Raw genomic sequence first — 72,089 nt, forward strand, 5'->3', positions numbered from 1 at the left:
TCCACCTCAACTAATTTGGCCTTGAGAACGACCTTATCTACCCTTATTGATAATATGAGGGCATTCAAATTGCCTATGTCCCATTTTTCCACATCTGAAGCAAGCACCCGTTCCCATCAAACATCTCCCTCCATGATTTTTCCCATATTTTGCAGACTTAGGAAATTAAGGGCTAGTAGCAGTCACACCTCCTTCTTGAGCCTTAGGTTATGGAACCCTATTATTTACAAACCTTTTTCCGAAACTTTGGCCTTATTGAGAACGACCACTACTACTACCAGACGTAGAATTTGAGAACCCACCTTCATAGAGGGCTCTCATAGAATCTCTCATTCTCATCTCTTTGAGCTTCTCTCCCTCAATTTTATCGGCAAAGGTTATGAGCCGATATGTGTCAATTTCCTTGATAAGCATAGCGGTACGGCATTCTTTAGCAACCCAATCGGATACCCTAGATATGAATTGAATCATTTGGGCACATGGATCAGCAAATAATAAAGAAGCATACTTGTAGAGCTTTGTGAACTTGAGGGCATAATCCCTCATTCCCATATTGCTTTGTGTAAGTTTTATGAACTCCAACATCTTTGCTTCCCTTATCACAAGAAGGAAAAAGAATCAAGAAAAGCTAGTTTGAAGGCTTCTCATTCAATAGGACCTTCGTCTACTCTCTCCAACATCCATTGAGTGTAACAAACTTGAGAAACACCCTTGAATTCGTAATTCGCTAACTCTGTTTTCTCTTCCGCAACACCCTTATAAGGCTCACTATCTTGTAAACCTCATCAATGAATTGTTGAGGATCCTTCTATAATTTTGAGCCATGAAACTCTAGAGGGTTCATCCTTGCAAAATTCCTTACCCTCAAAGCCAAAGTGGGAATATTGGGGGGAGCCGCAACCCCTTAGTTGGAAACTAATTAGGCTAGCATCGTGATAGCGATTTGGAACTCTGCATTAGTAACTTGGTCGAGTAAGGGACTATTGTCTTGAGGAGTTAGAGGAGCATGGGCTTCGTTAGCATTGATCCCCTTTGACAATGGTGGTCTTCTTTGAGGCATTTTCTAAAAATTACAAAGGACAATCGTTAGGGATAGAAAGTCTTAGGGTATACTCTATAAAATGACATAGACCTTGAAAGAAGTGAGAATTTCCTAAAATGCCTTATAGCCTCCTATCCATAGTGGTGGCGCACTTCACAACCATGAATAAGACTCCACTTGACGCGGCACATTGGATACCCTAGGACATCTTAAACCTTATGCTCTGATACCAAGTTTGTCAGGATCTAACCTAGGGCTTAGTCATAACACAGTGATCGAAACTCCAAAGGGCTCCAACCAAGCCTCTAGACATATCATAAAGCATACATAGGTAAACTAATTGCGGAAAAATAATATAAGAAGGAGTCTAGATCATGAATCATAAAGAGTATGCAAAATTTGACAACATAGACTCTAAACATATATCCAAAAAATGCCTCTACTACATGAAAATGGCGGGATATAAGACATGTCCCTAACTCATCCTCAACATGAAATAAATAAATGTTTTTGACACAAGAATCGACTCATCACTAATTCTTTATGGATGAAGACTCACCAAGAACTTTGCCGAATAAAGATCTACTAGCCACGTGTGGGAACGTGATCTTCAGCCCCTACATTATATAATAATTTAGGCAACAATGATTAATTGAGCACATGATAAAGAGGATATATAAAGTCATGAGAAAATCATAATGATCAAGCATTTGAAAGGCATAGTTGAAATCATGAAAATACATAAAAATTCATACATATATGGGATAGAACAATAACAGACAATAAGACCATGCGAGCTATAACATGGAATCTCGATATCTCTCCATAAAAAGAAAAAAAGGGGAATCACCTTGCCAAGGTAGATTCTACCCCGCTAAGCGGGTCATGTACATATGCTATAAGTAGATCCACTAGATAAGCCATAAAGGCAATCTATTATGGCACGTAGTTTAAGAGACTTGGGGTTGCTACTAAGACTTTTGGTAGGGCCCCCACCTCAAAGTCCACTAGGATCTAACTTAAATCCCATGGAATACATAACATAGTAAACATACTTAGCATATATCATAACTTATTCATAAACTTCATACTTCATAGAATAGCTCATTTCATAATATAATTGCAACGTGAGTATTGTCCTTTCATCATTACAAATCATACTTGCATAAATCATATAATAAGGTCCTAAATCACCTTACTTCATAATTTGCATAAAATTTATATACTTCATATAGGAACATACTTATAATGATCAACTATAATGATTTAAATCTAATTTAAATAGTCCAATGCAATTCATCAAATTAGGGTTACAAACCTTATTGAAATTCATGAGATTTTGAGTATAAACCTTGGGACTCAAGTCAACCATCGATCAATCCCTACATACATTGATTGAATTTGACCTTAGAATTAAAAAAGGAGAATTGTTCTTGAAGAAATCCTAGCCAAACTTTATGAAGAAGATGAACCCTTGAATGAGCCTTGAGAGAGAAGTCTTAAAGTTAATTAGGAATTAATGAGGGAAAAGTATAGGTTAGGAGTATTTAGGATATTTTTGTAATGAATCTAGCACCAAAAATGTCCACATACATTAATAAAAGAATAGGAAAATGACCGAATTACCCCTCATTCGCAGTCAACCTTACTTCGGTACAAAGGATTGATGTGTCACGTTCCTAACCATAGGATTGCTCTACTAGAAAGGTCGGGATGGTACTTACTTTCATACAGGTGTTGTATGGCTATCGTCAGCTCGATGTGCCACCATGCCTGATGGGCAAGAAGCAATTGGGGTGATAGACCCGTGAAGCCTCTCCTCCCTGTCTCAATTCTGATTGATTAGCTTCTTTCTTCGTGCTTTTATCCATCAGACATGAATGAAAGGGGATGACACCGGTCTCACCAAGAAAGACCCATCACGGTCTGTTGTGCTTATCACGGCCCGCAGTGGTGTACGTGATGTTGGACTTGGAATTTGAAATTTGGGAGTCGCAGAGAAAAACTTTTGAACTTCCTCTACGAAACCCTTCATTGTCTGTAGAGTGTATTATGGGACGTGAAGAGTGGGTGTGGTGCAAGACCTACAGGGCCCGTGGTGGAAAATAATGGTCCTAGCATTGGGATCATGTTCTGAGGTCTCAAGGGAGGGGTCACCAAAGAGGGATTCATGGCCCGTAGTGCTCACCATGGTCCAAGGTGACCTGTCATAGACCTCACTCTATAGGAGTGATCCTTAGGGTCACCACCATGGTGGCTCACCATGACTTGTAATGGCTTTCATGGTCATCACTTGGCGCAAAAATTGCAGGTCTTTTAGAATTTTCATGTTTTGATCCTCGTTTTCCAATTTTTCCAAATTTCGGAGTCTTATAATGTCACGCCCCAAAAGGGTACCCTAGATATGACCGACACTTAAACACCATTCCTTACCTTCAAGAGAATCACTTAGTCCAATCACACATTCATTCCATCACATTCAATCAGTGGAAGATTCACTTTATTTATATTACTATTCATAAATAAAGTAAAAGGCCAACCATCTATACAATCAATAACTAGAAAGAATGAAACTAGCAAAAACAAAATGAATCAACTTCATCAACAATCTAGTCTATGAAGCTTTTGTCAACTATCTAGGTGGTGCCAATGAAAGGTTCATGGCTACCTTAAATCAAATGAAGAAAAATAAACTCAAGCTAGAATGATATATGGGGTATCCTTCGGAAGCAAGGAGAACTCACGAAATAGCTAAATGCGAATAGATCCTCAATGATGTGCTTGTTGATGATCTCTAGTACCTGTCTCTGCATCATAAAATGATGCATGCCCAAATGGATGTCAGTACATAGAATGTATGAGTATGTAAAATAGAAAAATAAAACATACATCAGGGTAGAATCAAATCAACTTAGAATCTTAAATTAGAAGAATGAACAACTCAATAAAGATGTCCTAAGTCTAAAGAAGTATAAGATTTAGACAAAGACCAATCTTACACAAAGTTAATCCAATCTATTCCAATCCAATCCAATCCAAGTCATAGTACTATCATGACCTATATATGAGTTTCTATTATCCGACAACCATCACTAATGAGCTGGTAATAGTATAATAAGCCGAGGTTGTTGCCACATCCTTTCTTACAATTCCAGGGTAAGAATGAATCAATAATCCTGGATCCATAGCCAATCAAATCCTATCATGTTAGGACAATAATTTTGGAACCATCCGACTTTAATGGTTTAATCCTCTCCTATATTGGGCGATGTAGTTATTGGGTTCGATTTATTTCTTATTCTTACCTAATTTGGTGTTCGATACTCCTCCCAAGACTCAATCTCATAAGATAAACAATCAAAATCAAACAAAATCAATGTCTCTTTTGGACTCTTTTCAACTCAGTCCTTCTATCAAACCAATCCTTTCAACCAATCAATTTTCTAATCATCCTCAGTCGTTTAGCTGAGAGAGGTTTTTGATAATTATTTATGACAATATTCAGGACTATCAATTTTTCGTTACTAGCAATACTAACATCATACTCACATTCCAATCATTATCATATATTCACAATTCAAGGCTCTAGACTCATTCTTAAGATGTATCAGTTCAATATCAATCAACATGTTATTAGGGTTTAAGTAAATAAGTAGTTCAAATCATATGTTCACAAAAATAATTCATAGAAAAAAATCAATATTTCATCAAAAATCAATAAAACATGTATATTTTTAAGACAAGACTTTCTCAAGAAATACAATCATGGAGACTCAATCTGTACACAATCAATCTATCACAACCATGGGAACATAGAGGAACAAAGTCTACATTTTAGGTTAGCCTTACATACCTAGACTAGAAGAGTAGTCAAGAGTTCGAAGACCTTGCTTGAAGAACTTGAACCCTAGCCTTTCTCATCTTCTCAAATCCTCGCTCTCAAATAATCTAAGTGTTAATAAGAGTATTATGTGTACAGGTTACTTTTAAGGGACTTAATTTAGTCCTAAAATATCAAGGTTTTAGTCTAAGAGGGTTGGGAAGAGACCAATCTACCCGCTAAAAACCTGAAATTAGTCATCTATGAGTCATCATTATGACTCGTAGAAACTTCTACGGTTCGTTATCTTTAATCGTGAAACTGGGCTGAAGAAAGAGTTATTTACGAGTCATTAAGGACTCGACGAGTCGTAGACTTGGCTCGTCCTGTAGGTTTCTTAGAAGCCTCAAATTAGAATTTTGGTTAAGTGTCAGGCACTTCTACGAGTCATTTGTACGACTTGTAGAAACCATTATGACTCATAATGTCACTCGTAGTAAGGGTTTCTCCAAATTCAAATCTCATTAAGTATGGTTATGGTCTACGAGTCATTTCTGCAACTCCTAGAAACCTCTACGACTCATACAGGACACCTATAGTCCTCAAGGTCTGTCTTTTTCCTCTATTTTTATAATCATAATTGAGCCTAGTTTAGGGTAGGATAACACATGGTTTTACAATATCTTCCCTTTGGGATTATTCATCCTTGAATGAAGACCAATTTAAGATCTTACTCAAGGCTCGAATACAATCAAGAGCTCAACAATCATACATCTGAACAATCAACTACTCAGACTCAAGAATACATATTAGTTTTCCAACAATCATGCAATGAATTATCTAGGGTATACCACGATGTTATGAAGGTGTTAGTAATGAAAATTTATGGTTTGGATCAGCACCAAAACATTATCAAACATACCCAAAGTTCTAGCCGTGCTAGGAGAGCTTCTAAGGCGAATTTTGGCAAGTTTTGGCGAGTTTCGGGTAAGATAAGGTTTTCCCTTTCAAATTAGAGTTTATGATGTTTTTATGTGGTATATTACATGTCTTAAACAAGGTTGTAAGTGTAAAAATTGCATAAGTATGGTTGATGTTAGGAATAAACTAAATTGAAGTCGTCGTAGTTAAATCGAAGTCGAGTAGTTTATTGCGATTGTGGTGCTGCGGTTGCAGTTGGTTGGATGGCGTGTTGTAGGGATAAAAAGTGTTCTAAAAGGGGGTGTGGGTACTTCTAGTTTCATCCACATGACCCTTTGTTTCGTATTGTTAAAGGTTTTACGAAATAAAGATTAAACACTCTATTTTGATATTGTAGCTTCGGGTGACTTGTTTGGAGTTTGTATTGTGTAATATTGAAGTAATTTACTTGTGTATATGCTTCTGGTTGTTGTTGTTGGTATGGTTTTTGACACGGTGACCGAGTTTAAATCTCAGGAATGTTAAAGTTATAGGGGAAATGCTGCCCGATTTTCGATAACTTCAGAACTAGTAACAAACTAGTCGAGGGTATTGGATAAGGAAACGATTCCTATGGGTACTTGGTTGTAGAGTTAGAAATTGGAAAGTGAAAGGTTATTAACCTTAGTATTACTCTCATGTTAATAGGTCAAGGAGATAACGAGGCGAGCTGGTTTACAGTTAATCCACAAAAGGTATATGAAGCTTACCCTTTCTTTCTTTTGGCATGTCTTAGCCTTAAGTTATATATATACGAAACTTGGGAGTCATTCCATTCATAAAGCTTTGAGTATGATTCAAGACCCTTGTTCACTTCTGGATGTTAGAACTCCTGCACTAAGTGGACTCATTGCCTTTCAAGTCTTCTGTAGGATGAAGAGTAGTACATATAAGGCTTATCTCCTTCTTTCGTTGAAATCGCTTAAGGTAAGTGAAATGATGTCTGATCTGAGTTTAGAGGTAATTCCATTTATGTGTTCCGGATATAATTCGTGACTCGTAGTCACTTCTGAATACTAAGGGTACTAAAGTAGTTAAATTACTACTCTCAAGTCATCTATATGTTGAATAGTAAGTGGAGATGCTCCTATTCTGAAAGGCTCTGAGAGGATAAATGTCTCTGATTACATAAGTTGTATCTCTGATTGCATAAGCTATGTGTCTGATTGCATAAGTTATGTCTTTGATTGCATAAACCGTGTGGCATTATCTTGGTACATGCCTATGGTTCCTGAGGCCCTAATTGATGTAATCCCTAATAACATCTAAAGGGTACCTCGGAGAATTACTTTCCTGGTCTTCAAGTGACGGTTCACTTGACTGTTTCATTGAGTCTCAGAAGATGATTTAGTTGCATATGGTTTCTCACTACTCTACTCATGCATACGATAACCCTTCTTTCACCGAGTCCCATGCGGGACCGGGCCTAATATTGTGCGCAGCTTTACTAATTCTTTCACCGAGTCTCGGGACGGACGCAATATAATACCGTGACATGATGGGTGATGCCACGTACGAGGAGGGGATGCTATATATGATGATATGATGATGTGATGATATAATGATGCGACAATGATACGAGTATTCACCGCGTTCTGGGTCGAATAAAATATAATGATTATGACACCGAATCTCATAATGGGCTGGGTACGGTATATGGTGATATAAGGAAGGAACACCGAGTCCCTCACTAGAGGGACGGGTACGGTATGTGTATATATGATGCAGGTACGCTATAGATGTACCCTACTCTCTTCACTGAGTCCCTCACTAAAGGGTCGGATACCATAGGTAGGCATGCATGTGCAAAAATAGTGATACATTTGTGACACTGAACCTCATAATGGGCTGTATATGTTATGATATATATATATATATATATATATATATATATACGATGAGGTTATGTCGTGTACGATGGTATGATGTCGTATACGATGAAATGATGAAGTGATATATAGGGGTGTACATGGATCGGGTTGGTTCAGATTTTTTACAAACCAAACCAAACCATTTGTGTCGGGTTATTAAATCTATAAACCAAACCAAACCAATAAAAGTCGGGTTTTTCGATATCAATTTTTCTTTGGTTTTTCGGGTTTTTTCGGGTTTTTTCGGTTTTTTCGAGTTTCTCGGGTTTTTTTGGATTTTTCCGGATTTTTCGGGTTTTTCATTGTATCTAATAAAAAGCATAGAGCAGTGCTTCTTAAAAAGAGTTCTAGTACAAAATATCAACATATAAGATGGAGGCAGAACACTGTTTGAAGTTTTAACTTTATAATATAACTTTATAAGATGAGCTTTTTTTGTATATTATTTAGATGGGCTTCTCAAATCCAAATCTAAATGTAAGAAAGAAAACAAAAATTATAAAAAAAAAATTTAAAAAATATTTATAAATTACATTTTAATAAATATTTTTATGTATAACATAATTTAAAAGTAGTATATCTATAATCGGGTCGGTTTGGATTCGGTTTGACTTTTTTTAGTTAAAACCAAACCAACCCTATAATGGTCGATTTTTTTTCCAAACACCAAACCAAGTCAAACCAAACCACTAGTCGGGTTTTTTTCCGGTTTGGTTTGGTTTATCGATTTGGTGCGGTTTATCGATTTGCCCTGTACAACCCTAGTGATATATATGATGAAAAGAGATGATGATATGATATTATGATGAAAATGATTTTACTGCATAAGATGCAGACACGGTAATGGGTCAATTGTTATACTTATCCCCTACATCCCTGTTCCAACTGTAATCTCGTTATGGTGTTTTATGCTTACAAACTCAGTACATATTTCGTACTGACCCCCCCTCTTCGGTGGGGCTGCGTTTCATGTCTGCAGGTACAGACATGCGACTTGAGGATCTAACAGCTTAGGATCCCACCCAGCGGGTTTAAGAAGAGCTTCATCGTGTCGGAGCCCAACTTTTGGTACCGACTATTGATGTATATATTTATGTGTTCAAGGGTACGGTGGAGGCCCTGTCCCGCTTTATGTTTCTGTTTCTTTTTACTTTTAGAGGTCTGTAGACATGTATGTGTATTGTATATGTATGTGTGAACGGTTGTTCCTATATGTTACAATAGCCTCGTCGGCTTATATATATTGTCTTGCCTGTTGGCACGCTATGACTCAAATAGGAGACAAGTTTTCTTATAGTTAGCAAGGGTACACGCGAGTGTCCAGTTCGGACATCCGTCACGGCCTACGGGGTTGGGTCGTGACAGTTTCTACCTAGGAGTATAATTTGAGGGTCTTAAGGGAAGGGTCACCACGGAAGGCCATGGCTCATGGTGCTCACCACGTCCCGTGGACCCTTCCCTGCAGGGTTTAAATTTCTGAATCACCACCATAGTGGCACACCACGAACTGTGGTGTTAAAATACGGCCCGTGATGGTCTTTGTGGTCATCACTTGGTGCCAAAAGCTGTATTTTTTTCGAAATTCATCTTTTGATCCTCGTCGTATGACTTTCCAACTTTCGGAATATTACAGGCTACAACCACCTCTCCAATACGCCTCAATATCTTAAAAGGGCCAATAAACCCAAAAGGGATGAAGGTAAGGCTAACCCATAAAAGCAGCAAATGACCACGAGGGTCATTACATTCCTTGACAAAGTATGTAGGCACCAAATTAGGAAAAGAGATCCAAGCCATGACTTTAGTGGTTTCTTCCTCCAACTTGAAAGAGTCATTTATCAAAGGCCTCATTTGATACGAATCACCATTCTTAGACTTAATATAAAATGCAAATTTAGATAAGATATTGATTAAATCCCCCTTCAATGTGTCTATTACGAAATAACCAAATTTGGCAATCTCTTTTTATGTTACATTGTACTGGAATTAGGGTGTACAAGTAAAACCGAACCGACGAACCAAGTCAAATCAATAAAAAAAATTAATTTATGATTAGATTTGGTTGGTTTGGCATTGAAAAATAAACCCATCATTGTTTGTTTGATTTGACATTAATAGAAAAAAATTAAATTAAATCCAAACCAAACCGACATAATACATATATATAATTTTATCTTTTTATACACAAAAAAATACTTAATATGCTTTGTAAGTATTTTTTAAATTAGTTTATAACTTTCAATGTTTACAAATATCATTTCATATTTAGGCTTCTAATATGACTAAAAAAATTGACATGTGTTGTGACTTTTCGTGCGCTTTTGATATATTTTTCTAAGACAATGTCTTGAAGATGTCATTGTACATCTTTTCTTTTTTCAATTTTATTTATTCAAGTGTCGTTGAGATGTCATTAAGTAATACAATCACGCAATCAAGGGAACAACCTTCATTTGAGAACTTCAAGTGTGACATTAAGTCACACGATCAAGGGAACATCCTCTTCAATTTGATCCCCTTTTCAATCATGATGTAAGTATAGAAAAAATTGAAATTGAAAAATCGAAAGAATCGACTAAAACCAAAATCGAAAACCCGACGTTAGGCTGGTTTGATTTATTTTATAAGTTTAATAAACCGACATAATTGGTTTGGTTATTTTTTTAATGAAAAGCCAAACCAAGCCAGTCTATGTACACCGCTAACTGGAATGATGCTCTTGAGTTCCTCCAATTATGGTCATCCATACGAGAACTTTCCTACTACTGTGTGTTGAAGGTCTTCAATGACACCCATGGCAGCCACTTTCGATTCTGATCATTTAATATATGGCTCTCCATGTGGGGATGTAACAGACCTATAAGGTACATAGTCATGGTCGCAAAGCCTTATTCAAGATTTGCGGATTTAATAAATTAACATACTTGAGAGGTGTATAAGTAGGGAATGATGGGTTGGATATGGTTGATGATGGTAATGTGGATGGTGTAGCTGCTTGGGATTGGTCATCCATTGCCGATGGCGGCTTACTAGTGGTTTGAGTGGCCATTAATGGGGGGTTAAGATGCAAGCAAAGTTAGGGTTTAATGGTGGCATTAGGCCTCTGCGTTCTTTTGAATTCAAGTTGAAAATATAAATTGAAACGCATAACTTCACTCTTAGAAATCAATTGAATATATATATATATATATATATATATATATATATATATATATATATATATATATATATATATATATATATATAAACATGTCAACATAAAAAAAGAGTTACGTGAACGAAAATTAAAGTATAGTCAATGTGTTTTTCAAACTAATGAGTGATAATTTAAGTGTGTTTCTCACACTTTCAATAATTTATGTATAAAATGAAAAAAATGTGTCAGCACAAAAAAGCCACGTGAATGAAAATTTTGAGCCAGACGCGCCTAAGTGTGTGTATACACATTTGGTCCGTAAATTTTTCAAATTAATAAGTCATAGTTTAATGTGTTTCTCACCCTCATAATAATTTAACTATGAAACTAAATTAAAATAATTTGAATGTATTTTCAACATTTAACTCTTAATTTAGGGTCTGTTTGAAAAGTCACCTAGTAATTGGAATTGCTGTAATTACTAGGGTAGTAATTACTAGCATAGTAATTACACAATCTAATAATTACAACAACCTGTTTGTTTGCTAAAATGTAATTACATTAATTATAAGTGTACTGTTTGGTTGCACAAGTGCAATCATAAGGTTATTTTAAATTTTAAAAATAAAAGTTAATCATTTAAAATTTATATTAGACAAATAAGGACTTTTATAAATGATATTAAATTAAATAATAATTAATAAACATATGTTCTTAACTAATATTATAAAAATTATTTATTTATATTTTTTAAATTAGTATATTCTAATTAATTTAATCAAAAAAACTTAAAGTATAAGATTTTTATGAATATCATGTATGTTAGACAAAAAATTTAAAAATAAATATAATGTCATAAAATTATTAAAATATTTGACAAAAAAATAATTTATCAAGTACGATCAATTAGGTCAAATCTCAATTATATCATGCTTTCCAAACGTACTTATAATAATCACAATTCAAAAAGAGAGTAATCTCACAATCGTGTCACAAATTAGCTTACATTGTGCAAAAATGCAGAGTTCTTTGGACACTGAAAACCCCATTTCAAGTGGATCCATATCAGGGTCAGACTCGGTCGGGTTCCTAATCGGTCAAAGGGTCCATTTCGTCGGAGATACCCGCCGGATCGGAACTGTGAAGTACGTCGGAGCAGTAGAAGGCTATGGGGGAAACTGGGTCGGTGTTGATTGGGACAATGGTGACGGTAAGCATGATGGGTCACATAATGGGGTTCACTATTTCGAAGCTGAAGGTCCAAAATCGGCTTCATTCGTACGACCGCACAATCTTAGTTCCGGTTTCCCACTCTTGAAGGCCCTTGAGTTTAGGTATCATGGAGAATCCACTAAAGAAGAAGAAGGTAATATCAACTGTAATTGATAATTGCTATCATTGTTTCGGCAATTCTCTTTTTCTTTAATCTAGTATTGTCATTTTCTTTTGTGGTTTCGTGCTTAATGATATTGACTAGTCAAATAGGTATCCGAAGTTCGGTTTTTTCAATATTTTTTACTTGGGTGCCTTTTAGGTTCTGTTGGCAAAATAGAATTTATGTGCTGAAAGATGTGTGATTTAACGACATGTAATTTAACCCTGTTAAGGGAACATTACAAGTATCTGAATCGACAACTAATATAGTTCCGTCATGTGAACAAGCCAGCCAACCTCACTGTGTAGTTTCAGAAAGCATAGGAGCTAGGACGTCACTCTCCCATATCTCAACTATACCTACTAAATGAAGCATGGGATTGTTAGTTTCTTGGACTAGGAACGTATGCTTTTCAATGAAGGGTCTATTTGGCTCCAAGTTTTACCTTAATTTTGCAATCATTTCTTATCTTGTTGAACAATGACATCGTTCTTTGAGCAGTTATATACTTAATTAATTTTTTCTTTTCTATTATGCTCCAGATGAGATGTATGTTCTTTCTGCGTCAAACAAAAGGGTTTCTATTGAGCTGCTGGGTAAAGATAAAATTCAAAACAAGCTGAGTCAATTTGAGGAGTTGACAAGTGCATCACTTGCTTATTTAGGGGTTAGCTCAGCTGGACCCCCAGGTCATATCAATACGACTACACCAAGTAATTATGTGCTTCTCCATGTGCCTATTTTTCCTAATTGTACATGATTGTTCCTTTATATTTTAAAGCTTCGATCTGTCATTTCCAACTTATGTGATACTTGCATTTTCTGTTAACTGAAGTCCAGGACTTTAATTTTGAGGAAGGTGATTATGAAATTTCTTATCTTCTTCTGTATCATACTGATTATTGATTTGTTAAGGTTTGGCCAGGAAGGAAGATATGAGTTTGTAGTGTTTTATTTTCTGGAGTGTTTATCTTGTCAACTCCATATTTATAGTTGACTATCCATCTTTTCAAAAGCTTCTTGCTTACAATTGTTCCAAATTGAGTTTCCATGTTTGACTTGATACAATCATAAAAAAGAAGAGTTTCTTGCAAAGTATGATGTGTCAATATGAATATCCATATAGGATACATCAGCTGGATTCCACCTATGCCTGGCTGGTACAAACTCAATACTGATGGATCTGGCAAAAATAATCCATGTGGAGAAGTCTTGAGTGGTATTATCAGGGATTGCAATGGGAATTGGGAAGTTGGATTGTCGAAATGTATCCCCTTCACCACAAATACCTTTGCCTTAGGAAGCTATCAACATTATTACTCAAAACAATGTGTATACTCTAATATGACTGCAAATCAATCTTGGATAAGCTCTTAAAGCCCCTTTACAACATGTCTACTGGAAGCTAATCAGGTGGCTAATGCTTTGGCAAAGGAAGGCTGCAAGTTGGATAGCCAAACCAGCTTCAATACACATATGCTAATCCATTGGGAGCCTGCTACCACATCCAAGCTACAAACACAGATGTCAAGTAAACCTATGCACCAAGGTTAGAGAAGGTGTGTTCAAACTGAGTGTTATAGATGGGATTTGAACTTAGGATCTCTAGGTTGTCGCTTATATGCCTCAACAACTCAAACCATCCCATTGAGGATGATAGTTTTTGGTTCTTATCTGGACGGAAAGCTTTTTTTTGCATTTGTAGTTGAGTAACATTCATTTGCAGAGCATCATTATTTGATTAATTTCCAACCTTGTTCATTCTTTTTCCTTAAGTGGATGTAATCTTTAAGATTCTGGACCAATCATATTAAAAATATATGAGAACATTGCTGGTGAATGGAGTAAGTTCTGCTAAAGTTAAAGGTTGGGTGATCAAGTATAGGACAGTAGAGAGTTGAAAAACCAGGAACTAGGATTCCCTAATGTTGATCAATTTTGTCTAGGGTTTTAGGTCTCTATAGGTCTCTACCTCCACGAGGTAGGGGTAACGTATGTGTACACTGTACACTTTTATAGGATTTCACTGGGTATGTTGTTGTTGTTTTAGGTGTCCATTGCAGCAGGTCTCAGTGATATAGGTTTGAAAATCAGTAAAACATGTAATTTGGAAAGAAAAGCGCTTGAACGCCGAGAGGTTGAATAATTAGGGCTAAAAATCTAGCAAAGTTTTTAACGATTCTATGTGCACTTGAGCAATATGACCAAGATACTTATGAATACCTCTAAAACTTCTTGTTTTTATTGTCTGAGTATGGAAATGCAACCAAAGCATATACAGGTTGTAGTCATTAAAATATTGAGGTAAGGAGTCTTGCTCCCAAAGGGTATTTATTTGCCTGGCATATTTTGAAGCTGTTAAATGTACAACCTACTTTTAAAAGTCTACAACAGTGTAAAAATTGCAAATATATTAAATACTTATGAACTTAGACTCGACTTGTGGGATTTCACTAGGTATGTTGTTGTATATTAAATACTTGTGAAGTTGAACGATGTCTTAGTGATCTGAAAGCAAGAAAGTAGTCTACTGAGTCTCTTTTGTTCTCGAGTTGTAAAAGACTTCTACTTTTCCCCTTTACTGTTTATACTAGTATTTTCATCCTAAGAGTGCAAAGACCTATAATCTCTAAATTCCATTCCTCAAGTCAAGGGTTTTGCTGACTCTCTTCTCCGGCGTTTCATCTCTTTTTCGACAACTCTTCGTGGATCTTCGATCACTTTCTTCGGCAAAATCGATTTGCTAATAGGGAGGATCTCTTTTACTCCCTTACTCTCTCGATCTCCTCTTTTTTCTTGTTTTTATTGCCTTCTATTTCCATCAGACTGTTCTTGTCCATTTGAACTTGATCCATACCAAATCGGGACATTACCAACAATTTTCGACGTCATCCAACAAGCTCCGGTGACATTCAAAGATTTTTCGACGACTGCTAGCGAGTTTCAACGACATTTCCAACGACATTTCCGACAGCTTCCAACGAGTATTGACGTCCTCTGACGACACCCAAATTTAGGTTTCTTGCTCTCTTCAAACCTTGTAGTGATACCATGTCTGTCCTGCTCTTGCTCTTTCTCTTTCTCTTGATCTTGCTCCTTGTAAAACACTCTGAATTTAGTTGCATTGTTGTTGTTGACAGCTTGAATTTAGTTGTATCAATACATATATTGCTTGGGCTAGTTTTATATCAAAAGCTAGTGTATTAATTGGTTTTTTGTGCTTTTAGTCTTTGATAAATATTGCCTACATGTGCATTTTTCTATATATGTATATTGCCTACGTGTGTATTTTGATACTAGTTCTTTATCTAGTGTCACGTGTGTATTAATTTTGATTGTAGTATTATACATACGAAGGGGAGCCTTGGAGTAACTGGTAAAGTTGCTGCCATGTGACCAGGAGGTCACGGGTTCAAGCCTTGGAAACAGCCTCTGGCAGAAATGCAAGGTAAGGCTGCGTACAATAGATCCATGTGGTCAGGCCCTTCCCCGGACCCTGCGCATAGCGGGAGCCTTAGTGCACCGGGCTGCCCTTTTTTTATTATACATATGCCATTGAGTCTTAGATTAGGTGCTTGCCTTTTAAACTTACTTTAGCCATAGTGGCCTTGGTAAAGATGGTCGACTAGGGTCTTGTCCTCTATAGGGGTCGGAAGTGGGAAGCAGGGGTGGATTTGGGGTTAAGGGGGCTGCCAGGCCGAGAATAGGGTCTTGGAACATAGGGACTTTGTTCGGAAAGTCTATTGGGTTAGTGAAGATTCTTAAGAGGAGGAAGATTAATATAGTTTGTATTTAGGAGACTAGATTGGTAGGTTCTAAGGCTCGGGACGTGGACAGGTTCAAACTTTGGTACTTAGAAAGTCCGGGGAACAAGAATGGTATAGGCATTCTAGTAGATGGTGACTTAAGGGAGCCAGTGGTAGATGTTCGGAGGGTTAGCGATAGGATGTTGGCGATCAAGCTAGTCATTGTAGGGCAACCGTTGAATGTCGTTAGTGCCTATGTGCCATATTCAGGCTTAGAGAAGGAGATCAAGAATAATTTTTGGGAGGAACTGGATGTGGTTTTGGGAGGTATTCCGGCCATAGAGAAGGTTTTGATTGGGAAAGATTTTAATGGCAACATGAGAGCAACTTCTAGTGATTTTGACAATGTGCATGATGACATTGGTTTTGGGGTTAGAAATAGTGATGGAACTTCGCTCTTAGATTTTGCTATAGTTTTTGAGTTGGTGATAGCTAATTCGTACTTTCCCAAAAAGGATGACCATTTGATTACCCTCTGTAGTACGGTGACTAAAACTCAGATAGATGTCTTGCTTTTAAGGAAAGACGATAGAGGTCTTTGTAAGGATTGCAAGGTTATCCCAAGTGAGAACCTTATTACTCAACACAAGCTTTTGGTGATTGGCCTGGAGATTAAGTGAGGAAGAAGGAAGAAACCGTTTGACGCCTGCTACTCTTGTGTAATTGGGGAGAAGTTGGCAGCGATAAGGGCTTGGAGGAGTAGTGGGGATAGGGGAAACATGTGGGATAAGACAACTAGTTGTATTAGAGAAGCAACTAGAGAGGTGCTCGGGGTGTCGAAGGCTAACTTTGGTGGCCGCTGAGGAGATTGGTGGTGGAATGGAGAAGTCCAAGGCAAAGTGGAAGCAAAGAAAGTTGCGTATGCAAAGTGGGTGGGCTGCACAGACGAGAAAGAGAAGCAAGCAAATTGGGAATGTTGTAAGGCGACAAGAACGGAGGCTAAGTTAGTAGGTCACAGTAGGTAAGGGGACAATTTTTGAAAGACTGTATATTGAATTAGGGGACAAAGGCGGAGATAAGAAGTTGTACAGGATCGCGAAGGTAAGAGAAAGGAAGGCTCTAGACTTGGCCCAAGTGAATTGTATCAAAGATGAAGAAGGCAATATGTTGGTGGAGGAGACCCTTATTAAGCAAAGATGACAAACGTACTTCCACAGACTCTTGAATGAAGATGGGGACAAAGACATTGTGTGAGGTGAGTTGGAGCACTCCAAGAGATGTCTGGATTTTGGGTACTATAGGCGTTTTAAGGTTGAGTAGGTGAAGCATGCTATTAGTAGGTTGAGCAGGGGAAAAGCGACATGTCTAGATGAGCTCCAGGTGGAGTTCTAGAAGAGCACGTATCAGTTTTGGAATGGTAGACTAGCTAATTCAATGTCATTTTTAAGATGCTAAGATGCTTGAGGAATAGAGGTGGAGTATGATGGTTTTCCTGTACAAGAATAAGGGTGATATCCAAAATTGCAACAATTATAGGGGTATTAAGTTAAGCCACACTATGAAAGTTTGAGAGTGGTAGAGATGAGGGTGAGGAGGAGTATGTCTATTTTCGAGAATTAGTTTGGGTTCATGCCAGTGTTGTCAAAGGTGCGCATAAAGCGCATTTAAGCCCTGAAGCGAAGCTCAAAATGTGTGAACGCTTCGCCTCGCTTAATTTGTTCTTCCGTGTCGTCATCAAGGTTCTAAGGCATACTTTTCCTTACCAATGAACCTTTTCTGAAGAGGCGACACTAAACAATTGATATTTCACTTTATAGTAATTATGTAACACCCCAAAAGTCTGAAAGTTGGTTGAAGGGAAATTGTTGTAGAAAACTCACTGGTGCAAGCTTTTACGAGCTGACCTACGGGTCGTTAGAAGTGCTACGACCTGTAGGAGGGTAGTCGTAGGAAGCCCTGATACTTAGAAAAAAGAATTTCAAGTTTCAGAAGTTTTGGATGGATCCACCTATGGTCCGTACAAGGACCTACGGATCGTAGGAGGCACTCGTAGGAAGGTTCCCGAGGTTGGGAATTTTTTTCGAGTTTCATAATAATTCCTACAGACCAACAGGACGGTCTGTAGATAGGATTGCGGCCTGTAGGAGGGTTCATAGGCGGAGATTCAGAGAAGTTGGGATGTTGAGTTCTTAAGTTGTACAGGAAGTTTGACGACCCGTAGGGTCTTCCGACCCATAGACCTGGGTCGTAGGGTAAATTCCTGCAATCCAAATTTTTGGACATGGTTTTTACGAACCAAAAGCATGATCCGTAGGAGGACCTACGACCCATAGGTGGGGTCCGTAGGTCACTTCTGGCAGAATTAATTTAGGGATATTTTGGACATTTCCTATTCTTTTAACACCTAAGCTATGTCGTTTTGACTACTTTCCCACGATCTATACCTACCCAAAACCTTCAAATTTACCCCATTCACTCATTCACTTAAAAATTCTCTAAGGCACAAAAGGGTTCCTTTCCAAGATTCCTCTTCTCCTCCAAGCTAGGGTTTCAAGGTTCAAGCCTTCTCTCAAGGTTCAAGGCTAGATTTCAATGAGGTATGTTGGAATTTTATCCATGGATCCTTTCTATCTACAGAGTCCCAAAGATTTCTCTCCTTTTTCTATGAATTTCAATTCAAGTTTGTAGGGTTTTGATGATCTTGCATTGGGTTCAATCAACTATGCTTTCATTCAATGTCATGATCTTAATTACATGTTTTTGATGAATTTCACGTGAGCCCATGCATTGTGCCTATTTTATGATTATGAACTATATTTGAAGAATTATGCATGCATCATGAATTTATGACTATGATTTTCAAGGATGTTTTTTCACGAAAAGAATCAATTACGATTCTTATGAAGACAAAGGTTGCTTCATTATAAGGAATGCTATCATGAAGGTTTTCCATGATTTTTCTATGAATGAGCTTATCATGATTTTGATGCTTAGATAAGTATCTTATAAAATTTTTATGAAATCATGATTGTTAAATGGCTATTCTTATGATGTTCAATTATGCTATGATGAAATTATGCTATGTTTATGACTATTTTTGTTGAGAGTTGACCTAGTACCGAGCGGATATTAGGATGGAGGCTCTTCCGTTAGTAGAGGTCGGGTCTCTAATAGCAATCCCGTTGTCCCCTAACTACGTGCCCTCGTAGGATTGCCTTAATTGGCCCTAGTTAGTGGATCTACAATAGCTCATGTTTATGGTCCTTACCTTGGCAAGTAGGACAATCTCTTTTCGGCGTGGGAGGAATGAAATTGGACTCCGCATTAAAGCTCACGTGGTTTATGTCGGTTACAGAATCTCTCACTTATGTTATGATTTAACTATGAATTTCTTCTATGTTTTTCTTTGACCATGTTTTATGCTTCCAATGATGTGAGTCTTAACATGTTGTAACTTGATCATTGCATTATTACGTTTCATGTCATGCATTGCACATTCTCCATACTCAGTATATCCTATAGTACTGACACATACTTCTTTTGCCTATATTATTCTATAATATAAGTCACGACGCTCCTACCTACGCCTGTGGCTAGTCAGAAACTCTCATATTCAGAATATGCATGTTGCAGAGACGGAGATGCCGAGGTGGATGTATGGTCATACTAAGAGCGATAAGGTTAGAAATGAGAATATTCGTAATAAGGTGGGAGTGGCCTCCGTGGTGGACAAAATGAGGGAAGCAAGACTGAGATGATTTGGACATGTGAAGAGGAGATGCACAGGTGCACCAGTGAGGAGCTATAAGAGGCTGGTTATACAAGGTACAAGGAGAGGCAGAGGTAGGCTGATGAAGTATTGGAGAGAAGTGATAAGACAAAATATGACCCAACTTCAGGTTACCGAGGATATGACCTTAGATAGGAGGGTGTGGAAGACACCTATTAGGGTGGAAGATTAGTAGATAGTGTAGTATTGTCTTTCTTAGGGTGATTGGTATTTGTCATCGTCTTTATACTAGTATTATTGTAGTACTTGATTAGATATTTCAATTATCGCACTATTTTTGTTGTTACTTGCTATGCTTTCGTCATTATCTCCGTCTTCTTTGTACCTGGATTTGTTGCACTTGAGCCGGGGGTCTTTCGAAAACACTCTCTTTACCTCCACGAGGTAGTGTTAAGGTCTGCGTACATTCTACCCTCCCTAGCCCACTTGTGGGATTTCACTAGGTATGTTGTTGTTCTTAAGAAGAACATAGCACAATTGAACAAAGATCCATAGATGTTACACCAACCAATCGGGATTAAAGGTTAGCATGTTGGTACACTTAAAATTAGGGGAGGTGTTGCCAGGAGTGTTTAGATTTATATATCAGTAAAATATAACTAGAATTTCTAGTGGTAGAGAACCCTTAATTTGTCTTAAAGACAAGTCTTTGAGTGTTGGAATGCAATGTGTGCAAATGGAGCAATGGATGTTGAGGATATATAGCCGACCCTAGCTAGTTAGAGATTGAGGTGCATGTTTTTTTTTTTTTTTTTGCTGGTGCTGCTTTCTATCTACTAACATTTGCTTACATTTTAGTTTTTCAGTTTCATGATTCAGCCCTGTGAGCATTCTAACAGGAAGCAAACTTTTACCTGAACTTTACACGCCTTTGTTGCAGGATTAAAGGAGCTTGATTTGACTGGAAGCCTGCTTTCTGATTGGAGGGTAATGCATTGCTTCTCTGAGTGAAATTGGATCCTATTCTGTTTGGTTGTGTAAGTCTAGCATATTCCAGATTGTAACCAGATCCTTTTCTGAAGCACTCTCTACATGTTGAATGGTTATGTGATGTGATGATTTTTACTATGTCCAATTTTATGGTGATATAGTTTGATTTTGGGCATAGATTAAGAAGTTAATTTTGACCACATGACATGCTCTTCATAGAAAAACCTTTTTTGTAGTAGTAAAGAAGGTGAACCAGCTACTACGAAAACATTTGATCATGGTTTAAATCTGAAATGGTTAATTGCATCTTAAAGCCGAATAGTTTCAAGGGTCTGTTGGACTGTAAATGTCTTGAACATTAGACTGAAAACTTGTCATGTGAACTGGTTAAAGTTTAGATATCAAATGGGAAGGAGAGGGAAAACTTGTTTTCATGCTGATTTCCTTTTCCATAATACCTTACTCAGAGTTTACTTTATTAGATATAATAAAATATATTGGATTTTCAACTCTAAAAGGGCCAATTCAACTTTGACCTTGTCTCAAGAAAGCATTTGAGTCCAACTTTTTGGTCATTATACTTAGTTGGACTGCAGAATGTAGAGAGTCAAAGTCGAAAAGAGTACTCGTATCATTAATTGCAGGACTCTTTGTATTCAATCATTTTTGTGCATTGTCGTATGCAGAACTGTGGTACCAGTGCGTTTGCTCTCTCTATTAAAAAAATCCTGTTTAGCTGAGCAAGCATATCTTCGCAGGAAATTGCTGCAATCTGGAAAGAGTTGCCTGCTCTTGTAACTCTGAACTTATCATACAACATCATGTCTCACGATATAAGTGGGATGCCCCTGCTAAATCACATCAAAGTTGTTGTTTTGAACCACACTGGTATATGCTGGAAACAGGTGAGAGTAGCCTTATTGCTGTCTTCTTCCATTTAACTTAAATCGTTTATTGAGTAAGAGGTATTTGATATGGCAGGTCGAAATGCTTAAAGACTCTATCCCTCTTGTTGAAGAGATCCATCTGATGGGAAATAAACTGAGAGATATAACGGTGTGTTTTTCCTTAGTAGAGTTATTGGCAGTTAAATCTCAAATTTCCGATGTTATTATCCACAAGTTTTATGAGTTCTTCTTACTGAAGATAAATAGCTGTCTTATTTTTTTTATTTTTTTTTGAAAATCTTTTTGTGATCTCTCTTATACAGGGAAACTTGTCACATAACAAAACAAACACTTGTTAACTCACTATCCAGAAAATTCCTTCAAAATTCCACTGATATATGCTTAATCATGCTAGAAGCTATTGCAAAAACTAAAGGAACGATTGAAAATAAAGTTGTGATTTGAAGCCCATGAGTTTGCACGATGATTCACCTATTATCTAGCAGAAACTTCGTTGTGACTCCAACCTTTGCTTTTGTTCCTGAATCTTCATCATTTTCTTATGAGTGAATGGATCATCTGTGAGATAAGAGGATGACGAGAATTTTGGGGAGGTGCTCTCAGCAATGGTCGCAAGATGATTGTGGGATACACAACCAAATACTCCAGATAGAATCCCAAATTTGGTTTTGTTTTGCCATTTCTTATAGTTTAACAGGAAAATCCATATATCTCGACTCTCATATTGACCACTAAGGTTTTATGAGATTCTGCATGGTAATAACAAGTACTTGCTTAGTTTTGTTTGCCACGTGAAAATTGGGGCGATGAAGTTTGCTACTGCATTCAGCCATTAGGGTGGAGAACATTTAAATGGGTCGAAATCAATTTAACAGATAATGTCCAGTCAAATGTCGGTTCCAGAATTACCAGAGCAAAATTTTTAATTTTCAGATGAAAGGCATATATACTGTTTGAAAGTTCCTACGATCTCTGTCCTCTGAGTAAAGTGCTGATCAATAATCATACTTCATTTCCTAGTCACTGACATCAAGTACAGTTACTATTCTACTATTCTCATGTCTGTAACCAATAGAGTACTAAATGAGCTTCCATATGAAGTACAAGGATGAATATCTTCATATATGTAAATTAGATAGAGGTCTCGTGGTTAATGAAGTGCATTGAGAACCATGAAGTCTCAGGTTCAAATCCTGGAAAACAATTTCATTTGTCTAAGCCTTGGTAGATAGAGTTACACCATATAGCAGGTACATTGTGGAATTAGTTGAGGTATGCGCAAGCTGGCCCACACACCACGGTTATAAAAAATATTAATCTAAATTATTCACTGATTTGCTTAAATATTTTATTTTCTTTTCCAGCCATTATCTTCAGATATTGTTCATGGATTTGATTCTCTCCGTCTTCTCAATTTGGAGAATAACTTTATAGCTGCCTGGGATGAAATCTTGAAGCTGTCACAGTTAAAAAGGTGATGCAAATTAATGTCCTCGTCAAACACATTAATGTTATGTTGCATGTCATTGAGATTTTGGTTGCCGTCTTTCATTCAGATTGGAACAGCTCTTTTTGAATAACAACTGTATCAGTCATATCTGGTACCCTGATCATAATTCATTATCTGAACCACCCAACAGTCACGAACTTCTTGGGGAAAGCTTTAGGCCTTTCCAGAATCTTCGGTGCCTTCTCGTGGGTAATGCTGCAACTCTTTCTAGAATTAACATTAATCCTGGATATTTAATTGAGATTTAACTGGTAGGTTACTTGTTGCATTTACAGGAGGGAACAAAATTGAAGACTTTTCTTCTATTGATACTCTTAATCTTTTTCCTAATTTGTTGGTAAGATTTTTGTAAGCATTTTTTCATGAATTATTTGGATAATGATTTGTTACTATAGGTTAAACTCTTATCTGGAAAACGAATGTAAGAAACTGGTGTTTGTATCTAAATTCATGTGGTGGAGCTTCATATCAAGTGACCTTAAATATTATAGTGTTACACATTAGATGCATATCTTGAAATTATGCAAGCACTACATGTGTCTTTTTCTTTCTCCTCCACTATCTTCCAGAACACGTTGCTGGTATGATAATTACGGCATAATGTGGTTGTTTCCCTCCTCAGACTCCACGGTGTGGGATTCCACTGAGTTGTTGTTGTTGTTGTAATGTGGTTGTTTCCATTGGATCTCACTTTGTATCCAAATGGTTCTTGTAATTTAGAACTTTGCATTTTACTCGAGGGATAACCTGTTCTCTTTGCATTTATTATGGGCTTATGAGAACTATAGATCATGATTTTTTTTTATTGTATTATTAGCTGACTTTCTGTACTTGCATACAATAAAAATAGTTTTTCCATCAATAAGTCTCAACGAGCAAAGTGCAAGCTAGCTTTTAAAGCTATAGCCATGCGTAAGCTGTATGTGTTGTCACTAATTTAAGCTATGGTTCTGTCTTTCACATTGTCATGCTACTTTTGTTTCACCTCCCTCCAATATTCAAGGTTCTTCTTGAAGCATTTAAATCTTGAGTGGGCATTTATCAGGCATAACTATAGTCGAACAAATAAATAAAAAAATTCTAAAAGAATATCATTGTTGACTAACAACTATCCTAGACATAGTATTTCTTCTCAAAGAAAACTATTCTAGAGATACTACATTTGTCAAAAGATGTTCAAAATTTGTAACTGCTTAAAACCTTGCATTGGTCTATTTAATATAACATAATGGAAAGAGCTAAACTGACATGTCAAAAGGGGGTGTGTAGTGCAACTCTTATCGCTGTAGGGAAGAAAATGACGTCCCATTATTCTCTTCTGTCGTTGAAGTTCTTTTATCATTAAAGACCAAAGATTGCTAACTGCAGTGATCCACAATTTACTTGCTTGCTATCTATACAAGTGTAGCTCCTAGAAAATTTAACTCACTACAAGCCCTGGGATCTTGTTTCAAATTTATGTTATTTGTTCAAATTTTCGTAGGATATAAGGCTTTCTGAGAATCCAATAGCAGATCCAAGAAAAGGTGGTGTGCCCCGGTTTGTTTTGATTGCTCGCCTTGCAAAAGTTGAAATTTTAAATGGAAGCCAGGTAAATTCCTTATATTCTATTGGCTCATTTTTGCAAGCATTTGAAGTTGCTCAAGTCTTTCGTTCCTTCTATTTCTTTCAGGTTAGTCCTCGAGAGAGGAAGGACTCTGAAATTCGGTATGTTCTCTTTCTTGTGTAGCATGTGCTAATTTCAGAGTGATTACATCTTGATCATTATTATTTACCTATGCATCTTGAAATCTTTTTTTGGTAAAGTAATTAAATGATATTAGAAAAGCATCAAGGAGATGTAAAGTTACAAAGGAACAAAAGAAGCTGCTCCAAACAGAATTCATGAAGCATGCTTGGCAAAAGACCTGTAAAAACAGCCAAAAGAAATCCCTACATCTCTACTGAACTATAGATAGGGAACTAATGGTAATGAATAATCATGAGTCCAATATGTAGCTGGTTTATTGTTGAGAAGCATGCTTTAACTAATCTTCGTTATTATTAGTGGAAAGGTGGCACCTGTACTTGTACAATTAATCACCTATATTATTAGTTCCTGTTTCTTTTCGTCCTTTCTTTTTTGTTTTTGGGAGGGGTGGGGGGTGGGGTGTAAAACCTATTTTAGTCTCTTTATGTTTGAAATATATTAACTGAGTACCCATCATGTACGGAAAAGTGTCTGTCCATCTATTAAAGTTTAACTTCAAATTTTATTTGAGATATTTATCGAAATTACGGGAACTTCTAAACAGAAGCCAAAAAACTAAAGGGAAGTTCTTATTCTTCTTTCTCTTAATCCTGCATCAGCTGTTCTTTGAGAAGTATAGCTGGTATAAATTGTACTGTGAGATAAATTAAAAGCTAAAGCCTTTGCTTACTTAAGTCAGTCAGCAGTCTATTTATGTGTTTTGTTTGAACTTCGCAAATCTGAGGCATATTATTTGTTGGTTATTGTGATATTCTTAACTTGTTTTGATAGTTTTTTCCTTTTATTTTTAGAAAGGTAACCGTTTGTATTCATAGTAAAGCTCAGAACCAAAAAGCTACTCAGCTGTGAACTTTACAAACAAAAGTATAGAGGGATCCTGTCTTCACAAAATCTTACGCATAGCCAATTAAATTTAACAAATCCCCAATGTTCCCCTACATGTTCTGTTTACACCAAAAAAAAAGGCAGACAATTCATCCTGATCTTTTGGATGGAGTTGCTAGTGTCTTAAGAAAATCTCGAGTTTCTTTACTTCCAAGTAATCCACCATACACAAGCTGGAATGATCATCTACCAATCTTCTACATTGATTCTCCTCCCACACTCTTCCAACAGTTTAGAAAATCTATAGTAGAACTAGGCATAGTCCAATTTATGCCAATAATATAAAAGAATACGTACCACAGATTTGTAGTTGTTTTGCAATGTAAGAAAAGCTGCTCATTGCTTTCACATTCTTGACCACATAAAGGACATCTTGAACAAATCTGAAGACCTCTTCTTTGTAATTTCTCTTGGGTGAGGCAGGCTTTCCTTTTTGGTTTGCAAGCATTGGTGGAATGAGGATAGTGTTTTTTACGTTGTTGCTGATTGATTCTTTGGGAAAATACACTAACTTGAGGCACTTTACTAGATTTTAATGGAGTCATTGTCCAGATAATAGACTTTGAAATCCTTCTTCAGGTATGTCCGTTTGGTCATGTCTAAATGCCAGGATAACCCAGAGGAAATTAAGAAGCTTCACCCCAGGTATATATTTTATTTATGACGTAAATGTGTCTTCAAATATTTTTGATATGGCTACTTGGCTAGTATATCAAGAAGCCAGCATTTCGTATATTTGGTCTCTGGAAAATGTTAGCTTGTGTCATTTGTACAAATTGGTTCGATGATATTTTGGAAAAAAATGTAGTACCTACATTGGAAAATAAATACTTCAACCTATTCCTCTGTTTTTTTAATTTTACTTGCTTCTATCTAAGTTGTATGCATTGATAGTGTTAACTTTTACACGATCAGTTTATTTTGACCTTTTATAGAAGATTATTTCCCTTTTTTAAAGATGCCAATTTAATATTTGTATATAAAATTTGTCTACTCTCTACTGTTGCCTTTTAAATGACCTGATTGTGAAATTTTTTACACCATCAATGCATAGAACTTATACTCATATGATAACTACATTTACTCAAGTAATCAAGGGGTCATTTGGTGTGAGGGATAAAAATAAATAGCCTTGGGATAAAAAAATAGTCTAGGAATAAAATTTTGGTGTCTTGTTTGGTTGTCAAGTTTGGGATAACTTATCCCATCGTTTATACCATAGTGATGGGATAAGTTATCCATATACATGGTGGGATAAGTTATCCTAGGATAACTAATTTCAGAATAATTAATACTGAGATAACTTATTTTCAACCAAACGACCCCTGAGAGTATTAACTGGTTATCAAAAAGTAACTAAGGCCTCATTTGTTTGCACTTAATGGATGTCTGAATTTGAATGGCTCAGACATTAGACCATTAAGGGGTCGTTTGGTACAAAGATGAATAATGCAGGGATTAGTAATGCATGAATTAGTAATGTAGGGATTAATAATTATACATGGATTATTTTTTTTCAAGTGTTTGGTTCATTGCTTTCCACCTACTCTTGTTTGGTTTAAAACTCTACAAAAATCTTTTTTCCAATTATACCCTTGAATTATTATGAGATTTTCTATTTCATGTAATTGAGTCAATGTAGATAATTGCTGGACAATATTATTTTTTTTTTGTCTTCTAACTAGCTAGGAGAAGAATAATTTTGTCGCCATATTTGTTGTTTTCTCAATAGAATTATTTGATGATATAACAGTACAAAAATCTTCTTTACAATTATACTCATGATTTTTTTTTTATGATTTTCTATTTCATTTAACTAGTCAAGTTAAATACTAAAGTATAATAAAAAATTATTATTTATTTTGAGGTGTGATGTGCCACTAAATGAGGTAGTGGTAAGGTATGCGTACACTCTACCCACTCCACACCCCACTTGTGGGATTTCACTGGGTATGTTGTTGTTGTTTGATGTGCCACTATAGAGATCCTTGATAGCACAGTGTATTTCTAATTTTTTGTTGGTCAAATATACCTTAAACTTAATATAGATTTAATGTTCAAATACTTGAAGCTTATTAAAAAAAGAAAACAAATAGTTCAAGTGGTCAATCGACGAACTACATTTGAAAAAAAACCCAAAAAATCAACCCAACATAGCAAATCAAACATGGAAAAAAATATTAGTTTGTGAAATCATCAAATTATATTGAACAGATTTGGAGAATTAAAAAGAACATTTATAACCATTCCGATAAAAATAAAAAGTTCATGAAATTACAAAAGAAATTTAAAAATGGATTGAGGGATAGTTTAGTCATTTAGGGGTCTTATCCAAGGATTGTTAAACCTTGGATTAGTTATCCCTCCATTTTCTAGGGATAAAATAAGACCACATATGGTGCATAACTAATCCATGGATTAAGTTAAATAAAGTAACCAATTAATGTATTTGCTGGACTAAAATTTTAATCCATGGACTATTTGTTTTAATACTGCCTACCAAACGGGTCTAACAACAACAATATACCTAGAGAAATCTCACTAAGTGGGGTCTGGAGAGGGTAGAGTATACGCAGACTTTACTACTACCTCGAGGAGGTAGAGATGCTATTTTCGAAAGACCCTCGGCTCAAGTGCCTCAAATTCAAGTAAAAAAGATAGAGAAACAATGAAGAAAGCATGACAGTTAATAAGCAAAGCAAATGTAAAGTCTAGAAGGACGAAACAATAACAACCACAAAGTAGTGTGATAATAGAAGCACGATACACAACATAACACGCTAAACTTCCACTAACCTTCACCCCTACTAGCCTTCTACCCTAATACGCGTCCTCTACTCCTTCTTATTTAGGGTCATGTACTCGGTAATATGGAGTTGCACCAAATTTTGTCTAATCACCTCTCCTCAATATTTCTTCGGTCTACCTCTACTCCTCCGGTGATCCCCTACAGCTAACCGCTCGCACCTTTTCACCGGGGCGACAACACCCCTCATTTGCACATGTCCAAACCATCTCAGCCTCGCTTCCCTCATCTTGTCCGCTACGGAATTCACTCTTATCTTCTCCCAAATAACTCCATTCCTAATCTTGTCGCTCCTAGTATACCCACACATCCATCTCAACATCCTCATCTCCGCAACATGCATCTTCTAAACATGAGAATTCTTGACTGACCAACATTCCACCCCAAACAACAAGGTTGGTCTAACCACCACTCTATAAAACTTTTCTTTAAGTTTGGTGTCACAACCCAAGCTAGACCCTAGGAGTGACACGGCAAACGGAAATCCGAAGGATTCCAACTAAGCCTCTTAGCATACATTGTATTCATAAGGTCAAGTAAAACATAATTGAAACAAGCGGAAGAACAATCTCAATCATTGAAGTCAAGTAAAACATAATTGAAACAAGCGGAAGAACAATCTCAATCATTGAAGTCTAAGAATAAAATGAAACTCTAGTCAAATATTCGTGAATGGACTACATCACCTATGTCTAAATATGCCTCTATAACTAGACGGGGGCTTAGGACAAGCCTAGCTCACCCTAACATAAAAGAGTCAAGAGTAACAATAGGAAAGAACGTCTTGTCCTTGATGAATGAGGACTCACCAAACAACTCTAGAATATAGTAAGCTCTAGCCACGAATAGGATGCGTAGCGTGACCGTCCGTCACTACATTATGAGACAATATAGGCAAAATATGTGTTAGTACATAGAAGGTACTAAGTATGTGAGATGTGCACGAACAAAAAATAGAGCATAAGCAATATGGCATAGGATGCGTGACCAATGTAATGAAATATAGTTAAGACTTAGAAAGCATTTGAAATCATATTGAAAGCTTGTGGTCAATGCATCATTATCATCATAGTAAAACTTACATCATGTCATATAACTTGTGTGGGATAAGACCTTTAACCGATATCTAAGACCATGCGAGTTTAAACATGAAATTCGATGTAACTCCCACATCGAGAAGAGAGAGACCACTTGCCAAGGTAAACTCCTTGAGAACATCTTTAACATCATGAGCTATGTGTGGATCCACTAGCTAGGCCATAAAGGCAACCTATGGGGTCAACGTAGTTTGGGATTTTAGTTGCTACTAGGATTCCCTTGGGTAACAAACCTTTGGTTGACGGACAGAACCCCATCTAAAAGTTCTCTCGGTGCTTAGTCAATATCCCAACATTAAAACATTAATACATTAACATTAATACATTATCAATAGCATCATTATGAAAATAGACATAAGAGTATCTTATTAACTTAGTTGATTTATAAGAATCCATAAACTTTGTGAGAATTGTCCTTATTACCCTTTAATTATGATTTTGTGAGAATTGTCCTTATCACACCATAATAAACTTCTTGAACATCATTGCAACATCATTTATAACATTCATCAATCATTCATAAGTCTCGAACTTCTTTCATAAAAGCCTTCTATGAAACCATTGAAAATCATAATCAAAATCCATAGAAATCATCATTGAAATTAGCTTTATGCATGGGCACTTGTAAAACAACTTGAAATTATGCAATTAAGATAGAATCATGCTTTTAATAATTATTGGGTCAAGTAAAAGCATAATTGAAACAACCTAATGCAATAATATTAATGTAGGGTTAGAAATCAATTGAAATTGAGGAGATTTTTGAGGAAAACCTGGGGACTTCATGGGTGAATGAAACTCATGAATGAAATCCCACATACCTTAGTGAATCTAACTCTGAAATTGGAGAGGAGACTTATGTTCTTGAAACCCTAGCTTTGAATTGTAAGAGATGACCTCGAGAGAAAACCCTTGATTGCCTTAGAGGAATTTTGAGAATGACTTGGAATATGTGGTATTTTGAAGGGTTGGGTAGTTATAGGTTTTGAACTTTCCCTCAAAAGTGTTTGGATTAATTGAACATAAAACAGAAAAGGACCATAATACCCCTTATTAAATTCCATAGGCAACCCTACAAATGGGCTTCTACGAGTCGTCGTTTGGTCTATGAGTCGTACAAACGACTCGTCCTGTTGAGTTTGCGGAACCCTAAAAATTGAGTCTCTAATCTCCTCTTACGACTCCCTTCTACGATTCGTCAAAAGGTCTACGGATCGTAGACCCAAATCATCTTGCAACTTCTGAAAACCTGCAAAACCTGAGTTTTTGAAGTTTCTTTACGAGTCCTATCTACAACTCGTCAATCCTTCTACGAGTCGTAACTTGGCTTGTAGTCTCACTTCGCCACTTAGTCATATTCCCAACCTTAACATCAGTCCTACGAGTCACTCCTATGACTCGTAGAAGTACCTACGGCTCATAGGTCAACTCGTAGACTCTGAGTCAGTCCTTTTCTTGAAATTTTCCTTTGTTCCAACTCTCCAACTTCCGGGGTCTTACAATATCTCCTCCCTTGGGAACATTCGTCCTCGAATGTGATTCAACTGGCATAGAAAGGTCACGGGAAGAGGACTAGCAACCCAACATGAATCAGTGTAGTCAAAGGTGCGCTTTAAGTGCGCTTAAGCCCTAAAGCGAGGCTCAAAACGTGTTGAGCGCTTCCCCTCGCTTTATGTGCGCTTTAGTGTCGTCAGTAAGGTTCTAAGGCAAACTTTTCCTTGCCAATGAGCCTCTTTTAAAGAAATGACACTAACGAAATGATATTTCACTTTATCATAGTTTTTTTTCAATTTCTTTGGTCATATATTTGTCATTCATGTTTATAATCATTAGTCTTGGACTAAATATATATATATATATATATATATATATATTTGTATTTTTTTGTCCCGTTGTGCCTTTTTTCATTAAAGCACACGCTTTATTTGCGCTTAAAGCCCCAACAAACCTTAGAGCTTTTTTGCGCTTTTCGCCTTTGATAACACTGACATGAATGTAACGACACATCAAAATGCATAGAACATGAGATTTTCAAACTTAGCTTAAAACATGACTATAAAATCGATCTTCATGAACATGCATGCATATGAAAGACATAGGAAAAACTGAAACGTAGGAATTTAGGCGATTTGAGCAAGAACGACCTAATACCTTAAGCTTGAGAGGAAGGAAAGAGGTACGGATATCGCTTTATCATGTCCCCTTCCGCTTCCCATGTAGCATTCTCTATCTATTGATTTCTCCACAATACTTTGACGGATGCAACCTCTTTGTTTCTTAAACTCTTCACTTGTCGGTCTAGAATTTCCACCGGAACCTCTTCAGAAGTCAAATTTTCTTCAACACTCACATTTTCTAATGGTACAATAGAATTGAGATCACCCACAAACTTCCTCAACATCGACACATGAAACACCGGATGAACCATTGCCAACTCAAACGACAAGTCTAACTCATATGCCACCTTGCCAATATGCTTCAATATCTTTAGCGTCCAACATACCTACGACTCAATTTCCCCTTCTTACCAAAGTGCATCACACCCTTTATGGGTGAAACCTTCAAATAGACTCAATCATCCACATCAAATTCAAGGTCTCTTTTCCTAATGTCCGAATAGGACTTTTGGCGACTTTGAGCTGTCTTCAACCTCTCTCTTATGAGCCTCACCTTCTCCATGGCATCCAAAACTAAATCGGGACCAATCAATGCCATCTCACCCACTTCAAACCATCCCACGGGGACCTACACCTCCTCCCATACAAAGCTTCAAAAGGAGTCATTGTGAAAAGCGCCGAAGCGCTTGCTTTAAGCGTGAAGCGAGGCACTAGCGCTTCAACACCGTGAAGCGAAGCGATTTCAGAAAAGCGTGCACTTCATGGGAGAAGCGAGAGGCACGCTTTATCTAGAAACGAGAAAAAAGCTCGCTTTTTTTGGAAAAAGCGGCACTAAGTTTTTTTTTTTTTAAAATATGTAAAACTTACCATTAATTGTTCCAAGCTGCTGCGACTTCTTCTTCAACTTCAATAGTTCAACTTCGACAGTTCAACTAGGTTAGTTTTTCTTCTTCTCTTCTTCTCTTCTTCTTTTTCTATTTCTATTTTTATTTCCATTCAGCAGTGCTACCGTCTGTGCAACTGCTGCGATGTTCTTCTCTTCTTCTCTTCATCTCTTCTTCTTTTCTTCTTTTTCTATTTCTGCGCAACTGCCGTCTGCGAAGAATTATTTTTTTCAAGTTTTATTCAGCAGTTTGGCCATTTTTTTAAAGATAAAGCATATGCTCTGTTTTTTTTTCATAGTCTAGCTGCTTTATTATTTTTTTTTAATTTTGATGCAGCTGCTCTTTTAATTTTGCTGCAGCTGCTTTGTTATTATTTTGACAATTTGACTTGTGTGACTGAATTATTATTCTATTTTTTCTTTGTAGTAAGTTGTATTTTCTTAATGGCACAAAAAAGAGATCCATCTTGGGCATATGGAATTGCCATGAGAAGTAACACAAAAATCAAATGTGTTTTTTGTGATATGACATATAATGGCAGAATATTTCGTCACAAGAAGCATCTTATTGGTGGTTATAAAGATGTTAAAGTGTGTCCAAAGGTCCCGAATAGTGTGAAGGAAGAAATAAAAGAGTATTTTACGAAAAAAAATGAATTTAAAACTCAAATAAATCCTGAAGCATCCATGGTTAATCTTGTTGACGATGATGAAATGGATGATGAAGTTGAAGTGAATATGCCAATGGGGCCTCCCTCAAAAAAGAAACCTTCAATTAGTGAAAGTGGGTCATCCACCGCTAGCAATGTCAAAGGTCCTCTTAATCTCTATTTCTCGCAAAAACCAAATGAAAAGAGAAAAGGTAGACCTATTGATCTAGAGGCTTCTAGCAAGATTTTACGGGATCGTGCTGTATCTGCTTTTGCTAGGTGGATGTATGATGCAGGATTGCCTTTCAATTGTGTTAACTACACCGAATGTTTTGGTGAATTCATTGAGGCAGTAGGCCAATATGGCCCTGGAATAAAGCCCCCCACCTATCATGAGGTAAGAGTTCCTTGTTTAAAAAAAGAGGTGGAAAAGACAAACAAAATTGTAGAAGATCATAAGGTTCAATGGAAAATGTATGGTTGTTCCATTTTGATGGATAAATGGACAACAAGGAATGGGAAAATGATCATCAATGTTTTGGTGAATTCTCCAAAAGGGAGTGTGTTCCTTGAATCTCATGATGCTAGTGACTCTTCTACTGATTCTAATAAGATGTTTAACTTGTTTGAGAAGACTATCTTGAAAATAGGCAAGGAAAATGTGGTACAAGTTGTGACTGATAATGCAAATGAGAACAAAAAAGTGGGTGACATGTTGAAGGGAGTGTTCCCGCATATTTTCTGGACTCCTTGTGCTGCTCACAGTATCAACTTGATGTTTGGTGACAGTTTCAAAGAGGCTCTGTATTCTACAGGTGAACTTGAGTCTTGATATTTAATGTTCTTTTGTAATCTTCATGTTAGTTTTCTTACTTATTAACTATTAAATTGTTTTGAATAGTTTTTGGCAAGGCTGTTAAGATACATTCTTATATTAGTCAAAGGGCACTGTTGTTGAATATGATGAGGAGATACACAAAGTAAAGAAACTTGGTAAAACCTGCTAAGACAAGATTCGCAACAGCTTTTTTGACATTGCATAGTTTTTATATGCAAAAGAAAAATCTGAGAACCTTGTTTATGTCCACTGAATGGAATGAAAGTGTCTATGCAAAGGAAACTCTTTGGAAAAAAGTTGCGAGACACATCATTAGTCCATATTTTTGGAATGACACTGTTCAAGCACTTAGAGTTGGTGGTCCTTTAGTTAATGTACTTCGTATGGTGGATGGGGAGAAAAAACCACCAATGGGCTACATTTATGAAGCCATGGATAGGGCCAAAGAAAGTATTGAAAAGACATTCAATTATGATGAAAGGAAATGTATGAATGTTTTCAAAATCATTGATGCAAGGTGGACGGATCAACTTCATCAACCTTTACATGCAACTGGGCATATTTTGAACCCGGGGCTCTATTATAAAAATAATGAGATGAAGACTTTAACCGAAGAAGTGTGGTTGGGATATCATGCATGTGTTGAGAGGATAATCCTAGATAAAACTTTGCAAGTCAAAATAAGGGATGAGCTTGGTGTGTACATGAAAGCTGATGGGCTACTTGGAATTGAGTCGGCCATTAGAGCTAGAACCTTAAGGTCACCAGGTGAGCATTTCAGCATTTAACTGTTAGAGCTTTAACTTTAAGTTATTACGTATTAACTTTTAAAATAATTCTTCTACAGTTGAATGGTGGATGCAATATGGTCATAATGTCCCAAACTTGCAACAATTTGCTATTAGAGTGCAAAGTTTAACTTGTAGCTTATCCGATTGCGAGAGAAATTGGAGCGTGTATGAACATGTGAGAACCTATGTTACGTTATTAATAAATTAAATGGCATCTTAATTGTCCAAAGTCCTCCCATTACTTTCTACGAATTCTATGCCGATTCATACTAAAAAGAGAAACAGGCTTGAGTTAAAACGCCTGAATGATCTATTGTTCATCAAATATAATAGAACATTGGTACGTCGCTACAATGCTCGCAATACCATCGATCCAATTTTGTTGGATAATATTGATGATGCAAATGAATGGTTAACTGGAGCACCCCAAAATCATGAAGATGAAGAAGTATATGAAGGAGAAGGTCTCACTTATGGTGATGTTGCTACGGCTAGTGGTGTGAAGGAGAATATTTATGGTTTTAGGGGGAGTACATGGGAAAGGAAAAAAGAGTAGCTACAGGTTCAAGTTCATGTTCAAATAGAAGTAGAACTCTTGTTGATGAGTCCTCCGATGAGGAAGAAGATGAGGACCAAGTAGAAGTAGAACCCTTGTTGATGGCACTTCAAGAGTTTGAGGATCTTGTTGAAGAATAGGATTTTGCTCTCTTTGTGATTTGGTTATGCATTTGCTTTATATGTTGTTACTTATGAGGATTATTGACTATCTAGTTCCTTTGTAATCTAAGTCTTTTGAGTTCTTGATTATTTATCTATGCATATTTTATATTTTATATTTTTATACTAAATAACGCTTTTTCTGAAAAAAGCATGCACTTCGCTTCACGGTTCTCGCTTCTGTGAAGCGAGCCCCCGTCGTTTTTTTCCGCTTCTCGCTTCTCAAAACACTGTGGTAGAGTGATAGCTATTGTTGTAGGCAAACTCAATCAACGATAGATGCTCATCCCAACTTCCTTTGAAATCAATGACATACACCCTCAACATATCCTCCAATGTTTGAATCGTTCTTTCGGCTTGACCATCGGTTTGAGGGTGGAAAGAGGTGCTTAACTTAACTTTCGTACCAAGACCCTTTTGAAATGACTTTCAAAAATGTGAAGGAATTGAGTACCTCGATATGATATAATAGACATAGGGACATCATGAAGTCTTACCAACTCATGAATATACAACTTGTCATAATCTTCGGCACTATAAGAAGTCTTCACCGGTAGAAAATGTGCTGACTTAGTCATTCGATCCACAACAACCCAAATAGAATCATGTTGTCTCTTAGTACGAGGCAAACCCGTCACAAAGTCCATATTCACATCTTCCCACTTTCAAGTAGGAATCTCAATGTCTTGAGCTAAACCTCCCAGCTTTTGATGCTCAACATTCACTTGTTGACAATTATGACACCACCACGAATTCTGCTATGTCCTTCTTCATGCCATTCCACCAATATATTTTCCTCAAATCACGATACATCTTGGTGGATCCCGGATGGATTGAATACCGAGAACCATGGGCCTCATCTAATATCAAATTCCTTAGATCATCAACATTAGGCAAACACAAATGACCTTGGTAACGAAGTACTCCATCTCCCCCTTGGGAGAAAGCCTCAATGGTTTTTTCGGCAATCAACTTCTTCAATTCAACCAACACCGGATCATTATCTTGTTTAACTTTAACATCCGCCACAAGAAATGATTTCGAACTGTTTTGAACAAAAACACCACCATCATTTGAATTAACCAAACGAACACCTAAACGGGCTAATCTATGCACATCCTTAACCAATTCCTTCTTGCCCTCTTCAACATGGGCAACACTATATGGTACAATACACTCATATCATAGTCCTTCAACATTTCGAGCCACCTCTTTTGTCGAAGGGTCAAGTCCTTTTGCTTAAACACATATTGCAAGCTCTTGTGATCGGTGAACACATCCACATGGACACCATAAAGATGGTGTTTCTAAATTTTCAAAGCAAACACAATCGCCACTAGTTCCAAGTCATGATTTGGATAGTTTCTTTCATGCACCTTAAGTTGCCTAGAAGCATAGACTAACCTTAAGTTACCATATTGCATCAACACACAACCAAGTCCAAGCCTTGAGGTATCACAATACACAGCAAAACCATCGGACCCTTCCGATAAAATCAAAATAGGAGGGGTATTAAGACGATTTTTCAACTCTTGAAAACTCTTGTTGCATGCTTTCAACCATTGGAACTTCACTTTCTTTTGGGTCAACTTGGTCAAAGGCGAAGAGATTGATGAAAACCCTTCAACAAATCTTCTATAATATCCGGCTAGGCCTAAAAAACTTTTAATATCCGAAGGAGACAATGGTCTAGGTCAATTCTTCACCGCCTCCGTTTTTTTGGATCAAACTTAATTCCATCACCAAATACCACATGGTCGAGAAATGCAACTTTCCTTAGCCAAAATTCGCACTTATTAAACTTGGCAAATAATTGTTTGTTTGTTAAAGTTTACAACACAATCTTCAAGTGATTGGCATGCTCCTCCTCATTCGAGGAATAAATCAAAATATCATCAATAAACACAATCACGAATGACCAAATATTGCTCGAACACCTATTCATCAAGTCCATGAAGGCGCGGGGACATTGGTTAGTCCAAAGGACATAACTAGAAATTCAAAATGGCCATACCTTGTTCGGAACGGCGTTTTGGAAATATCACACTCCCTTGCCCCTAATTGGTGATAATCAGATCGGAGATCAATTTTAGAGAAGTAGCTTGCTCCTTGCAATTGGTTAAACAAATCTTCTATGCTTGGAATTGGATACTTATTCTTGATGGTTACTTTATTTAATTGTCGGTAGTCGATACACATAGGAAACAAACCATCCTTCTTTCTAACAAACAAAACGGGAGCACCCCATGGGGATATACTTGGTCTAATAAAACCCTTATCCAACAAATCTTTCAATTGATCCTTTAACTCCTTTAGTTCCGCTGGAGCCATTTAGTAAGGAGAAATAGAGATAGGTTGGGTGTCGGGAAGAATGTCTATGCCGAAGTGAATTTTCCTTTCGGGAGGAACACCGGATAGATCATCGAAAAACACATTCGGAAACTCATTAACAATAGAGACCGACTTTAGTGTAGGGGCTTCGTATCCCTAACCCGCACAAGACGGTAGATGCACCTCTTGGAAATTATTTTTTGAGCTTTAAGGCACGAGATGAATTGACCCTTAAACACAAAATTACTACCCTTTCATTCTAGGATCGGTTCTTTTGGAAATTGAAACTTAACCACACGGGTTCTACAATCAATAGAAGCATATCATGCATATAGCCAATCCATACCAGGGATAACATCGAAATCGGTCATATCAAGTCCAACTAGATCATATGCAGTAACTTTGTGAAAAACCAAAATTGGACAATTTCTAGACTCTTTTAGCCACAACCGACTCACCTATGAGAGTATAAACGGAAAAAGGCTCCAATAATATTTTGGGGCTAACATCAAATCTCATAGCCACAAAAAGAGTAACAAAAGACTAATTTGCACCCGGATCAAGTAAGACATAAATGTGATAGTGAAAGACCTATGACATATTGGTAACATCGGGAGTCTCCTCCACCTCTTGCCTAGCATGAAGAGTATAAGACCGATTATTGCGTTGACCACCCTTTGGTTGAGCTTTGGCACCTTGTTGCACTTGCCCTCCATGAGCAACTTGGCCTTGAGGACGACCTTTTTTTACCTCTACACTCCTTAGCATGATGACCCGGCTTGCCACACCTATAGCACACATTCAATCCTGCTAGACACTCTCCCTTGTGATTCTTTCCACACTTCTTGCATGTAGGGATAATTTGGCCATTTGGAACCCCTCCTTGAGGCTTAGGATTGGGCACCCTATCTTTGTCAAACCTTGGAGTAGGAGCATTTGAAGAACCTTGATCGGAATACCTTTGGCGAAATTGAGGACGCCTACCATTCCTGACCTAGCATGAGAGGAATCACCACCATCGATCCTTGCCTTTTTGGACTCTCTAGCTTTCTCCCTTAACTTCTCTTCCTCTATTTACTCTGCATGGGTCATGAGTCTAGAGATATCAATTTCCCAAATCAACATAGCCGTCTTGCATTCCTTGGACACCAAATCCGACACACCCGAAATGAACTTACTCATACGAGCTCTTGGGTCAGCAACCATAAACGGAGCATACTTTGACAGTTGGGTGAACTTGAGGGCATACTCCCTCAGACTCATATTCCCTTGCTTGAGGTTGATGAACTTTTGTATCTTGGTGTCCCTCAACTCCAATGGGAAAATGCGATCAAGAAACACTCCTTTGAATTCTTCCCAAGTCACAAAACCCGCCTCTCTAGGCCTCTCACTCTTCCATTGATCAAACCAAATCCTAGCAACACCCTTTAATTGGTAAGTAGCCAACTCCACCCTCTCAACCGGGCTAACCCCCATTATCTCCACAATTTTAGGAATACTCTCAACGAATTCTTGCGGATTCTCATCCACCTTGGAGCCCCAAAACTCCGGAGGATTCATCTTCATAAAGTCAGGAACCCTTGTCCCCGCCGTACCCACATTTGGGTTCACGGGAGATACCACCTCACGATTTACTTGTGCTGTCATAGCTTGAGCAAGCACTTGGAAGGCCGCTCAGAACTCGGCATTAGTCACTTCATCATTCAAAGAATCATTTGGAGTTTGTTGCTCCTCTTCAACAACATTCCTTCAGGCGGGGTATCTTCATGGATGCATTTTTTGAAAATCGCAAAGAACAATCATTAGAAGGGAAAGACTTAAAGTACCACTCTATCGGACAACATAGATCATGGAAGAAGTGAAGATTTCCTAGAAATGCCTTATAGCCTCCTATTCATAGATATGACGCGCTTTACATCGATGAACAAGACTTTACTTAAGGCATCATGTTAGACTCCCTAGGACAATCCTAAACCTTGTACTCTAATACCAAGTTTGTCACACCCCAAGCTAGACCCTAAGAGTGACATGGCGATCGGGAACCCGAAGGATCCCAACCAAGCCTCTTAGCATACATTGCATTCATAAGGTCAAGCAAAACATAATTGAAACAATCGGAAGAACAATCTCAATCATAGAAGTCTAAGGATAAAATGAAACTCTAGTCAAATATCCGTGAATGGACTACATCACTCTATGTCTAAACATGCCGCTATAACTAGACGGGGGCTTAGGACAAGCTCCTAGCTCACCCTAACATAAAAGAGTCAAGAGTAACAATAGGAAAGAACGTCTCGTCCTCGATGAATGAGGACTCACCAAACAACTCTAGAATATAGTAAGCTCTAGCCACAAATAGGATGCATAGCGTGATCGTCTGTCCCTACATTATGAGACAATATAGGCAAAATATGTGTTAGTACATTAAAGGTACTAAGTATGTGAGATATGCACGAACAAGAAATATAGCATAAGCAATATGGCATAGGATGCATGACCAATGCAATGAAATATAGGTAAGACTTAGAAAGCATTTGAAATCATATTGAAAGCATGTGGTCAATGCATCATCATCAACATTGTACAACTTACATCTTGTCATATAACTTGTGTAAGATAAGACCTTTAACCGACATCTAAGACCATGCAAGTTAAAACATGGAATCTGATGTAACTTCCACATCGAGAAGAGACAGACCACTTGCCAAGGTAAACTCCTTGAGAACATCTTTAACATCATGAGCTATATGTGGATCCACTAGCTAGGCCATAAAAGCAACCCACAGGGGCAACGTAGTTTGGGACTTTAGGTTGCTACTAGGATTCTCTTGGGTAGCAAACCTTTGGTTGCCGGACCAAACCCCACCTCAAAGTCCTCTCGGTACTTAGTCAATATCCCAACGGAATTCATTAAAACTTTAATACATTATCAATAGCATCATCATGAAAATAGACATAAGAGTAGCTCATTCACTTAGTTGATTCATAAGAATCCATAAACATGGTGAGAATTGTTCTTATCACCCTTTAATCATGATTGTGTGAGAATTGTCCTTATCACCCTTTTATCATGATAAACTTCTTGAACATCATTGAAACATCATTTATAATCTTCATCAATCATTCATAAGTCTCAAACTTCTTTCATAAAAGCCTTCTTTGAAACCATTAAAATTCATAATCATAATCTATGATAGAACATCATTGAAATTAGCTTTATGCATGGGCACTTGTAAAACAACTTGAAATTATGCAATTAAGATAGAATCATGCTTTTAATAATCACTGGGTCATGTAAAAGTGTAATTGAAACAACCCAATGCTATACCATCAATCTAGGGTTAGAAAGCAATTGAAATTGATGAGTTTTTTGAGGAAAACCTTGGGACTTCATCGGTGAATGGAACCCATAAATGAAATCCCACATACCTTGGTAAATCTAACTATGAAATTGGAGAGGAGACTTGTGTTCTTGAAACCCTAGCTTTGAATTGTAGGAAAAGACCTTTGTTTGCCTTAGAAGAATTTTTGAGAATGACTTGGAATAAGGGAATTTTGAAAGGTTGGGTAGTTATAGGTTCTGAACTTTCCCCCAAAAGTGTAGATTCATTGAACATAAAATGGAAAAGGACCATAATACCCCTCATTAAATTCCATTGGCAGACCTTACGAATGGGCTTCTACGAGTCGTCGTTTGGTCTACGAGTCCTACAGACAACTTGTCCTGTTGAGTCTGAGAAACCTTGAAAACTGAGTCTCTGATCTCCTCTTACTACTCGCTTCTATGACTCGTCAAAAGGTCTACGGGTCGTAGACCCAACTCGTCCTGCAACTTCTGAAAACCTGCATAACCTGAGTTTTTGATGTTTCTTTATGAGTCCTATCTACAGCTTGTCAATCCTTCTACGAGTCGTAACTTGGCTCGTAGACTCAATTCCCCACTAAGTCAAATTTCCAACCTCAGGATCAGTCCTACGATTCACTCCTACGACTCATAGAAGTACCTACGACTCATAGGTCAACACGTAGACTCTGAGTTAATCCTTTCCTTGAAATTTTCCTTCGTTCCAACTCTCTTACTTTCGGGGTCTTACAATTGGGTGGTACCTTCTTATCACACAAGACTCCTGAAGCAAGCTTCCATTTCATTCATGCCGCCCCAATGCAATGTGTGACATTACTATTGATGTCCCCACTACACTGGAGTACGGACTCAAGATACTTAAAATTTTCTCTCTTGGGAATAGGTTGTGTGGCAACTTTTACTTCCACGTCCACTTCATCTACGACAACACCTAATTTGCACTCCAAATGCTCTGTTTTGGTCCTGCTTAACCTGAACCCTTGGACTCCAAAGTCTGTCTCCAAACCTCCAACCTAGCATTAACTTTGTCTCGCGTTTCATCAACCAATACTATGTCGTATGCAAATAACATACACCAAGGCATGGGTCCTAAGAGCATTAGTTTTCATTAAGTTTTTTTTTCCATTAAGATTTAATCATTAAGATCTAGAACAGAGTCTTAATATCACTAAGAAGTAATCTTGTGTAGATAATATTCACTATCATTCTATCCACAATCATCAACCACTACCACTAACTACCTCTGTCATCACAACCACCACCATTGTCAACTGCCAACCTCCTCTGTCATCACAATTACCACCATTGCTAACTACTATTGTCAGCTACTACCACAATTACCTCCTCCATCATTATGATTATATCCATTTCTACCACCACTACCGTCTCTATATCTGCCTCCACCTCCACCACCACTAACTACCACTATAGTCAATTTCTACTACCAACAAAACTCCGTCATCACAACAAACACCGCCGCCAACTATCATCATACATTCTTCGGTCACCTCCACCACTAGTATCAACAACTACCATCACTATGGTCAATCTCTTCTACAACTACCTCCATCATCATCACTAGCATCGCCGCCAACTATCACAAAGACATCACCAACCACAATACATTCTTCAGCCACCACCATCAACACCTCCAACTATATTAACATCAACCAACTTCATTATTACAACCACAAACACTACTACCAATCACAATCATTATGATAGTCTCCCCAACTCCAACCACCTCCACCCTCACAACTCTCACCACAATCATTACTAGCCACTAACAACAACTATTACCACCACCACCACTACAATAAACTATCTCCACCAAAGTATAAGTGTTTCATTTTTTTAATCAAATAATAATTTATTTTATTAATTTTTTAAAATATTTAATTAATTTTATTTGAGTTGTATATTTATTATGTACATATAAATAGATTATGTACATTCAGATGTTGAAAAACAAACAGTGTTACTCATTCAGTGTTCAGATCTAGAGAAAACATCTTAATCATTCAGACGTGCATTCAGATTCATATGTCTAAATCTTAATGAAAACAAATGAGAGTATTAACTAGGACCCTTACTAGTGCTCAAAAGTATGTGTTAATTGGTGCAGATACGCAGAGCTGAAAAAATATCATGGGATTGAGGATGAAAAGGCTGCAAATGGAGCAATAGGTCCACAAAAAATGTCATTGAGTCTCATTTGTATGGACTGTCAACTCTAAACTTCTCCAAAATTAGATTTTATAATCTGATTCAAGAAAATGCTCTTACCGGTTATGCTCGCCTCTGTGCAGCTATTACCCTGAAGTGTGTTGCAGCATCAATTGGTGAAAAATCCCCATTGACTAAAAAGCTGCCTGCAACAACAACAGTATGATCTTTTTCATTTAATAGACAATCATTTGATTCCTCTATGATTTAAGGTTTCTTCTCATCTCTCGGTTCAATTCAGGTTGGCAAGCTGAAAATCCTATGTGAGAGTTTCTTCAAGATAAAATCTGTTAAACCAAAGTTGTTTCTTCAAGAAGAGGTACGTATCAGTCACTTAGATGTCATGAATAGATGATATAATGGATCTGACCCCCCTAAACTATCACATTTTTATTAGTTTCATACTTAAACCATGCCTACTTTCCGTTACCTCCTGAACTATAACTTTCAAGTGCTAAACCCCCGTAAACTATCACATTCTTATTAGTTTCATACTTAACTATGCCTAGGTTATGAGCAGGTGCTAAACCCCCTGCTCATTATATGTTATGTAAGTGTGTTCACCCTCCAAAAAGCTTTAAAACAATGTCCATTGGCATTACACTTGTTATTTATTTATTTTTTTTCAAATTTCTTTTAGATTATTAATGGTTTTAATTATAACATAAATTCTAACTAAATAAGTAAAACTAAAGAAACAAAAAAACTTAAAAGTTAAAATGAATTAAAAGTTAAAATGGAGATGAGAAAAGGTAAATAGAAAAACATAAGGGACATCACTTTTGTCCCATTTTGCTGAGAATCGTAGAGTAATTGAAGCAGATCTGTTCTTATTTTGTTCGATTTCACAGTAATTCCAGTCTATAATCTTTGAGCTTATTGTATCTTGGGGTTGAAAAGTATGAATCAAGTACTGTGAACAAAAAAGTCCTAAACTTTGAGAGGTTGAAGAACATATTTATATATTCACAAGTTCTTTTTCTTTCTGCTTCCTTTATTTTGCTTAGTCCATGACTTAATTAGTCGTTGTAAAAGCCATGTAGATGACTTTTTTTGTCCCTAACGCGCCTCGACAGAGGTGGTTACACGCACTTGGCCATCTGTCAAGCCAGGGGGATTTTAGCACCTGGAAATTATAGATTAGGGGTAACGTGAATTAGGCATTGTTGAAGTATAGAACTGATAAAAATGTCATAGTTTAGGTGGGGTTTAGCACCTGAAAGTTATAATTCAGGGGGGTAACATAAACTATGCTAGATTTACGTATGAAACTAAGAAAAACATGACTGTTTAGGGAGGTTTTGATCCATTATCTCTTAATAGATTATTAAGTACTTTACATAGTTGCACAATATTTTAAAAAGTACATTACATATTTTTAGCACAAAAAAATCATCTTAAAAAAAAATTTAGCACAAAATTTAATATAACAAATTGTAGCCATACCTAGGGGTGTTCACGGTTCGGGTTGGCTCGGTTTTTGGTTAAAACCAAAATACAACCAATTTCATTGGTTTTTTAATTATTAAAGACAAACCAAACTAAATATAATATATATTTATCTATTTGGTTGTCATCGGTTTAGGTTTAGTTTGGTTTGATTATTCGATTTTTAACTATGCATAAATATATACTCTTCCTTTTTCTACCATAAGTTAGTGGTAAGGTCTGCGTACATTCTACCCTCTTCAGATCTCACTTGTGCGATTTCACGGGTATGTTGTTGTTGTTCCTTTTTCTACTATATGTCTTGATATTAAACAAACAATAAAGTGGTTCTTTTATTAAGTAAATGTAACATCATTTCTTTAAAAACTTAAAAATATACTTCGAATAAGTCAAAATATATTCAATTATGCAATGTCTTATGTAGAATTGGAGATAAAAGAAAAAGGATGTGCTTATCAAAATAATAAAAAAACTGAATGCTTTGGCTCTTCATAAATCAGCAGAAGATTGAGAAAAAGTTTCTTGAAAACTTTGAAGATGGAGATATAGATCCCTTTTATAATGTCTTTCTTTTTATTTTCTGCTATATAAGATTTTGTCTTTCTTCATTTTCTAGTGTCTTTGTTTCTTATTTTCTTTTTAAATAGTTTTTTAGTTGAGGATGTGCGCGAATACACCAGTAACGAGGTGTGGGAGGTTGGGTATAATAGGTTATAAGATGGAGAGGTAGACCAAAGAAAAACTAGGAAAGGTGATAAGACATGACATGACACATATTCATCTAAGGATATGACCTTATATAGGAAGTATGAAGGTCGAGAAGTTGGGTAGAAGGATATTAGGTAGCCGATTGCTGTCATACTTTTATGTGGAGAGGTGGGGGGTCATTTTCCTCTTCTCATCTTCTCCTTATTTAATAATACTAGTTTAGCGGACGTGCTTTGCACATGTGTATTGTGTTATTTAATATGAAATGTATATTTAAAGAATAAATTATTGTGTACATTATATTATTAAGTACAAAACTTTTAAAAAATAAAGTAAATATTTAAGATTAAAAAGTGTAATTAAGGACCAACAACAACAACAACAAGCCCAGTATAGTTCCACTATGTGGGGTCTGAGGAGGGTAGAGTGCACGCAGACCTAACCCCCACCTTGAAAGGTAGGACGGCTGTTTCCGAAAGACCCTCGGCTTAAGAGAGAAGAACAAGAGAGGAGAAACAAGGAAAACAAGGCATAGGTCAGTAGAGCCAAGCATATCGAAAATAATATAAAAATATGAGAAATGAGAGCGAGAAAGTCAAGGTAGGAAAGACCGGAAAGAAAGGAGCATTAACTAATATAGATAAATAGGATACCCAAAGTAAATCGGACCAACAAATATAAGCAGTAATCAAATGTTAATAAACAAATGAGCAAAACTACGACTACTATGGAGAAAAGATAAGCCACCTAGCCCACTATCTTAGTCTGAGTCCTCCACAGCCTCCTATCTAAGGTCATGTCCTCGGTGAGCTGCAACTGTGCCATATCATGTCTAATCACTTCTTTCCAATATTTCTTCGGCCTCCCTTTGCCCCTCCTGAAATCGTCCATAGCCAACCTCTCGCACCTCCGCACTAGAGCATCTGTGTCTCTCCTCTTCACATGCTCAAACCATCTCAGTCTCGCTTCTCTCATCTTGTCCTCCACCGATGCCACTCTCACCTTGTCTCGGATATCTTCATTCCTAATTCTATCCATCCTAGTCTGCCCACACATCCACTGCAGCATTCGCATTTCCGCAACTTTCATCTTCTGAACATGAAGTTTCTTGATTGGCCAACACTCCGCCCGTACAATAGAGTCGGTCTAACCACCACTTTGTAGAACTTGCCTTTGAGTTTTGATGAAACTTTCTTGTCACACAGCACTCCGGAGGCGAGCCTCCATTTCATCCACCTTGCACCAATACGGTGTGAAACATCATCGTCGATATCCCCATCTTCATGAATAATAGACCCAAGATACTTGAAGCTTCTTTTCTTTTGAATGGCCTGGGTACCAAGCCTCACTTCCCCGTCAGCCTCACGCGGCAGGCCACTGAACCTGCACTCCAAGTATTCTATCTTGGTCCTACTCAATTTAAATCCTTTAGACTCCAACGTCTATCTCCAGCCCTCCAGCTTGTCGTTAACTCCGTTGCGAGTCTCGTCAATTAGGACTATGTCATCCGCGAACAACATACACCAAGGCACCTCACCTTGTATTTGTCTTGTCAATTGATCCATCACTAGGGCAAATAGAAATGGGCTAAGAGCCGATCCCTGGTGCAACCCCATCGTGACAGGAAAGTGCTCCGAGTCCCCTCCTACCGTCCTTACCCTGGTCTTAGCTCCATCGTACATGTCTTTAATCGCTCTAATGTATGCCATAGGTATACATTTCGCCTCCAAGCATCTCCATAGGACCTCTCTTGGCACTTTGTCATAGGCCTTTTCTAGGTCAATGAATATCATGTGTAAGTCCCTCTTTCGCTCCCTATACTGCTCCACCAATCTCCTTACAATATGAATGGCTTCTGTAGTCGAGCGCCCAGCATGAATCCAAACTGGTTCTCTGAAATAGACACACTTCTCCTCACCCCCATTTCCATCACCCTTTCCCACACTTTCATAGTGTGACTTAACAGCTTGATACCTCTATAGTTGTTGCAGCTTTGAATGTCTCCCTTGTTCTTGTACACGGGAATGATTGTACTCCACCTCCATTCTTCCGGCATCTTCGATGTCTTGAAAATGACATTAAACAACGCAGTCAGCCACTCCAATCCTACCCTACCTGCATTCTTCCAAAATTCCCCAGGGATCTCGTCAGGTCCGGTTGCTTTTCCCCTGCACATTCTACGAACAGCTCCCTTAACCTCCTCAACCTTTATTCTCCTACAATACCCAAAGTCGCGATGCCTATCCAAGTGCTCCAAGTCTCCCAACTCAAATTCTGTGTCCCTTCCTTCGTTCAAGAGTTCGTGAAAGTATGACTGCCATTTCTGTCTAATGCGGGATTCCTGTACCAGTACTTGGCCATCCTCGTCCTTGATGTACTTCACTTGATCCAAGTCGCGTGCCTTCCTCTATCTCGCCTTGGCAAGCTTAAATAGCTTCTTATCCCCGCCTCTGTCCTCTAGTTCTGCATAAAGGCGTTCAAAGGCTGCCGTTTTAGCCGCCGAAACTGCCATCTTCGCCTTCTTATTCGCCATCTTATTCGCCATCTTATACTTTTCCCTGTTCATTTGCTTCTCTTCGTCATCCTTGCTATCTATCAACTTTACATATGCCTGCTTCTTTGCTTCTACCTTTCCCTGTACTTCTCCATTCCACCACCAATCCCCTTGGTGCCCACCATGGCGTCCTCGTGAGACCCCCAATACCTCTCTAGCTGTTTCCCTAATGCAGCTGGCCGTCCTATCCCAAATACTGCTCGCATCCCCCTACTATCCCATGCCCCCATAGCCATCAGCTTCTACCCCATCTCTAGGGCACTAGACGGAGTCAAACGACCCCACCTAATCCTCGGTCGGTCATCCACGACCCTCTTCTTCTTCTTCCTTCTTATGTCCAAGTCCATGACCAATAGCTTATGTTGGGTCGTAAGATTCTCACTTGATATGACCTTGCAGTCCTTACAGAGGCTTTTATCATCTTTTCTAAGGAGCAAAAAGTCTATTTGCGTCGCCGCCCTCGAGCTACAAAAGGTTACCAAGTGCTCCTCCTTTTTTGGGAAACTCGAGTTGGCCACCATTAATCCAAAAGCTTTTGCGAAATCCAGGAGTGAGGCTCCTCCACCATTTCTGCACCCGAAGCCAAATCCTCTATGCACCTCGTCATAGCCCGTCGAAATAGACCCAATGTGCCCATTGAAATTTCCTCCTATGAATAGCTTCTCAGTAGGCGGTATACTGACCACCACTTCGTCCAAGTCCTCCCAAAAGCGCCTTTTTATCTCCTCGTCCAACCCCACTTGTGGCATGTAGGCACTAATAATGTTCAAGGTGAGCCCTCCAACGACTAACTTAATCGTCATCATCCTATCATTGATCCTTCTAACCTCTACCACCTGATCTCTAAGCTCGCTATCTACTAAGATTCCTACTCCATTCCTATATCTCGACTTGCCCGAAAACCAAAGTTTGTACCCATCCACCTCCTTAGCTTTAGGTCCTACCCATTTAGTCTCTCGGACGCAAGCTATATTAATCTTCCTCTTCTTAAGAATCTTAACTAACTCTATTGACTTTCCCGATAAAGTCCCAATATTCCAAGACCCTACTCTCAATCTAGAAGCTCCCTCAGCCCCCTTAGCCCCCCCAACCCTGGCCCTCGATCCCAACCGAGAATATGACCCTCGTCTACCATCGCTCACTAAAGTCAGAAAAGCAGATATACGCTACTGAAAGGATACTCTCAGATAAACAAACGATCAATAGTATAGCACAAGTTAGCAATAGTCTAATAGCAGTGAGATAGGTACTTAATTAGGCGCTGCAAGCAATATTTATAAGGCTAAAATATCAGAAATGGGCTATTGGAGGTACCAACTCCAAGTAACTAAAACCTGTTCACTGCCGGAAACACTGTTCACTGCCGGAATCACTGTTCACTCGCCGGGAAACACTGAATACAAATATATGGTTAGCCTCGGAATGCAGAGGCGACCACACTGGGAGAAAAAACGAAGTCGAAAACTGGTCGAAAACTGCCACACGCGCCGGCGCGTGGCGACGCAGATCTGCGGCTTCTGGCGGCGCGTGACAGTGTGTGGCTGAGCAGATCTCAGAGGATCTAACTGGGGTTTGCTCGCCTGAGTGTTCCGCACCTCGTGGTGTTGTTGGTTTTGGCAGCAAGCGCAGAGAAATTGAAGAGAGAGTTCAAAAGCGCAGAGAGAGAACTGAAGTGCATATGATATCAAAAGCCATTGATATCAAAAGTCAAAATTATATTAGTACACAAAATTACACTCTAAACTATAAGATAAAGGAAAAACGAATTATATTATATATGAGTATAATAATAATATAACACTACTACTAATTGTAACAAAATAACAATAACATGAAAGATTATTGTAAAGCAAAAGATGACAATATGAAAGTTGCGATAGAAAAAAATTGGGGATGAGATACCAAAAAGCTAATAACATGATAGTTATACCACTAAATCCATATCACTAAATCATGAAATAATACACTAAATCCATATCACTAAATCATGAAATAATAACTTCTTTTATAGAAGCATTTGCTATATAATTCGTGAAAGAAAAAACTAATTACACAAAGAAAAGAATTTTTTTAATTCAGAAAGGAAATTTAAAGTGGATAAATTTAAGAGAAAATAAGGGAAGTACCTTCATTGCAGTTAAAAAGAATGGTTACATTCAACATTAAACATACACGGACTTAAATCCCAAACTGTGGCATTGGAGGGCGAAGGTTGTTGTTATATGCTTTTTTTGTTTTGGAGTGTTGCTTGGCGTTTATTTCTTAATTTATTTATAAGTTTGAAGAAGGTTATTTAGATTTAAGGATATTTATGGCTAATTGTGATTTTAAAATCTTATTTATTTGTATTAGGGCTTTCATCAAACAAACCTAGTAAAAATATATAATTTCATTTAATTTTTTATTTTGGAGGAAAATAGTAAAAAGACGATAATATCTAAAAGATGGTGTTTTAATGAAGGGCAAACAGTTCAATCAACATTTTAAGGATCTTCATGCTTTTAATATAGTATAGATAGATTAGTTGGTAGTCCCATAGTATCTTATTATTCAATTTACTACTACATATTGCTTAATTTTTCGTGTGTATCTTGCTATTTTATTGCCGTTATTTTCCTTCAATCGTGCTTTGATTACACTTCTTTTGAGTCTAGAGTCGATCTGAAACTTCTCTATCCCACAAAGGTAGGGGTAAGGTCTATATACCTCCTACTTTTTTCAAACCTTACTTGTAGATTTAACTGTGTATGTGTATGTTGGGGATTGGATCTCCTGCAGTATACTTTGCTCCATTTATCTCCGGTTCAGTATTAGATATCTGACATGTGTCACACTTTAAATTTAGTGGACAAGATTTTTTAGTCAAAAAGTATCTTAACCATGGTTAACTTTCCCCCCTCTTTCATCTCCTACGCCTTGGGTGCAAAGAATCCCAAGTTCTTCCCCAATTCCCTCCGTTTCGCCCCCACAAGCTTCCTTCACTTGCTGTATTACCCACTCTTATTATTATCATATTCTCTAGTTAGTTACTAACTAATTGGATTATAAGGATTTGAAAGTGTTCTTCTATTGTGTTATATAGAATAAAGTCAGAAACTGTGAAGGTGCTCTAAATTAGCTACTCCCTACCTTAGTCATCACTAAAGGAGATGTTGTAGTGAAACATGCCATTGAGAGAAAGGGGTTGGTATGATATGATTGGTATGGTATTTGAAATTTCAGTCTAATAATTTTGGTTCAATTTTTAAAATATTATATAATATCAAATTAATTCGATGTATTTTAAGTTTGATTTGTGTATTTTGCGGTATGGTAAATTGATTACGATAATTTTTTCAACTTGGACTTATATATACTCATATAATAGAGAATTATGACTATAAATTTTTAAAAAATGTCTCAATTATATCACATGTTAACACCTTACACATGTACAAATATGTATGCAAAAGAAAGTATAAACACTCCTTTTTAAATCAGTTATACGGAAAAAAATCCCAATCAAAATAAAGTAGTCAAAATTTCAAGGTCTTAACATTTAATTTTGTACTAATACTAGGTTGTATATTTGTTAGTATTTTAATAATATATATGAATTATTTATGTAACTATATAGTTTAGTACAATATTCAATATTTTGATATTTTATTTATAGATACCCAATTCCAAAAGAATTTAAAATGTATACCATATTGTTGAAACCATGATATTTAAAATTTGGGCTCGATATATACAGTATTATGTCCACCCCTATCGAGAAACTCAATTTCTTCCAGGGTGACATTGTTTGGGTTTCTGTGTCATGAGAAGGAAGTATGAAAACTGGCTTTGAAGTTTGAGCCCCCGAGTATAGACAATGAAAAGCCATGAAAACACAATTTTTTTAGCGTTCTCTGCCTGACAAAGCGACGATGCAAGTTGCCATGAAGATCAATGATTAAGTTTGTGGGATTGGTGTATAAACTATGTGTTGATACATATTAAATAATTCCTTATTATTTTGCTTTCAACTGTTAACCCATTTCTTTATGCAATATTTGGTCCGTGATTTGATATCGGAACCTAAGCCATGGTAAGGGTTGCTGGGATCGCTGATATCTAAATCCATGTCTTAACTACAATTAGTTCTTGTGTAGGGTAATGTAAATCCAGCACCATTAAAATTTATATGATACAAGTGGCAGTCATCTAGCAGCCTATTGAGAAAAAATGGAGGAAAACTAAATGGAGGGGATCTCAGTCCAATTGTTCTCTATATTTTGATGATAGTCACTGCAGGTGTTAAAATTTTGTGAATTTATGTTGAAAGGCTATTTTGGACTTGTCAGGGTTCCCCATTACCAACACTGCTTGATGATGATATGACATCCTTAATTGATTTTGGAGTTGGCAATGGATCAACAATTCTTGTGGAAGAAGAGTTAATGTTATAAGAAATATTAAAACTTGCAGTGAATCTTTGTCACGCAATATACTCTTGGAATTTGAGAATATCTTTTTTGACTCTCGTTCTAAGTTTGTGCTCCAAAAATGTTTTCATGAGCAGACTCTCTCCCTCCTTCCCTTTTCATCTCCCTCAAAGGTAATTGTACTAGATTGCAGGATGTTTGGTTGATTTTCTGGCTAATACATGTAGATGATGCTTTTGTGACACTACAATATAACTGTCAGAATTTGCAACACTGTTTTTAAGAAGGGAAAGGACGTAAAAAAAATGGAAGCGGGGAGGCTCAAGTGAATCAAAATGCAAGCTTACTTTGAAATAAGGTGCACGTCCACCAATAATTCCTGATAATTTCAAATAATAAAAATAATTTTCAATTTTCAATTTAGTGAAGATGAAAAATATGACTCAACTTTATATCTAAAATAAAAATCTCAGGTGCTGATTTATGAAGGATAAAATAAAGTAGAAAGATGTCGAGATTGAGAAATAGCAAGAGGATACTCAAAACAAATTCCTTGGTCATTGGCTAGATATGTGCATGATTAAGGGGCAATGCAAGTGTTGTCTTTAACTTTTTAAAGTATGTTGTCTTGGGTAATGTAGTTGTGCCAGTCTGCCAGAGCAGGCAATTGACATGGCCTGTGGGATGACGTGCAATAAGAAATGGGTGAGTGTCAAGGAATTATCACAGGCTGACAATGATAATTGTCGTTTGACAATCAACAAATGTAAAACAAAATATCAAAAGTTGAAGTGTTACATACCTTTCTGTAAGTGTAGCAAAGGAGTATATTTCGTTACTGATTAAGGAGGGAGTCGTCCTCTATAATTACCCTAGATATTAGGCACACGGGCTCAATATATATTACTTTTTGTCTCAATTTATGTGACAAATTGAATTTAGTGTCAACTAAAGTTTTGATTACATTTTTTTCAAATAATATATGTTGCTCCTTCTGGCCGATTTATGTGGCACACATGGAATTAGGAGATTCAACTAAATTTCTTATATGATTTTTAAATATTTTCATTTGTTAATTTATTGGGATTTATAGTACTTTTAATGTAATTTTTAAATAATATATGCTACTCCTTCTATTCCGATTTATGCAACACAAATGAACTCAGCAGAATCACCAAATTTCTTACATGATTTTTAAATATTTTCATTTGTATTGTGATTTATAGTATCTAGTCAAATTTTAAGGGTCAATTAAATCTTTTATATATTTTTTAAATATTTAAAATTGTTAATTATTTTGATTTATATTACTTTTATTTGGTAGATTGTATTAGAAAAGAATAATGCATGCATTATCTTTGTGTATTGTTAGCATCTTATTTGTTACACCTTTTTAGCTTTATGTAAAACTAATGTGTATTGAGTATTGAGGAGTGTATTTGTCACGATCCAACCCCATAGGCCGAGATTGGGGTCCGACCTGGACCCCCGTATACCTATCTATCAGCTGTGGTCAAGTCAAATTATAGACACGTAATGCATATAAATCAAGTGTAGTCAAGCCAGACTATAAACAACATGATACGTATATAAGACCCCCCATGGGTCATAACATTTCATATATTTATAGCCTCTTTTATTTGTATCATAACATGAAAGGGCACGCAAGCCAAAAAGGTTGTCATAACATAATAACATATACCATACATCATGTAGACCTAGTTGAACCAAACTGTCATACACAACCCACATATACATGTCTGCAGACCTCTAAAATATTAACGACAACAAATGGCGGGACAGGGCCCCCGCCGTACCCCTGAATAGACAAAACAATTTTATACATCAGTGGTCAGTATCAAAAACCCAGGCTCCGATACAATGGAGCCTCTTCCTACTGAGCTGGGCGGAATCCTAAGCTGACGGACTCCCAAAACCTGTATCTGTACCTGCAACATGAAACGCAGCCCCCCGAGAAAAGGGGGTCAGTACGACATATGTACTGAGTATGTAAAAACATAATGTATCACAACTGGAAGCATATCTAAAATAGAGAAGCAAGAGATAAAATGTCAAATCAGAAACCTGTACCTATACTCTGTGAATTACAAAAGCATGCATGTTCAAATTATACCATATAGACGGCCCTACCAGGGATCCGATAAATACATCTGTAAAACCATCATAGGCCCCGTGCCATCACCATCTTATTACAACACATCATCATATATATACATAACTGCCCTGGCCCTCTAGTGAAGGACTCAGTGGATAAATGCAGTGAATTGCACGAATCTGATAACCGGCCCGGGACTCAGTGAAGAAGTGTTATAGTATACACGAATAGAGTAATGAGTAACTATATGTAATTTAAATCATATCGGAGACTCGACAAAATAAGAAAGTTAAGATTTTGCCTGAGGACCCGAGTAGTCGTATAGTCATCTTGAGTGTCCTCTAAATGCCATTATGGGTTGTCTCAATTGTAATCTCTGCGACCCTAGACATGTGTTAACATAGGGACAAATCATTTATAGAATCAAAACACTTGGTGTCATATAGTCTTTTAAGACTTGGAGCCTGTACATTCATTATCCCCTTAATACAGAGAAGTTTTCAGGGAACTAGTTCAACTATTACAAGAGTTCGATATTCAAAAGTAAATAGGACATGTTTAAGAATGGAGTTACCCCAAAGCTCGTATCCTATTTCACTTACAACTAAGACATGCCAGAAAAGAAAGAGAGTAAGCTCTACATAGTCTGTACCTCCCTTCATGTGGTCATCCTGTACATATTTCATATCCGGCCCATTCTGGGGCTCGGTGAACAACTATGGCATCATAGTCTCATTTTCATACCAAGTACATATCAAGAGAAGGGAGAGATAGCTTTCCACACATTACTTTTTTACATGTAGAAGCCTTAACAGACAATACTCAATTCTCACAGAAGTTCCAATACTAAGTAGTGGATAGGGGTTATGAGGCGTACTTGAGGTTCTGGAATGGAATTACCCCCACATTTCACATACAATTCACTTAGGCTAAGACACGCCAAAAGAAAAGAAAGATAGCTTTACATACTTATGCCAAAAACATGCCAAGAGAAAGCTTCACATACTTATTCCAAAAATATGCCAAGAGAAAGCATCACATACTTATTTCAAAAACATGCCTAGAGAAAGCTTCACATACCTCGTACAGGTTATTCTTCGCCACGTTCGCCTCGTCGTACTTTGAACCTATTAAACACGGAAGTAATACGAATATCAACCACTCTTGACTTTCCAGCACCTTAAGTTACACCCTAGTATTCATGGAACATATTTCCTTGTTCGTCTGCTCGACTAGTTCTTTAATTAGTTAGGGCGTTAACAAAAATTGGACAGCACCTCCCCTATAATGTGCCCTATCCGAATTTTCAATTTCACTCCTAATACCTACAGCCAACCCAAAACAACAACCTGCAGCATATGTTTAAGAAATTCACATCAACAATATACAACATAAACTCCAAACGATTCGCTCAAAACTACGATATCAAAGTATGGTTTCTAATTTCCATTTTGCAAAACCTTTAACCGTACGAAGCGGGGGGTCGTGTGTCTGCAACCAACATCTATCCCACCTCATTTAGGACACTTTTAGGCCCTGCAACACACCACCACATGACCAGCAACAGCCCCCACACGTACAATGTCTTATTTTGACTACAATTTAACTATAACGACTACAATTTAGTTTGTCTCGAACATCAAGCATATTTATGATATTTCCACATTTCCATCCACTTACACAATGTATAATACACTTCATAACAACACCATAAGCTTCAAATTGAAAGGAAAAATCTTACCTTTCCCGAAATTGGCCAAAACTCGCCAAAACTCACTTCGGAAACCTCTTTGATGTGCTGAAATGGAGCGGACTGTTTGTGTCACTTCTCCGCTGCCCCAAATTGAAATTTTATGTTATCAAACACCATTATATAACTGTGTGACAGCCCAAATAATTAATTCACGGAACGAAAGTCGGAGGCTTACCTAGGCAGCCCCAAACCCGTAGCCCCTCTAGCTTATTCTCTCAAGCTTTTCTTTCAACTTTCTTCCAAGTTTCTAAGTGTAAAGATGAAGATATGGTCCTGTAGGTATTGTAAGACACATATATACATCTCCATGTGGTTGAGGAACCCCGTAGATAATTAATTCACGGTGGAAAAATTAGAACTCACCTTGAATTCCTTGGCCTAGGCCGTAGGTGCTCTCTTTTTCTCTCTTAAAATTTTTTCTAAGTTTCCTTGGCTTAATGTTTAAGGATTAGCTGAAAGTGAAGACTAGTCACAACATATACATATATATGGGTGGTCCTAGGAGGTGACACGTGTCAGCCCCTAAGGTGGACACGTGTCCAACCCCTATTGGGCCATCGCATCCATGCACTCAAGGAGAGGCTGCCACGAGGCAGTGGGTCCCACCTCCCCCCAAGCAGGTGGGTCACCTACTTTACCCAAGTAGGTGGGTCACCTTTTTGTTTGAGGTGCTGCCACGTGTAACTCCTTCATTGGCTGCCACGTGTCATCTTTTCCCCTTCCTCGTGGGTTCGTAATCTCATCTTATTTTAAGAGTCTATGTAATCCTTGCTACGCAATCTTGGTATGTCGTCAAATAGCTCAAGTATGTAATACTTCTAAGTTAGTAGCTTCCGTAGGTAAATCGAGTCCTACGACTCATTACTTGGCCTCCAATTCATTTCGGATTCTTATGTCTCTATTTTCAACCTTCTCTACTACGGGGTATCACATTCTCCCCTCTTTAGAGTCGTTTGATAGTGTCTGGACAGTAGGGGTCTCATGTCCACTTTCAAGAAGACTAGGAACACGTTTAAAGGTTCAAAAGTGCGGGGTGTAACATCCTTCCCCCCTTTAGAACATTCATCCCCGAATGTTAAAAAAAACTTCCCTTAGAACTTTATACAGAGTATAGGGAGATTCTTCGCTATTGCCATAACACATACTCCCATCTAAGTACTTAATATACGAGTTTCAGGAGTTGGGGTTACTTGTAGACATCGGGAATACGTGCGAATATTTGTGTTTCATGTTCTCTTCAGCTTCCCAGGTCATCCTCTTTCTAGTTTTTGGTTTGCCACAATACTTTGACGGAAGTCACGTCCTTATTCTCAACCTTCTAATTTGCCGTTCTAAGAATGTTATAGGTTGTTCCTCGCAGGATTCCATTTCGTGTACATCATCTATGGGACACACTCTGGGTGGATCACCAGTACATTGTGAATTATCCGTATCACACGTATTGGGCGTATAGTTTCGTAATCAGGTGGTAAGTTCAACTTACAGGCAACTTTTCCCATCTTACAAGTAACTTGATAAGGTTCGATGTATTTTGGGCTAAGTTTCCTTTTCTTGCCGAATCTTATTACTCCCTTCTTGGGTGACCCTGTCACGAACACTTAACCATTAATTTGAACTCTGACTGTCGATGTTGATTATCTGCATATCACTTTTGCCGACTCTAGGCTGCTAACCAATAGCTTGCCCAATCATGTCGGGGCCTTTTAGTCTTTTCCCCCAATAGGGGGACTTGCACACTCTTCCATACAATGTCTTGTACGGGGCCATCAAGATACTGGAATGGTAGCCATTCTTGTAGGAAACTCAATAAGTGGTGGACGATCGTCCCAGTTACTCTTAAAGCCAACCATATAAGCTCGCAATATATCTTCTAGCGTTTGATAGTATGCTCAATTTGTTCAGCAGCTCGAGGGAAAAATGCAGTACAAAGACCTGTCTGTGCTCCTGATCTCTTCTTGGACTGATCTTCAGACGTTAATTATAATTGAAGTCCCTCCATCTGAGATAATAACTGGGGAAACCTCCTGGAGTCTTACTACCTCCTTGACCTATAACTTCACCTAGTTTCAGCTGCATAGGTGGTCTTGATTAAAAGCAAATGGGCTGATGCATTAGCCTACTCACAATAACCCGTATAGTACCCTACTCTTGCAGAGTATAAAGTATATCCGTAATGACGTTGATAATTTGGGAATCCTTAGCCTCGTATAGTCCTTCTCGACTCCTTTCAAAACTTTAACTGGCACCCTACCTTTTTGGTTTTTTTTTTTCTCTGGCCCCTTAGAGTTGGCTGCCAAGTGGTGTCGAAATTCCCTCGCCCACTGGCCCTTATAGCCATTCCGTGGTTTGCCTACCATTAACTGTTATTATGTTGAAGAACTGTGGCATTCAAGTGCGTCGTCAGTTAGCAATTAGCTAATCTTTCTTGTCTTACTTAAGTCCTTTTTACAATACCCTCAACGTAACTTATAGTACTCCAGGTACATAATCTCATGTCGTTTCTCCGCAACTAGTTCAGATTCTTCCATCTCACGCGATCATACCAGCAGTAATGCTCTAAATTCCACTAGAATTTAGAAGTTAAGCGTGCTTGGGCGAGAGTAATACTGGGATGGGTGACCTTCCTGGGAAGTCTTCATGTCGCGCTTTATTGTAATCCTTGCAATAACGTGCAGGGCACTCAACTTAGCCCAAGATTTACCTTAGCGTCGTCTCGCTAGTCTTCATATTTTGCCTTGCCCTTTCCTTTGTTATCTTGCAACTGGTATAGGGGTAGATCTTTGGTCCAACCGTGGTCATGTTTGACTTTGTCTGTAGCACTAATTCCATTCTTATATTTCGTCTTAACCCATCCCCATATCTCTCGGTAGGGTATCCAAAATATCATAACAATATTGTCATTATTGAGCCCCTATATCTTTTATCCTGTACTTACTCACTCAACCAGATGCTTATACATACCCGTAGGTTGCACAACCATTCTGATGTTACTTGTAGGAGGTAGATGTAGTCTTTCCGTCTCCTAGTTCATTCTACTGTACACATGTTACTCATATTGAAACTTGCTTGTGCCATCTTGTTATACCTCTTTCTTTTCCCTTATTCACTCTTTGCTCTTCTCATCCCCTATCCTAGGAGGTTTCGTGTCCCCTTTTTCCTTGGTTATTTATCTATCGCAACATCATTTGCGACCAACTCTATGGCCAACATCTTGGCTTTTGACCCACGAATGATGTCATTATCCTTTGTAATGTCTCTTGAGTTATTCGATATCCTTTTATTGCTATACCCTTTCCTTTTCATACGCATTCACCTTTTAGCATTACGTCATTCAAGGTCTTGTTGAAAACTTCTGAAAACTATCTTGCATAACATTCTGACTTCTATCCAATTATTGACGACTTCCAGATCTTCCTAACTTGGTTCAACAATGTCATGAACCAACCCCATAGGCCGTGACGGGTGTCGGAACTGGACACCCCTGTCTACCCTGGCCAACTATACATAGTCTGTCCCCTGGTTATACTCAAAATACATCAACAGATAAGAAAACTTATAAGCCGACAAGGCTATTGTAACACATGGGGTCGTCCCGTGATACATATATATGCGAGCCGACAAGGCCACCACAACACCGGGAATGCCCCGGATTATAAGTCATATCAATACAACCGTACATATCCGTACATATAGCTCATATACTACTCAGGCACAACTCATATACATCCCATGCACTACTCATATACAGCTCATATACAACTTAGATACAGTCCATATACAATGTATATACAATTTATATACATATACGCTCTACACACATACAACCCACATCTGTATCCACAGACCTCTAAGAGTCAAAAGAATAGTAACATAAGGCGGGACAGGGCCCCCGCCGTACCCATGAACAAAACTTATATACATGCATCAAGTTTTAGTACCCAAAATTAGGCTCCACCACAATGGTTCTTGGACCGCTGAGTGGGACTCCTACGCTGGCGGATCCCCAACCTGTGTACCTGCACCTGCTGGCATGAAACGCAGCCCCCCGAGGAAAGGGGGGTTAGTACGACATATGTACTGAGTATGAAAAACGTAACATAATATGACTGGAGGTATATCCGAAATAGAGAAGTAGGGGAACAAATTATCAAACCAGAAACCTGTACCTGTACTCTGTGAATCACAAAAGCATGCATGCTCAAATTATACAATATAGCCGTCCTTTTCAAGAATCCGGCGAATCACATCTGTAGGACCATCATAGGCCCGGTGTTATCACCACCTTATTGCAACACATCGTCATCATACATATATACATACGTACCCGACCCTCTAGTGAGGGCTCGGTGAACAATGCAGTGAGTTGTACACGATAACGGACCCGGCCAAGGACTCGGTGAAAGAAATGTTACAATATACACGCGTAGAGTAGTGAGTAACTATATGCAATTCAAATCATTATCAAAGACTCGACAGAATAAGAAAGTTGAGCTTTTGTTTGAGGACCTGAGTAACGAAGTAGTCATCTCGAGCATCCTCTAAATGCCATTATGGGCTATCTCAAAAGTAATCTTGGGGACCCTAGACATGTATTAACGTAGGGCCAAATCATTTATGGAATCAAACACATAGTCTCGTGTAGTCTTTATGACTCGGAGCTTGTACATTTGGTACCTCTTTAACGTATAGAAGTTTCCAGGAAAATAGTTCAACTACTATCAGAGTTCGGTATTCAAAAGTAAACAGGAGATGCTAAGGATGGAGTTACCTTGGAGCTCAGATCATATTCAACTTACAACTAAGACAAGGACATGCCCAAAAGAAGAAAGAGAATACGCTCTATATAGTGTGTACTTTCCCTTAGGTGATCTACATATACATATTTCGTACCCGGCCCATCATGGGGCTCGGTGAACCACTATGGCGTCGTAATCTCATTTTCGTATCAAATACATCTCAATGGAAAGAAGAGATAGCTTCTCACACACTACATTCTAACACATAGAAGCCCTACTAGGCAATACTTAATCTTTACAGGAACTCTAATACTGAACAGTGGATAGGGGTTATGAGGCGTACTTGGAATTATGGGAATGGAATTATCGCCGCACTTCATATACAATTCACTTAAGGATAAACATTGTCAAAAGGAAAGAAAGATAGCTGTACGCACTTATACAAAAAACATGCCAAAAGAAAGTTCCACATACCTCTTATGGATTCCCTTTAATCGTGTTCATGTCGTTGTCCTCGAAACCTATTTAACATGGAAGTAACGCAAGTATTAACAACCTTAAACTTCTCATCAACTCATACTACTCACGAGTATTCATAGCATTCATCCCCTCGCTCGCCCTCTCGACTAGTTCCTTAACTAGTTAAGGTGTTAACGGAAATCGGACAACACCTCTCCTATAATGTGTCCTATACGAATTCCCAACCATGTCCTTAACACCTGCAGCCAACCAAAAATACAACCAGCAGCTCATATATATATAACATGGTAACATTACACAATATAAACTCCAAACGACTCGCCCGAAGTTACGATACCAAAAGAGGGTTTCTAGTTTCTATTTTGCGAAACCTTTAACCGTATGAAGCGGGGGGTCGTGTGGCTGTAAACAGCAGCTCCCCCACCTATTTAGAGCACTTTTAGACCCTACAACACGCCACAACACAACCAGCAGCAGCCCCCACGCGCACAACACCTTATTTCGGCAATAATTTAACTATAACGATTCCGATTTAGTTTATTTCGAATGTCGAACTTTTCCCAACTTTTTCCCAACTTCCAGCAGTCCAAAAGGTGTGTAATACACCCCATAAAAACATCATAAACTTCAAGTTAGAGGGGAAGACCTTACCTTTCCCGAAATTGGCTAGAACTTGCCGAAATCGCGCCTCAGAACTCTTTTTTAGCGCGCTGAATCGTCGTGGCAGCTTGCTGTCCGTTTTTTTGCTGCACCAAACTCTAGTTTTATACTACTAATACTTTTATATCATCGTGGTATATGCTAAATAATTAATTTATGGAATAAAATCGGGACTTACCTTATTTTTCTCCCAAGCCATCGCAATTTTCTCTCTAGGTTAGGGTTTGTTCATCTATTTTTGGTTGCTGCAAATTTGATGAATAAAATCTGAAGTTTATGATACATATACCTACATATATGTGGTCTTAGGGTGTGACACGTGTCAGCCCCAAGAGGTGACACGTGTCCAGCCCCTATTGGGCCACCGCATCTACATGCTGAAGGAGGGGCTGCCACGTGGCAGTGGGGCCCACCTCCCCCAACCAGGTGGGTCACCTACTTGGCCCCAAGTAGGTGGGTCACCTGCTTGCTTAGGTGCTGCCACATGTCACCCTCCTATTGGCCGCCCCGTGTAATTTTTTTTCCTCCTCGTGGGTTCGTAATCTCATCTTATTTTAAGAGCCTATGTCATCCGTGCTATGCAAGCTTGGTATATACTGAAATAGCTTAAGTATATAAAACTTCTAAGTTTGGGGCATACGTAAGCAAATCGAGTCCTACGACTCATCACTTGGCCTCCAACTCCCTCCGACTTCTCTTGACCCTATTTCCAACCTCCCTTAACATGGGGTGTCACATTCTCCCTTCTTAGAGTTGTTCAATAGGGTCGTAACTTAAGTGGCTCACGTACTAGCTTCTAAGTAACTTAAGGAACCTTCCGAGTTCAAAGATGTGGGGTGTAACAAACAAAGGATCTTATTGAAGTTTAAGCATCCATCTCAAATATGTTGCCATATCAATTGCCTCCATCTTACCCTTTGCAGTTTTCTCACTTGCTTCCCTCCTTTAGAGGGTACTTATACCTTTATCCGCTTATACCTTGCTCTATGTCTCTATGCCCAGTTTCAAATTCGTCCAGTCTCCTTCCCCAGTCTACTTGGTACTGTATCATATCCCCGTCTTTCTGCATTTTTTTTGCCAACCTGATTATCCATGTACAGAACCTTGGCTAACTCACGAGGCGATAGAAGCCTTCCCACACATAGTGCGACACCTCATCTATTAATCTGTACTTGAGTAATAGGACCCATGGAATAACCCGTCCGAGGCCACATTCTACTTATCTTTATAAAAAGTTAATATACACTTATAGCTGTTCCAAATTTTCTTTTAACTAGGCAACATTTGTATTCCAACATTCATTGTCCAAGATTCTCTTGGAGTAGTGGATTTCCCAACCTATATCCTTTGTTTCTTGGGATAAATGGAAGCTGCACCATTTATTCCTTAAGTTTGTCGTCTTTGTCTCTTAAGAGTTCCGTTATTTTTGAGGCGTCATTGTGTACACGCATTACTCCTTTATACCTTATAGCCCTTACCCTTACTTTGTACCCAACACAGGCTTTTAACTTAGTAGACGTATACCAAGTACGCCTTACTAGTGGTCCTACTTTATCCCTGTATAATTGTATCACACCGTTCAATTCATACTTACATATCCCCCTTTTAGTTCGTACTCATATTCAGTTCCTAACATCTCTTTGAGGTGCTTCTGTTCGAAGCTCTATCCCCAAGTAGTCAGTGGAGGACTATAAACTGTTGTCGTAAACCATTTTCCAACCATTGTTAGAAGAAACTAGAATCTCTTAAACATCACAGTACTTCTTTTAATACTTGACCTACCTGGTCTCCTTCTGAGTTTATCCTCGAGTTATGAACAACTTATCTAATTTACAATTAGGAGTTGGGGGCTTGGTACTTTCAAAATGATTGAAGCTCAATTACTGGACATCTTACCCTTCAACCTGAGCTTCTCTTTTTTTTCTACAGCACAATTACGGCTGGAGATACTGTGGTCTGAACTGTATTGCTCAGATAGACTTTTGTTTCTCCGAAATAAACTTCCCCAAGTAAAAAGGGTATCCCTTATTGACGACATGAAGAGTACCTCTTACAACTTTTGTTAAACATAATAGGGGTACTTGGTATTAATTTCTAAGACATCTTAAGAATCTAGGTTTCATTCCCTTTTCTTGTTCTAGAAAAATTTCGGCAGAGTTTCCTCTATATTCCTTATTATTCCACAACCTGCACGCAGAAAATACCAACAATGCCTCACAGGGCCAACATATATACATATTCATATCACATCACAGCCACACAGGGCTTTCAATATGCTCTCATATCGCCGCCACACAGGGCTTTCAATATTAACAATAATATGAAAGTAATGGACTTACCTCGTATGTCCAACTTTACCTGCATCTGTTGCACTTCCCTGTTTTCCTTTCAGGTTTTGCCTTTGAATCACAATCATATGTAAATACCTTACCCAACAGATATCTTTCGTACCTTTACTTACCCGCGTGCTTCGTAACTTTCCCATGTCGTCAAGTACTTCCTTCCATCGATGTCGTCCTTCTGTTAAGATCCAAGGTTCGTATAAGAAGGTTTCCTATGACTCGGATCTATAGCACGATCTCAGTTATGAAAGAGAGGTAACATCCTAAATGTCCTGTAGCTTCCTGTTTATGGATGTGGCGCACAACACATCGATAATCAAGACTCTACTAGACACGGTCTGTAGACAATCCAAGAACGAACTGCTCTGATACCACTTCTATCACGACCCATCCCCGTAGGCCGTGACTAGGGTCCGACTTGGACTCCTGTATACCTATCTATCAGCTGTGGTCAAGTCAGATTATAGATACGTAATGCATATAAATCAAGTGTAGTCAAACCGGACTACAAACAACATGATAGGTACATAAGAACCCCCATAGGTCATAACATTTCATATATCTATAGCCTCTTTCATTTGTATCATAACATGAAAGGGCACACAAGCCAACAAGGCTGCCATAACATAATAACATATACCATACATCATGTAGAACCAGATGAACCAAATTGACATACACAACCCACATATATATATCTGCAGACCTCTAAAATATTAACGACAATATATGACGGGATAGGGCCCCCATCGTACCACTGAATAGACAAAACAATTTTATACATCGGTGGTCAGTATTAAAAACCTAGTCTTTGATATAATGGAGCCTCTTCCAGTTGAGATGAGCGGAATCCTAAGCTGACGGACTCCCAAAACCTGTATCTGTACCTGCAGCATGAAACGCAGCCCCTCGAGAAAAAAGGGGTCAGTACGACATATGTACTGAGTATGTAGAAACATAATGTATCACAACTGGAAGCATATCTGAAATAGAGAAGCAGGGGATAAAATGTTAAATCAGAAACCCGTACCTGTACTCTGTGAATTACAAAAGCATGCATGTTCAAATTATACCATATAGACGGCCCTACCAGGGATCCGATAAATACATCTGTAAAACCATCATAGGCCCTGTGCCATCACTATCTTATTACAACATATCATCATATATATACATAACTGCCCTGGCCCTCTAGTGAAGGACTCATAGTCTCATTTTCATACCAAGTACATATCAAGAGAAGGGAGAGATAGCTTTCCACACACTACTTCTTGACACATAGAAGCCTTAACAGGCAATACTTAATTCTTACAGAAGTTCCAATACTAAGCAGTGGATAGGGGTTATGAGGCGTACTTGAGGTTCTAGGAATGGAATTACCCCCATATTTCACATACAATTCACTTACGGCTAAGACACGGCAAAAGGAAAGAAAGATAGCTTTACATACTTATGCCAAAAACATGCCAAGAGAAAGCTTCACATACTTATTCCAAAAATATGCCAAGAGAAAGCTTCACATGCTTATTCCAAAAATATGTCAAGAGAAAGCTTCACATACTTCATATAGGTTACTCTTCGCCACGTTCGCCTCGTCGTCCTTTGAACCTATTAAACACAGAAGTAATACAAATATCAACCACTCTTGACTTTCCAACACCTTAAGTTACACCCTAGTAGTCATGGAACATATTTCCTTGTTCATCTCCTCGACTAGTTCTTTAATTAGTTAGGGCGTTAACGAAAATTGGGCAGCACCTCCCCTATAATGTGCCCTATACAAATTTCCAATTTCACTCCTAATACCTACATCCAACCCACAACAACAACCTGCAGCATATGTTTAATAAATTCACATCAACAATATACAACATAAACTCCAAACGATTCGCTCGAAACTACGATACCAAACTAAGGTTTCTAGTTTCCGTTTTGCAAAACCTTTAACCGTACGAAGCGAGGGGTCGTGTGGATGCAACCATTATCTCTACCACCTCCTTTAGGACACTTTTAGGCCCTACAACACACCACCACACGACCAGCAACAGCCCCCACACGTACAACGCCTCATTTTGATTACAATTTAGTTTGTCTCGAACGTCAAGCATATTTATGATATTTCCACATTTCCAGCCACTTACACAACATATAATATACGTCATAACAACACCATAAGCTTCAAATTGAAAGGAAAGATCTTACCTTTCCCGAAATTGGCCAAAACTCGCCAAAACTCACTTCGGAAACCTCTTTGATGTGCTGAAATGGAGCAGACTGTTTGTACCACTTCTCCGCTGCCCCAAATTGGAATTTTTGTTATCAAACACCATTATATAACTGCTTGACAGTCCAAATAATTAATTCACGGAATAAAAGTCGGAGGCTTACCTAGGCAACCCCAAACCCGTAGCCCCTCTAGCTTGTTCTCTCAAGCTTTTCTTTCAACTTTCTTCCAAGTTTCTAAGTGTAAAGATGACTATATGGTTCTATAGGCATTTTAACACACATATATACATATCCATGTGGTCGAGGAACCCCGTAGATAATTAATTCACAGAGGAAAAATTGGAACTCACCTTGAATTCCTTGGCCTAGGCCGTAGGTGCTCTCTTTTTCTCTCTTAAACTTTTTTCTAAGTTTCCTTGGCTTAATGTTTAAGGATCAACTGAAAGTGAAGATTAGTCACAACATATACATATATATAGGTGGTCCTAGGAGGTGACATGTGTCAGCCCCTAAGGGGGACACATGTCCAGCCCCTATTGGGCCACCGCATCCATGCACTCAAGGAGAGGCTGCCACATGGCAGTGGGGCCCACCTCCCCTAGCAGGTGGGTCACCTATTTTACCCCAAGCAAGTGCGTCACCTACTTTACCCCAAGAAAGTGCGTCACCTGCTTGCTTGAGGTGCTGCCACATGTCACTCTTTCATTGGCTGCCATGTGTCATCTTTTCCCTTTCCTCGTAGATTCGTAATCTTATCTTATTTTAAGAGTCTATGTAATCCATGCTACGCAAGTTTGGTATGTCCTCAAATAACTCAAGTTTGTAAGACTTCTAAGTTAGTAGCTTTCGTAGGTAAATCGAGTCCTACGACTCATTACTTGGCCTCCAATTCCTTCCGGATTCTTATGTCTCTTTTTCCAACCTTCTCTACTATGGGGTATCACATTCTCCCCTCCTTAGAGTCGTTTGATAGTGTCTGGACAGTAGGGGTCTCATGGCCACTTTCAAGAAGACTAGAAACACGTTTCAAGGTTCAAAAATGCAGGGTGTAACAGTATTGCTAATATCATAAATTTCTATTTATTAGTATACACAGGATTTCATACATTGACTAATGACATAACTATTCCTTAAATCCTTCTCAAGATATTTCTCATTTTTCAAAATTAAAGAGTGTGGAAGGTATTTTTATAAATAATTTTTTTATAGAAGTTATGTCATGCATTTTATTTTTAATATACTAAATTAAACATTGCATAAGAAATAACTTTTACATAATTATATAAATATTACTAATATGTACAATATTAATATATTTTATTCAATATTATTTTTATACACACTATGAAGTAAAGTTAACTCGTGTGTCAAAATAAAAAGAGTGTACGAGCATAGGCACCTGGCTACAAACAGATTAAAGAAAAAGCTACTATGTATTTACTAACATGACTTTATCAACTGTCATACTTGTTGAAACATAAAATGCATTAAAAGTTTACCAAATTCACAGAAATATCAAAGGCATAAAAAATAATTAAGTTATAAAATAAATGGTGTATATGTCTTCTAAAAGCAACCAGTATTGGATACTTTTGAACATTCAAAAAGTTCTCAAGGTTTACTTAATTTATACAAAGACCAAAGGTATATGAAGTAATAAAGCAAAAATTGAAGGGCATATAAATCTTTAAAGAAATGGCTTCATCAATTATCTATCTGAAGAGATTCAAGCAGAATTAAATAGAATCAATTGGTATGTTGTTCCAATTGAAGAATAATACACACGCTACTCAATCAAAGTACAATCTATTTGAGTAAACAAATTTGTAAATCCCATAATTACACCTTGGCTAAGAAGCAGGCATATCATCCCTCACCTGCTTCGTAGACTTATACTATATAGAATGTTGTAAGTTATCCCTAACCAATTATATCACATATAATTCCTAAGCTATATTGCCATGCCTCTAGTCTACATCCTAGGTGTGGTCGTTACTCTAATATTTTTGTTCGTCCCAAGCGAACCATTGGCCTAGTTGACTATTAAGTGGAAGACTAAACATACATACGGAAGCTTAAATAGATGAGTAGTTAAATCATTTAAAGAATACCTTATGCAACTGTTTGAAAATACTCAATGATATAGGTGATAAAATGTTTAAAACATCTCAAAGCTGAAAACTGATCTAACTCCCTATACTGTCTATAAAATCTACTGTCTGAGGATAGGTTATGGGACAAGACCAACGGCTAAAATATACTAATGAATAATAATACTGAAAAGAATAATTAAAAGGAGCTCTTCTTAAGCAGGGAGGTCTCACCAAAGGTCGATGAAGATGTGATCTCAATGGAACACTTATTGATGATCCTGAGCACCTGTATTTGCATCATAAATTGATGCAGCATCGAATGACATCAGTACATGAAATGTACGGTATATAATAAGGTTGAATGAAATAACTGAGCTAAACTAAACACATGCTAAAAAGGAATACTGAAATAGCTTGACTAAAAGTAAAGCATGCAAGTGTAATGAAAACATGTACAGTTGTAGGTAATGCAATGTATAAGTTCTAAAATAGTAACTTTACTTTTCTTGGGGAGTTTTAATCGACAACCATCACTATGAGCTTCTTGATGATGCAATGTCTAGCCCACGCTGCTAGAGCCATCCAGTACTTTGTCAGAGTAAAAGACAACAAAACTAAACTTATGAATCCATCTGAAAGCCCTTATCAAGGGCTGAGTGTCATGACTCAAGCTGGACTCTAGACGTGACACATCAATTTGAAGCCCGAGAGATAGTAACCAAGCCTCTTATCATAGCATAATTATGATAATAAAAAAAGTCAATGTGGAAGACAAGCCTCATCATAGAAATCTTGATAAAGGAGAATCACAAACATAACATATGAAATGAACAAAATCATACTAGTCTAGTCTGATAAGCCTCTACTAATATAGATGGGGGCATAGGACAAATCCCAACTTACCCACAAAATATGAAATAACATGAGTTTGAAATAAAAGATGACATAAGCGGTTGCATCCTCGAAATATGAGGACCCACCAAAACACTGTAGTTTCAATAGCAATCCGTACTAGCCACGAGAATGGGCAAGAACATCCTGACCTATATTATAAAATAATATATGCAATAGAGTATGCGTTACTACATGAAATGTACTAAGATGGAGAATATGCGATGCATGACGTAAATTATAATAATGCAATGACCAAGCTAAATATAGTTAAAACATTTAAATGCATCATTTGAATCATAAAACATGGTCAATGCAAACTCGTAAGAAAATCATGATCAAACATAGCATAGAGGAGTCATAAACTATAGAAGAGTCATAAAACTTTGTGATAGATACCATTAACCGACATAAATCATAAGAGCTATATCATAGAGTCTAGTTTCTTCCCCACACCGAAAAGAGATTGTCTCACTTGCCAAGGTAAGGACCATTTACATGAGCTATATGTGGATCCACTAGCTTAATATTAGACTTATCCATTTAGAACATCCTATGGTGGCACGTAGTTATGGGATCTAGGTGATTTCTCCTAGTTCACTCGATGCTAAGTAAACTCTCAACAACAATATCAATCAAAATCATAGAATAGTCATGGAAAATGATAATAAGATTATAAGACCAAATTCATCATAGATACTTTGAAAATCATAAGAATAGCTCCTTAAATCATATCATGAACCTCGGCCCAATCAAGCCATAAGTGATACTTAATTAAAAGCATCTAGATCATGATAAGTTTTTCATATAAAATCACACTTAACTTTAAGTGGCTAAATCATGAAAAACCTTCATGATGAGATTACTTTCCTTCCGAATTAAACCTTAGTTTCATAAGATTATATTAATACTTTATCTAAAAGCATTCTTGAAATCAAAAATCATAAATTCATGATGCATGTGAAATCTCGAATCATGTTTAGTCATAAAATAGACATAATTCATAAGTTCATGTAAAACATCTTGAAATTATATAATTAACATCAATTCATTCATAATAAGATCATTGAAGATGAGTAAAAGCATAATTGAATGAACCCAATGCTAAATCATCAAAACCCTAGAACAATTGGATTGAAATTTATAGGGAAAATGAGAGAAATCTTTGGGACTCCATGGATGAAAATGATCCACGGATGAAATTTCCACATATCTTACTGAATTCTAGCTGGGAACTTAAAGAGGAGAATTGAATCTTGAAACCCTATCTTAGGAGAAAACCCTTTAGAGAGAAAACCTTGATGCCTTAGATGATTCTGAGAGAATTAGAGGGAATGAGGACTAGTTATATGTTACACCCCCACACTTTTAAACTCGGAATATCTCATAAGTTCCTTAGACATTATCATGTGAGCCGGATACTCTAAGACACTATCAAACGACTCTAAAGAAGGGAGAATGTGATACCCCATAGTAGAGAAGGTTGGAAATAGAGTCATAAGAATTCAGAAGGAATTGGAGGCTAAGTAATGAATCGTTGGACTCGATTTACCTACGTAAGCTACTAACTTGGAAGTCCTACATACTTAAGCTATTGGATTACGTACCAAGCTTGCGTAGCATGGATTACATAGTCTCTTAAGACAAGACGAGATTATGAACCCACGGAGGAGAGGAGAAGATGACACGTGGTAGTAAAAGGAGGTGCCATGTGGCAGCCTAGGAAAATTCCACGTGGCAGCAGGTGACCCACCTGATTGGGGTCAAGTAGGTGACCCACCTACTTGGGGGTGGGCCCCACCAAGGCACGTGGCATCCTTGGAGGCTAGGTGTGGATCCGTGGCCCAATAAGGTTTGACACGTGTCACCCTTAGGGGCTGACACGTGTCACTTCCTAAGGAACCATATATATGTATGTTAATGACTCTTAAGTCATTATGTATCCAAAAATCAGCCAAAACATAGAGAGAAAATGTGAGAGAAAGAGAGTACCTACGGCAGCTATGGTTTGGAAGAATTAAGGGTGAGTTCTTCACTTTTCCTCCGTAAATTAATTATCAATGGTGTTCCCTAAGCATGTGGATATGTATATATGTATTTTACGAGGTTTACGGAACCAAAAATTCATC

General features: G+C 37.7%; 2 protein-coding genes and 1 pseudogene across 3 annotated transcripts; all 3 read left to right on the top strand.

The window, feature by feature from the left end:
* The first annotated feature begins 11,731 nt into the window (after positions 1 to 11,731).
* LOC129904341 (tubulin-folding cofactor E) lies at positions 11,732 to 52,918 on the top strand. Of its 2 annotated transcripts, none has more exons than XM_055979902.1 (15): positions 11,732 to 12,195; positions 12,747 to 12,917; positions 20,621 to 20,667; positions 21,429 to 21,575; positions 21,652 to 21,726; positions 22,943 to 23,052; positions 23,135 to 23,277; positions 23,364 to 23,425; positions 24,572 to 24,679; positions 24,761 to 24,795; positions 26,303 to 26,368; positions 43,443 to 43,534; positions 43,627 to 43,703; positions 43,785 to 43,862; positions 52,583 to 52,918. In XM_055979902.1, exons 1-15 carry the CDS (start codon positions 11,847 to 11,849, stop codon positions 52,685 to 52,687), a joined length of 1,665 nt encoding a protein of 554 aa, XP_055835877.1. In that variant the 5' UTR covers positions 11,732 to 11,846; the 3' UTR covers positions 52,688 to 52,918. The 2 variants fall into 2 exon arrangements, with proteins under 2 accessions (XP_055835877.1, XP_055835878.1); XM_055979903.1 differs by having other exon boundaries at positions 52,391 to 52,796.
* Positions 34,253 to 35,132, top strand: LOC129904342 (uncharacterized). The gene is made up of 2 exons (XM_055979904.1): positions 34,253 to 34,882; positions 34,962 to 35,132. Exons 1-2 carry the CDS (start codon positions 34,327 to 34,329, stop codon positions 35,111 to 35,113), a joined length of 708 nt encoding a protein of 235 aa, XP_055835879.1. The 5' UTR covers positions 34,253 to 34,326; the 3' UTR covers positions 35,114 to 35,132.
* A 6,143-nt stretch (positions 52,919 to 59,061) lies between the features above and the next one.
* LOC129904756 (5S ribosomal RNA) lies at positions 59,062 to 59,181 on the top strand (annotated as a pseudogene).
* The last annotated feature ends 12,908 nt before the right edge of the window (positions 59,182 to 72,089 follow it).

Source organism: Solanum dulcamara, chromosome 9, assembly GCF_947179165.1.
Source record: "Solanum dulcamara chromosome 9, daSolDulc1.2, whole genome shotgun sequence".
NCBI classification, from domain to species: Eukaryota; Viridiplantae; Streptophyta; class Magnoliopsida; order Solanales; family Solanaceae; genus Solanum; species Solanum dulcamara.

What these genes read in the sequence shown, in the direction of transcription:
- LOC129904342 (XM_055979904.1), top strand. Translation starts at nt 34,327, where the DNA reads ATGCAAAAGAAAAATCTGAGAACCTTGTTTATGTCCACTGAATGGAAT. An exon ending in TAGAACCTTAAGGTCACCAG is followed by an intron (nt 34,883 to 34,961) that starts GTGAGCATTTCA and finishes ATTCTTCTACAG; the next exon opens with TTGAATGGTGGATGCAATAT.
- LOC129904341 (XM_055979902.1), top strand. Translation starts at nt 11,847, where the DNA reads ATGCAGAGTTCTTTGGACACTGAAAACCCCATTTCAAGTGGATCCATA. An exon ending in ATCCACTAAAGAAGAAGAAG is followed by an intron (nt 12,196 to 12,746) that starts GTAATATCAACT and finishes ATTATGCTCCAG; the next exon opens with ATGAGATGTATGTTCTTTCT. An exon ending in TATCAATACGACTACACCAA is followed by an intron (nt 12,918 to 20,620) that starts GTAATTATGTGC and finishes CCTTTGTTGCAG; the next exon opens with GATTAAAGGAGCTTGATTTG.